The sequence below is a fragment of the Topomyia yanbarensis genome, chromosome 3 (genome assembly GCF_030247195.1).
Source record: "Topomyia yanbarensis strain Yona2022 chromosome 3, ASM3024719v1, whole genome shotgun sequence".
NCBI classification, from domain to species: Eukaryota; Metazoa; Arthropoda; class Insecta; order Diptera; family Culicidae; genus Topomyia; species Topomyia yanbarensis.
The window spans coordinates 284,722,500-284,794,588 of NC_080672.1; the positions used below are offsets into that span (position 1 = coordinate 284,722,500).

At 40.5% G+C, this 72,089-nt stretch overlaps 3 protein-coding genes across 6 annotated transcripts; 2 read left to right on the top strand and 1 right to left on the bottom strand.

Moving 5' to 3' along the window:
• Positions 1-4,008: 4,008 nt before the first annotated feature.
• Positions 4,009-16,828, bottom strand: LOC131689216 (bax inhibitor 1). Its single transcript, XM_058974154.1, has 3 exons — positions 16,540-16,828; positions 15,817-16,270; positions 4,009-4,645 (listed from the first exon to the last, which is right to left on the bottom strand). The coding sequence occupies exons 1-3, from the start codon at positions 16,599-16,601 to the stop codon at positions 4,433-4,435; spliced, it is 729 nt and encodes a 242-aa protein (XP_058830137.1). The 5' UTR covers positions 16,602-16,828; the 3' UTR covers positions 4,009-4,432.
• Positions 16,829-20,838: 4,010 nt separating this feature from the next.
• LOC131689979 (cleavage and polyadenylation specificity factor subunit 6) lies at positions 20,839-24,082 on the top strand. Of its 2 annotated transcripts, none has more exons than XM_058975403.1 (6): positions 20,839-21,145; positions 21,206-21,934; positions 21,992-22,180; positions 22,284-22,729; positions 22,788-23,102; positions 23,167-24,082. In XM_058975403.1, the coding sequence occupies exons 1-6, from the start codon at positions 21,080-21,082 to the stop codon at positions 23,330-23,332; spliced, it is 1,911 nt and encodes a 636-aa protein (XP_058831386.1). In that variant the 5' UTR covers positions 20,839-21,079; the 3' UTR covers positions 23,333-24,082. The 2 variants fall into 2 exon arrangements, with proteins under 2 accessions (XP_058831386.1, XP_058831387.1); XM_058975404.1 differs by having other exon boundaries at positions 21,992-22,132.
• A 15,413-nt stretch (positions 24,083-39,495) lies between these two features.
• On the top strand, positions 39,496-42,102 carry LOC131690755 (small ribosomal subunit protein uS4). 3 transcript variants are annotated; one of them, XR_009305627.1, is made up of 5 exons: positions 39,496-39,595; positions 39,771-40,013; positions 40,202-40,405; positions 40,480-40,687; positions 41,832-41,970. XR_009305627.1 is itself a non-coding variant. In XM_058976734.1 (4 exons), exons 2-4 carry the CDS (start codon positions 39,791-39,793, stop codon positions 42,007-42,009), a joined length of 588 nt encoding a protein of 195 aa, XP_058832717.1. In that variant the 5' UTR covers positions 39,496-39,595; positions 39,771-39,790; the 3' UTR covers positions 42,010-42,102. The 3 variants fall into 3 exon arrangements, 1 of the variants encoding a protein (XP_058832717.1); XR_009305626.1 differs by having other exon boundaries at positions 40,202-40,388; XM_058976734.1 differs by lacking the exon at positions 40,480-40,687 and having other exon boundaries at positions 40,202-40,388; positions 41,832-42,102.
• Positions 42,103-72,089: the final 29,987 nt, after the last annotated feature.

Here is a 72,089-nt window from a genome sequence, read left to right on the forward strand (position 1 = left end):
GTGATGGAATCGAGCTGATTGAGCCCGTCGTTGGTTGATATTATGGGTCTAATTTAAGGTGCTCAGTATCTAGAGTGGCCGTGAACTCTGTAACGGTGGATTTACTACGACACGGTGAACACTGGAACGGTGGATTTATTACGACAGGAGATGCTGCATCATAGATAGCTTCGAGCAGACATACAAAAGTTTATATAACCTGTTAGACATAAACCGGATCTGTTGCCACGAAGGTTCGTCGGGAATGTAACAAATTGGTTCCTGTAGTTGATTTGATGTTCTACTGAGCAGACTAATAGGCGAGTAGCGAAACTGGTCTCATGATGTTGTGTTAGTTGCTGTAGTCTAAAGAAACTAGAATAACAAAGAGACGCCATCTTAATTCAGTGAAAACAATTCAACTAGCAACCAGGCTACATGTCACAAGCAACACTGAAAATGTGCAAGCCTTACAAAACTTTGTTATTCCGTTTGTTTCTTCTAGCCAATATAAAAATCTGAAGCGACTTCTAAGTTTCTCGACCAGCTAAAACATAGTTATATCCGCAGGAATGGTATTTTGCAGCCGCAAAACCATCTTAGGCCAAAATTAATTGTTTGCATCATTTGGTAGTCGTTACACTCATGCTGAATTTCGTCCTCCCATCAAATCAAACCATTTTCTCTTTGGCGTTTCTAAACACGATGGTATTGTAACAAAGTTGGTTTGAGGACATGATTTTTATCTTTAAAATATTTAGTAATTTTAATTAATTGCATAACAATACTTCCTTAAAAACAATGCCACATAATGCTAAAAATTGAACATGAGCATGAGAATGATGACCGTACAATTCGTAGTTGCTACTCCGTGATTGGCCAGAACAAGCGAAATTGCACAGAGATTCAACGAATGGGGCCTGGGAGTAGCTATCCATCCTCAATGTGTACGTTTCAAGAGTTTTATAATTTGCAATGTCAATAACGGCGCCAGCCATGTCCTTGCAGTCATCGGGGAAGGAAAGGAATGTTAGTGCAGCAAACGTTGTTATGGAGACTGTGTATACCTCTGCATCTCCACGTTTGCCACGGGACTTTTTGTTAGTAGTATGGAGTAAAGAGTCACACAAATCTGGATTCACCTTTATAAGTGATACAATCTGTGCAACTCTCAGAAGTGTTATCATGTGTTTATTGCTGTGGGCAGCCGGCTGCCGAGAATTTATGAAAGATTTATCGTTTTTTGAATTAATTTGGAAATGCTCGTTTGGTAAAAAAGCAACTTCAGCTCCAGGCTGCCGACAGTCGGGAGCTCATGTTTAGTTGAATCTAACGGTATGTTCACGATTTCATTATTCCTTGTTTCTTTTTTCCGGCAAATCACGACATTCTAAAAACAATACAATACCATTCTAAAAATAATACAATACCAATACCAATAGCGATTACCTTTAGTGTTTCGAGAAATTGGTCGATATAGATATGGCAATACCTATGTAATTGAAGACTTCATAATACAAGTATTATTTATCGTGTATAAACTTTGGTATTTATATAGCAAATAAAATGACAATTATATATTGGTTTCTTTCTCCGCGAACAATTAAATAAGATGTCGGTTGTTATGTTATCATTATTCGCGCGCGTTTTTAGGCTAATTGAAGTGTATTTTAAATGGTATAAAATAAGCACTACCGAAATACCTGAATCGAATATGCAACCGATGACGCTAATTTTTACACTAATTACTAGAACAAAATTGGAGACAATAAGAACGAAAAGAAAGTAACCTGTCACCTTTTACGTCAATAAACTAGCTAGAATATTTTTATACTCATGAAGCAATCTAGCTAACATGACAAGTTGAAAGTATTCAATACAATGGGAAAAATTAATTAATTTGATTTCAATAAATTAATTAATGAGAGTAAAAGTAAGTCAATGAATATGACAATGAAACATATGGTCGGTATTAAGTCAGACCGGACCAAGTGACACCGTACTGACCTCGAGAAAACGAGTTTAAAGTTTGAATCGTTGCATCCCCTACATTATAATCTGAAACTAATCCTTGCCACAACTCCCGCTTACTGTAACATATTTCAAATCAGCCAAAAGTCGAATGTAGCTGAAGAAATATTCTATTCAGTGCTGTGATAATCTTATCCTTTAAGGCTCTGCGACCCAGTCCAGTCTGACCCAACATCGATCATATATTCTTCGTGCTGATATAACTGCTGCACATTGGTAAATAGCTTCTGATACTTCTCACGACCTGCCAATTCTCAACCCCTGATATATGAATCAACAGTCATCATTTCACTCGTACAAGACCATGCGTATTCCCCACGCACATTAAATGCCCCATGGATTAGTTTCCTAGTTGGCCAAATAACTAAACAAACAAAGAAATTAGTTTGATCAGTCCAAAGAAATGTCAGCTCGATTGGCATCGACCCACGGATACGTGTTCCCTTACAATGTTATCAAATCAAAAAATATTTAAAATTACATACCACATAATATGTGCAATTCTGAATATAATAAAATGAAGACTACTTAATTATTTGCAAGAAAATAAAATCGGAAACTTTAGTTGCATAACTAAGATGGTTCATTTTCAAAGATAGCACTGTTGATGAATCACCTTATAAAAAAGGTGATAAGGGACGCGTACGAAAATAGCTGATCACCGCCTTATTGAAAAGAAGCAGGATAATGTACAAAAAGTTTGATCAATTCGCTTCACCCAAATTTCTGAGAAAAAAAAATCGCAAAAAAAGTGTTTTTATTACGCTTATACCCTTAGCCACCCCCCCCCCCCCTCCCTTTAATATGGGGTGATGAACCCATTTTCGCTATGTTTATGTTATCACCCTACCCATTTGAAGCCGTTGGTTAGACCAGTATCTGCCATCTTTGTTCAGCGTATTTGTGTAATTATATTGCAATTGTGTAATTATATTGGTTCTTAACAACGAAGCAAATGTTGATGTCAATTTTTACCCATTCCATTGATTGTAGGGCGAAAAATTAATGAATTGGTGAGAGACCCTGCTATGGTGAAAACAGGCACTTTGCTCTAACATTCCACTAAGGGGCGATTTCTTCAACCTTCCTTAACTTTTAAACCAGGTTAAACAGTACGTTTAAACCTGGTTTAAGCCGCTCATGAACAGTGCTTTTTGAAACACAAATAGCCAAATAGTTTTTTGGAGCTGTCGTCAATCCGGACTGTCACTAAGTTAGTGTCAGATTCTGATGAGACGAAGTCGAAACGCAGATTCCATAACTAATTTATTACAAAAATGTGTCCGAGAAAAATGTTATCATGTTGTATACATTGTAAAATTATATACCGGCGATATTGAATTTTGCTTACTCTCAGATTGTCCACTATATAACTATGACTATTAATATGACAATTTTCTTGAAAATTTTCTTTCCAGCAATACATAAGGCAACTTGTGGAATGGTTAACTGACCAAACGCCTTCGTCGCCGAATGACATCTACGCCTTACCGCCATGCCGGCCATGCTACTATACAAACCGCCCTCAGGATAGTTCAACGTTTGGACATAACCCCTATGCTAAGCGAAACTCGGAACTGATAAACTCACTGCTAAGCCTGCCGAAAACAATGAAGGATGCTGGAAAATAGACAACCTTAGTACATCGCATAATGCAAACATGTGCAACGTTTCTCAATGCCGTTACACCGCCTACAACGAATGCCACTGACAATATTTAGTTCGCCAATTCTTGTGTTGCAACGTTGCCAAGAACAGTATGACCGTCGAATCCATATTGATGTTACATCTTGTGAGACATTGATGGTAATGTCCCACCATATCTGCAAGTTTCGTGTCTGAGAATGAGTAATTTATAGTTGATGATTTTGTTGCAGTGCTCTGTTACATGTACAACACGTGAAAATAAACTTTTGATTCAACTTTAGATTACTATTATTGCAATTTTCTTTTACTCACATGTTGGTTATTTCGGACAAGTATGATAAACAAACTATATATGGGATTCCCGAAAATATTTATTTTATTTCTGGAACAATAAATATTAGATGTTCGTTCTACGCATTAACCAGCTGTGTTTATAGTTCTGGTGATGGTTATCTATGCTGCACAACATTCCCAGTAACAATATCTAGTGTGAAATATGATTGGCGAATTCACAAATTTATCAGCGAATTGTGAATTGAATAAATTGTGACTCGACAGTACACCCAATTATTAAAAAATTTACATAATGTTCTTTCAACGACGACCCTTTCCCACTTATTACACTTCGTAGTTCGTGATTTATTTATCACATAAACAGGGTTTTTAATGTGAATTGTATGCCAAGTTGTCAGTACAAAACGTGTGACACAACGAGTACAGTTGTGGTAGTAGTGCTACCTAGTATAAAAATTTACCAACGCCTGAATTCCAAATTTTAGTTGCTGTTGTTCTTCTTCTTACGTTCGTTGTTCTGTTCTTTCTGTGTAAGTATTATCAACAGGCGGCGGAAAATGCTGATGACATCGTAGAACAAATCCAGCGAGTGAGCAATACAATCGTTGCTTCCCATGCGATGCTTTTCCATGATCATTTGAGTATCGAAAAGCACAAATCCGGACATTACAGCAAATCCAACGTACAAATTAATCTGAAAAAAAATAAAATAAATAAAAAGTTTTCTTAGTACTATTATGATATGGATCTATATAATTACAGCTATGAATATGAAAACGAATATGTCTTTTGTGGAATGTTATTACTATATTCTGCAAATTATAGATATTTAAAGTGAATAATCAGTATTATTCAATATAACGAAGGACTGCTTTTCCAAAAGAGTTATTTGCAGTTTTTACAAAGAGAGTTTTAAAAAAGAGAATATAACTACTAGAGGTACGATTTTCTGGCGGGTTGTCACCACTATGAACCTCTTCACTACATTCCCATTAACCAGACAAATATATTGTTTGCATTTTGAAATCGCCATATTGAATTCAACGTTGAAAGTTGACAATTTGAGGAAAACGAAAATAAACAGTGCAGTGCAATTTAGTTAAAAAATGTTCATACTTTTTTAAATTAAAACATATTTTTAAGTTGCTAGTTTGTAATACTTCTCTGTAGCTGTGAAATTATTTTGTGAACGATGCGGAAATGAAAACTTAGCAATAAAATCGTGACTCGAAAAATGGCCATATTGGACAGTTTGAGGGTTAAAAGAAAAGCTAGCTTTTGTGAGCTGGCAATATATTTTTCGGCTTTCTCATTACAAAAACTAGCTACAAAAGCATTTTTGAGTAAAACAAAAATTTGGGCAGCAGAGGGTTAAACAAAAAAATGTGATTTAATGGAATGTCTATAACAGAAGCTACACCCCATTAATTCATGAAAATTGGTGGTTTTTTTTTTAAATTCGAGTATCACTCAACATGGATTTACATGAAAATGGAACTACCTATTCAAGCAAATTTGAGTACTAGTAAAAGTTTCTGAATGCCGTAATAATCAAAATGAAAATTCGTTCATGTTCCAATACATTTTCAAATCCAACTTTATTCCAGATTTTCAATTACAACTTAATTTCAGCCAATCGTTGAAAATCCACCGAGAATGTTTAGTTTAGTTTAATTTAGTTCGGTTAATGTAGATAGAGAGAAAGCTCGGCGTTCACATAACTTGAATGAAATTTCATTAAGCTCTCTATATCCTGCCGGGCGCCCAATAGATCACAAAAAATACAATGACCTGCAGCAGCTGCTACCATACGTACTGTATACGTTATGCACAGTTTCTACAAAAATTTAAGAACATCTACTACAGCGGAAGATAACGATGATGATAAGTTCCTCGATAATAATTAGTGGCCTAAGTTCATGTTTTGAGAATTTCGTTTTTTTTGTCTACGCTAGACCGGCCCAAGTGATTTTAATTTTTTTTATAAACAAAACTAAAAACATTGAATTTATGTTCAAAACTATCCTAGCATAATGAGCCCTATGAGAAGAAAATGCAGAGAAAAATTAATGGTCGCAATTAAAACGTAAAAACCAAATTCTGTTATTTTCATTTTCCGTTATATCTCAGAACAAGTTTTTTGCAGTTAGGCCATTCTTGCGCTGAGCCCTTCATATAACAAATAAATATTGTCTACACTGCCCATAATCGCAAGTCAGTCCCATGTTCTATGAGAATCCCTATCTACATGGGACTATGTGATATGTGGGTACTGTTCATATGGGACTGACATTAGTTAGTGTTATTTTGATTTTTTTGAATAAATCAATAATTTTCAGTGTGTCATTTGGTAGTATAATAAAAATAAAACCCAACCCTGTGGTTAACTCAAAATTGATAAATTCATATGGGACTGTTATGTGGGTACCGGCAGTGCAGCAAACGTTTTAAAATCATTTTCAATATAGTTAGTTCAACAATAGATTAACCATTACCTGGTATAATATCGAATAGAAACATTTTTGTTGTTCTATACTCGACTGTAAAACAACGGGTTGTTAAGAACCGTACCAAAATATACTTTTTTCTACAGACACAAGAACCATTTTTTTCTTTAACAAGAAGAGATATTCGCACAAGTATGAAATCATATCATCAGATCATCGAATTGGTTTTTCTATTCGTGCATGTAAAGTTCTTACGACGACAATGAAATTATTAAGCTAGAGCTTGAACATTTACATGGGATACCTAAGAGAAGAGACGACAACAGGCTTCTTGCTCTTCTTAATTTTCCCGACTGGGCCCTGCAGTAAATCTAAAGACAACAAACGTTCATCGTTGCCAGATTCCTTTTGTATGCTTTTCGCAATTGCTGAAAATAATTGTACCTCGAAAATCGCACCTCAACCAACAATTTACAATGCATAAGCTGCATTTAAAAATTTAATTTAATTTTTATTCGTGTCAGTATACGTAACTATATCGTCATTCATGACTTTTTTCAATTTGCATGAAATGTTGATGTGTATGAAAAGTAGCCAGAATAGATTCAGCAGCACTGATTTCCATCCCGTTGGTAAATATCCATATCAACTTTTGAATAGGGCTAATAAGATTTGTAAACAAACTTTTGTTTTGCTGATTTCTCTTAATTTGTTATCAACACAGACAACATTTGAAATTGATTCTGCCAAGGGTAAAGATGTTGATTCATGTGTATTTTTCATAAAATTCAACTCGTTGGCGGAATAATGAGCGAAATAAGTTTGTTTACAAAAGTCTCATTAGCCCTTTTGAAGAATTACTATTGATATAATAAACGCTCATGATTAGCAAAACGACCAATCAGAAGCTGGTTCAATATTGAGGTTAGGACTGGATCAAATTGGCTACGCGATTGTCTTCTCTTCTCTTAGTGGGATACCAGTGTTTTTTTTTTGAACTAAGAGCTGCCAGTTTTCCGGCTTTTGTGTCCGCCTAACTCTTAATATAGTAACTCTAATAAGCTTTGTATGGGCTTCCCTCTTTACTTCCCCTCTCAATACTCATGCTCGTTTCGCTTCACTTTTTGACACTTTGCTAGTCTGTGTACACGCCACCGAAAAACTACCTAAAATTCAGTACTTTTGACTTAATCTCGTGGTATCGTGTAGGAGGGTAAAATTAGGTAAACCGTGTTGAAGATAAGTTCCATTTAACAAAGAGAATAGGAAAAGAGACGAATAGTGTGAAGCCAAAAATACCTTATTGAGCAGACCAATCGTGCAATGTAAATAAACATTACTCATGCCTGAGTTGGAGGAGATAAGTATTGTAAATCTATCAAAAAAAAAATTGAATTTTCGTCAGAATTTAGTGCAATCGTGATTGTAAGGTGCATTCTAGAGTCTATGTATGAGTAAAAACAAGTTTTAGAATTATTTCATCTCTTTGTTTCGAAATGCACATCGTTTGATATACAAATTCAACGATCGACAAAAGGTTTGTTTTCAAAATATAATAGGAGTCATTTAAAGTGCTGCCTTTGGAAACGGTTGCCAAATTCTAGTGTTGAAATCATCGTAAAGGGAGTGTTGCCGTTTTGACTGATTTTCACTCTGCGTCTCTTTCACTATTCTCTTTGCCATTTAACTACGGCAAAAATAATAACTCAACCTTGAGTTTAATTTACTTAAATTTTAGTTGAATTTACCTAATTTTGAGTATACCCCAAACAACTTAACAACTTACTGCACGGAAGACCTCGACTGAGTCGAATCTCTCGTTTTGTTTTTCACAACACTAATAAGTGCGAAAGCGACGCACAGCTCAAAAGTACCTAAATTTAAGTTAAAAGAACTTATTCTGTAGGTTATTTTATGGTTGCGTGTATAAAGTCCCCATTGAAAATCCTCCCGATTTTTCCACCGACTAAATCGGCTTGCGTCGGTACAATCGGCCGACAATGCCATCGTTTAATCGGTCGATGATTGCACCGACTCTTATGTAGGTTTAACATGGACGTCGGCCGACGCGACAACCGATTAAATATGACCGACGAAATCTGTTGAAATAGGTCTATTTCAACCAATTAAATCCATCGGTTAGTTGGTAGTTTAAAACTGCAACCAGAATCACACAGATTAAATCTGGTGATTGATATGGTGACAAAAATTGTTCACCCACGAAACCCAACTTAGTCGGTTAATTAATCTGTCGACCTCGAAGCACCCAATCTCGTAAGTCGACCGGGAAATTTATGAACTGTCAAATTTTCTATGGGGTTGTCTGTACTTTTTTCCATATACATTTTGACAACATACCATTCAGGAATTATACAATTTACGGTGACATGCATAGAGAGAATAGGGAGAGAGACGAAGAGTGAAAATCAGCCAAAACGGCAACACTCTCTTTATTATGATATCAACGCATGAAGTTTGGCAACCGCTTCCCCAGCTATAATTTTAAATGACTTCAATTTTGTTTTGAATTCACTTCGTGTCGTAATCAATAATAATTTTGTTTTCGGTGAAAATTAAAATGAAGTGTGTCGCGAGTTTTTGTAGAAACCAATTCATGGGATTTCGGAATATAACTTTTTTTTGAATTCCAGCGAAAAAGCATTTAAGGCTGAAGTGGATTGCTTTCTGTAAGCTCCCAGATGAATACATCATTACTGATAATTCAATAGTAATTCTTCAAAAGGGCTAAAGAGATTTTTGTAAACTAAATTGTTGCGCTCATTATTCCGCTGCCGAGTTGAATTTCTTGAAAAATACACATGAATCAACATCTTTACCCTTGGTAGAATCAATTTAAAATGTTTTCTGGATTGAAATTATAACAAATTAAGAGAAATCAGCAAAACAAAAGTTTGTTCACAAATCTTATTAGCCCTATTCAAAAGTTGATATGGAATTGCAGGATGTGCAGCGTAAGATATTTTGGATTCTTTGTAACCATTTTATACATAGCTAACAATATTTCCAGTTCCATTTCAACTACGATGATCTTTATTGTATATTGGAAAACGGCAGACTTTTGAGGTTCCCAAATGCTTTTTTCGTTTTCAATTTTTGCCCATTCTCTGTGCAACCTTAACAGGATTCAGTAAGTTTAAATCAGTCTGTGGGTTCAATGACCATTTCAAGCAAATCGTTAGGAACAACATTGGCAGCATTTTCCAATAGACGCTCTGGATTATCGAAGACGATCGAAAAGTAATTGAATTCGATATTTTTTTACGAAAAGGCGACTTTAATCTTAATTTTGTCCATTCTTTGCATTTCACAGACTTGTCCGAAAATTGAACGGTCTCAAACAACGGAATATCCGGCAGAGTAGAAGCATAAAACTACTCCGACAGAAGATAATTCGTATGAAAAAGTAATCCGGTAATAAAGAGGATGCAGCTTCAAAGTTATCTAACCCTTATCCAGACAATATTTTGATGAGGGCTGAAGAGAGCAAAAAAGTGGATCGGTAGGACAATTTCGGACAGTTTTGAATATCGTTTTGCTTCTGGGTCAAAAGGGTACAATTTTTTTGGCGATGGAAAGAACATTCCCATTCCATCAATTGCAGTATTACCTGCAAACCCTTCATTTCGATACAGCAGTTCTGAGAGAAGTGTTTACTTTGATGGGAACAAAAGTAAACTGTATGTCCCTACACTGAAAAAAATCCAAACGTTAATTCTATTTGCTTCAAACCGCTTAAAATTCATATGAAGAAGAAATGCTATTGTTATCACGCGCACACATACCTTCTATGTGTCAACTGTATAAACTATGTATGCACACACATAAGTTATATGTGCATATTGTTATAGAATGGGGTTTTATGTGGCTAATAGTTATGAAATGTGAATGTAAGATTAATATTTCTTGTAAATACACACATTAGGTTTATGTGCCAGCAAATAGTGTCTATATGCCTCCGTTAATTGCAAAAATCTATGTGTAAAATCAATAGGCATAACGTTTACTTTTTTTTGAGTGTAGTTGAAAAGTTATTGTAACAACAAAAATATTTTGATGATATAACCAAATACATATTTGTATTTGATATAACGATTCCTGGACAGCAGAGTAAAGCAACCCATGCACTAGCATTCATGTTGGTAGGTGTTTCCAGTAGCTGAAAACAAATAGTAGCGCGCTATTTTTCCGGATATTCTATGGCAGAAGGTTTCATGAAGCCGACATCGATTGATAGAGCAGAACGTATAGGATTGAAGGCACATTTTGCTACCTCCAATTGTTGTCCAAATAAGGTGCGAATGTGGAATGATTTTGGACAGAATCATTCAGAGTCAGGTATTGAGCAGCCCCCTTCTAAAGCACCCTGCCAGCGATGAACGATCTTTTGAGTTGATACCGGATGCTGTTCACGTTTCCAAAAGATGTGTTCAAGGACGGGTGAAAAATCGATTTACCGTGCGAGTTACAAGCCATCTATTAAGGAAAGCATCGTTTGAGAGCCAATAAAACTATAGATTCGAGTTTTTGTGCAGAAATAGTTTACGTCAAGGTTTACGTTCATTCTGTTTTACAATTTTTGAGATAGTCTGACTCAAAATTTAGTGGAGTTTCAAGATATACAGACCTCATATTACTTAAAAATTTGTGGGTTTTTTCTAATATATTTGACACGGCTCAATGCGTTAGCACGACTGAGCCGTGGATCTTTCGTGTTTTTACAAGAGGTAAAAATAAAAAAATAACATTGCAGCCTGTCCGTCGGGTCTTGTTGACGCAGCTTGCTGCTGCGTGTTGAGATCGTCTTCCTTGGTGGTGAAACACTAGGTACGTTGTCTGCCGCACCTTGGAGGTCATTCGGTCTGTCTTTTCTCACGTTTTCGTTAACGTCCATGTCGTCATCGGTACTGCATTCATGATGCTCACAGTCGGATGTTCTTATTTGTTGTTTGTGGTTACGGGTCGCTGTTGTAAGTCCTTCTTCATCGGTATTTGATTCCTTATTGACGGTGTTGATTATTGGTTTGGAAACATTTGGTGTAATCGTTGTTACTTCGATGTTGGTAATGGTAGTTGGTTTAGCGTTACTGGGCACGATCGTTGAGCTGATACTTGTTACTGTCCGGTCCGCAGTAGTTGGTTTACCAACTGGTTGGTGTTTAGCATGCGACGACTGTATACCGGCTTTGGTCGTAACAGGTGGAATTTCCTTAGCAGTCTCTGTGCAAGGTTTTCCGTGGTGTAACGGTTGATCACAATATTGACATGTAGGAATTTGCCTTGGGTACGTGACTAGTGTTCTTTGAGAATATTCAACACCTTGAGGTAATTTGCATGTGAGGGTCAAGGAGGAGGGATAGGTTTTGTCGGACGCATTCTCACCACACAAACACCGTTACGAAGTCCTGGGAAGAAGTTCCTCCAAGTAACTTCCTTAACATTATTCACCTCTCCGTATTTCGACATAAGCTATTTGATAGCGGAGGAACTAGTACGTGGTGCCAGGTCATGTATCTTTATTTCAATACTGTCAATATTTATATACGTTAGGATACTGCATCAAATGTCATTACACTCGACGACGTGTTTAAAGTTGTTCTACGAAGCAAATGATTCTGCTTGACTAATGTTTTTGAACATAATCAGAACCGCATGACGTAAATAGTAGAATTAACTTCTACTACGTTGAACTTCATGTTCACCTTCAACATTTGCTCCACTTCACGAATTGATGGTCCTACCGGACATTTCGAGTAGTCAACAGCTTACCCGCAACGGGATATAAACTTCCTTGGACTATCACTCATTGTTTGTTCATGTTTCACACACTAGGTAGGTGTCAATTTTTACTTTAGCAAGTAGACCAAGCGGCGCGTGGGTAAATTTGATTACTTGCACTGCTATAGCAGCGGAGCGATTTCTAGCTTCTGAACCGAGCAAGATGAGAAACCGGACTGAATTAGTGGTTTTCATTTTTACTAGCATAACAGACATTTGGCATACACCCTTCTTCTTGTTTACGACGAATGCGAGATTCGTTCGAAAGTGGTTTGTATTGCTTTCGAACGAATCTCGCATTCGTCGTAGACAAGTATAAGGATGATTATTTTGAAAAGTTATCCTATAGATCATTTGGCATAAAGCACATTTGTCATAATTTTGAGATGTGGTCATTCTGCAGGTTATCTGGCATGACGGACATTTGGCATAACTATTTTTACATTCTGGAAAACGGTCATTTGACAAAATGGACATTTGGCGCAATGATTCTAAGTGATCTCACTGAAGGTCATTTGGCATGACAGACTTATTTGTAGTTTTTTAACGAATGACTCGTAAATTTAAAGCTACGCTGAGCAATAATAATATGCTGTCTTCCATTACCTAATATTGATTATATTTCGAGTGAATACATTTTATAACTGATTTTGCCTTTTGATATATGAACAATTCTTTTGAAACTCATTTTTTGGAATTCTTATGTTTGATCATTTTCGCAATTATGGATTTTTTGTCTATGACTTACGTTGTAGTAGTGTAGATTTAACATTTATGCTTTGTTTTGGTTCCCATTGCTATGATCGCCAGAAAGTATTAGTTTTCCATACAGCGTTTCAATCATTAAAATTATCCTTCTTTATATCATGAGCTGTTCTTTCATACTATAAATCGTTCGATCCAAATGATAGTTAACAGGGTGGAGCAAAATTATTGTTTTTTCAGCACAGCACTTGTTTGGTCCCATTTGGAGTCCCAAATAACTGTACAAAATTTGGAGTCGATTGGTTTTGACGTAGCGCATTGCGTTTGAAATTTGTATGGAAATTAGCATGGGAAAACCTACTTTTTTGCATTTTCAATTCTACAGACTACAATTCTTCCTGCAGTATGCCAACAATTAGATGTGTAGTCCAGGATATACTGAACAACTTTGCCGAAGGAGGTATGGTGTTAAAATGTCTCTAAAACAAGTTATAGTTGTTCAAAATTTTGTCAGGCCCCCTTAAGGAAAATCTAAACTAAATAATCAAAAAGGGTTATGAGGCTGTATCTAGGAAATAAAGTAGAATACTTGAAGAGTTACGGTTTTTAAAAAAGAAAAACAAATATATGTCCCGAGTCTTTACTGTAATCATCGGTTATTACACAGTTCTATCACTTGGGGCGAAACCAGTGTAATGCAGAATCGCCGCATAACCGAGACCAAGGAAGCGGCGCATTTGGATCTGGGGGGGTGGCAGAGTGTTGACTACGCCCGTCAACAACCACCGCTTCGTTACCCCCACTAAATGTTGCGCCACTACACGCCGCACCCGACCTGATGAAAGGATCGGAAGCAACCTGAAGGACGTAAATATAAACAAATCGCCATCGTAAATCTATACTATATTCTACTGCTATACAAAAATCAAAATGAACTAAACTATTGGCTTAATTGAATTTCTGCGTTAAACTTATAAATCTACTACTATTGCTAGTGCTATTGTTAAATCTACTTAGTGAATAACCTAGTAAATAGCAACATAAGCTAGGAAAGACATAGTGTTAGGTGAAAACAATAGGTTTGTTCCAGTACCAGGAGAAACTGGAAGTACTTCCTGTACTATCTTCTTCTCTTTTTTCTTCTTCTGGTGGCAAACCGGAGTGAAAAGGAGCAAGAATTTTTTGCTCCGGAGCAACAGGGAGTAACTTCCATGTACTGGAACAAACATAATGTATGCTAATTTCTGCTCGTTTATGCTACCTTATTCTAGACGAAAACAGTGAAGTAGTGATCATAACCGCGTTCATTTGACTAAAAGCTATTATTGGCATAGGTCAGTGTAAGCATTGAGGTAAGACTTTATACTTAAATTCGACTGGGATAACAACATCAATCATATACAACATACAGGGTACGATCGTTCGGAATAGACAGTGTTGCCAGAAAATTTTAGCCGAAGCTAGATCGCTAAAAGTATGTAGAAAAGTTGTTGAATTATTGAACACTGAATTAGAAATTACATTTTGCAGGAATTTTATAATTGCATTCTACCACGGAATAAATTGTTTTATTTAGATCCAGCTTCGTTGTCTCCGCAACAGAGATGCCCTGTTGCTAATAAATCTTTCGAATTATCTTAATAACTTCATATTGCTAAAAAATCGTGATTTTTTACTAGTTTTGGAAAACATTTCTGCTATCATTCTGATATGACATTTTGCCCTTGAATGCATAAATTTCTTTATTCTTTGGCACACGTTTTTCGAAATTGATACGATATACCTCTCGTTGAGGCTTTATATAACAAAATTAGGTAATGTTGGCAAATGATTTCACTTTTTAATACTACCGCCCTCCCCCTAAAGTCAATAAGCGGTTTGTATGCCTCCCAATTCGCCGTGCCTCCCAATTCAAATGATAAAACGGGGCAGCTGGATAAGTCTATTTTGAGCCATCACTACTATTATTTGCAAGCTTGAGCTTGTACGACCATCCCTGGCTGCTACTCCGCTATCGATCTGGGCTAGCTGAAGTTGCACAGGGAATCAGTAGATAATTATGTTTGGGAGTAGTGAAACATCTTTCAATGTGCAACTCCTGGTAATCCTAAAGTGTTTATTGATCAATATCGACGTCGGCCAGGCCCAAACGTAGATCGCGGAAGGGAAGAGAAGGAAATGTTAGTCCTATACTTGCTTTTGCTAGAGACCGTATATATTACTGCGCACTCCACAAGTACCACGGGCGATGGATATTTGTTAGTTGAATTCTACGTCTTTATTTCCCGACGCCAGAGAGGTGACTCCACTATCTGGACTAGATATCGATCCATCAAACTCGTGGACCGGGGACCAAGGGAAGACGTGACCAGATTTTTTCACCTCAGAAACGACCTCGGATGGGATTGAGAACCCAGACCAAGCGGAATGAGTGGCGGGTACGCTTACCACTCAACCACCGGCGCCATTATTTCGTATATGTTAATCCTTTACCGACCAGCGCTTTCAAATGTCTTTATGCAAAAATGATTGAATTGGATTATAAACTGTGCTGAAATAAATTCAATAACCCAAAAATAGGTACCAATATTTAGCCATAAAAATAAATATTCATTAGGCTTAGGTAAAGTATGTGTATCTGACGTCTATGCCAAAAAAAATCCTATGTCGCATGACGAAGTTTTATCGTAACCTGTGTTAATGCAACTGACGTGGATTTAATCAGTTCATATATGACGTCACATTGTTTGTGAATTCAAGTGCTCTTTTCAGCTGATGTAAAATATGAATCAATAATGAAATGCAAATACGACACAGGATTCTTCTGCATTTCGATTAGTTTTTGTCATTTGTAATTTTAAACTGTTGTAATGTTAATGATTAAACAGAAAATAATTGAAAACACTCAGCTACTTACCTCCTGTACGAAGTATGATCGGAACATTAAATTTCCCAGACTGATCAGAGCCATTGCGCTTAAAGTGCTCATAAGGATTCCGCCAAGGAACAGATAACTACCGCGTTTCGCCAACAGTGCGGCGGCACTCAGACATGTGAATATGGTAGTGGTTCCGACAAGAGCTGTCACAACAATGGCCGGGTTTATGCGAATAACCTGTTCAAGCAAGATTCCCAACGAGTGCCCGGAAAAAGCACCAAATCCAAGTAGCATTGCAAGACGCATACCGAAGTTTTTACCATTGTCGGGTGTGAAAATAAGTCCTAGCACCAATCCAAATGTTATGAGTGCGCTGATCATGCCTGCTTCCCAAATTCCACTTAGGTGTACCATAGATCCAAAGGTAGCTGCTGCGCATGTTGCTGTCAGGCAAGCATATACTTTCGACAGATGATACCGTACACTTGGTTCTCTGAAAAAAGGCACATATTAGTTAATTTTGCGGTAGAATCAGGCGTCGAATCTGCTAGCGCTGTTAACATTTGAAAACAATTAACAGTGACTTGCGGAAGACCTTGAGGTTGATTGCCTTTTCAAAATACACACATAAACACATACGTGTTTAACGCTTAGTAGTATCGTTGTATAGTCGAAATAGAACGACCATTTCATGGATTTTTAGTCATATACTGTTCACTTTATTCAAATATACAATGTAACGAATATTAAATGAAAACTTACAATTTTTGCCCCATGTTACGCATGAATCGTTGATAGGAAAAATTGGAGAATGACGTGGCCATTGTGATCTTGGCTATATTTTCCAGAAACCTGTTGTATTGTTTGTCAACCAAATATTGAATCAAGCTCCAAACATATAATTTTATGCTCCAATAGAGAAGTATCCCAAATTACGACTTATGTATTTTATTTTTTCCTTTTCTATACATGTAAGACACTCCCGCTGGCTGAAATTTCTTTTGCACGAATGACGAATGAACGAAGCAATCGCGAAAAGCAGTACACACCAGAGACGGTAAATAAATAGTAAGACGGGCGGCGATTTTTGAAGTAAATCTGGCGGCACGGTTTATTGGAGGTTCGTTCTAGTACCACCCGACACGGAGAACTTTGTTTAATCATCGATAGCATATTTTTGGGTCTGGGTCATTTAACATAACGAACATTTGGCATAATGGTCATTTGGCATAATTTTGAAAATTGATCACACTGAAGGTCATTTAGCATAACGGACATTTGGCATAATTTATTTTATCTTCAGGATAACAGCCATTTGGCATAATTTCCAATTTTGCATAAAGTGACAGTAATTTGGTCTAATGGACATTTGGCATAATTTTGAAAAGTGATCACACCAGCGGTCGATTTCCACTTTTTATCTACAGGGAAACAGACTTCATTTTAGGCTGTGCGAGAAGTAAGGTCATTCAGAAAAAATTTGAGCCGTACTGTGGCTGAAGGTCCAAAATCACCTCACTTCAAGTAGCGTGCTGCCCGTTATCACTGTCGTTCCATCGGACTTATGTGAATTTATACCCCCTATATTTGAATAATCCGGTCAATCGATTAGATCACAGGTTTGCTTGCGGGGGGCCGCCGACTCTGATCGCATTAAGCGCGATTCAGACGATACATCAGCTTCCGTCAACGTCAACGGAACGTCACCGTTCCGTCAGGATAAGTTAAATACTTTCTCTTACGCCCGTTCACACGTGCCGTACGTCAAAACGTTCCGTGCCGTTGATGTTGTGTGTGAATGTCTCCATTTAACTGCATGTAACTTATCCTGACGGAACGGTGACGTTCCGTTGACGTTGACGGAAGCTGAAGTATCGTCTGAATCGTCCTTTACACTGACTTCGTTCCAAGTGCTAAAGCAGTATAACAACCGATGATTGAATATATCCCAGTCAAAAAGGGCAATTTGGTGGCTAACGGGGGGCTATTTGTCAAGTCGGATGCGCTAATTCCCCTTCAATTTGCCAGCAAATTGTTGGCAACTAGGGGACTATTTCAAATCAATATTAATTCGTAAAAAGGGCAAAACTGTTTTTTGTAAACAAACTTGTTTCGCTCATTAGTCTGCTGCAGAATGGAATTTCATGAAAAATATGCGTTAACGTAAATTTTTACCCTTCGTAGAAGTAATTTCAATTATTTTCTGCTTTGAAATTATAGTAAATTAAGAGAAACCATCAAAATAAAAGTTTGTTTACAAATCTTATTCGCCCTTTTGCAAATTTAATATGGAAATGCAACATTTGGGCGATTAGCCGCCGTAATTTTTTTTCCGCCCGACTCGCCCTTAAATCACCCACGGAACGCGCCATTTAATCGCCATTAATTGTCTAATATGAAAATTACAATTAAACTTATTTTCGGATTCATTAACTACTCACATAAACTAAATTAGTATACTAGGTAATCACCACCAAACCACAGAGAACAGACATTCGTGATCGAACAAAAATATTTAAAAAACGTGTGTAAACATTTGAATTAATATACGAACGATAAACACTAGGGCCGCCACACCAACCTATCCCAACTATCCGTCAAATCCATTCCGGAACCGGTTCGAAATCCTGAATGGATTCAGTATGGAAGCTTGCTCAAAGAAAACAACCGATTCCGACTCTATCGGTTGATGCATTTGAGCTGGAATTCATGCTGGAAGTCCGAACCGGTTCCGGACTAGTTTGACTGGGTAGAGGATTAACAGCTGTCAATTCTGTCGAACTCAGCCACAAAAAAAACATGACGACAGTAGCGCACCCGGTTTGGATATCCCAACTACCTTCGAAACCGTTTGAGAGTTTACACAAGTTGAATGCTGAAAATGGACGTTTGTTCTCTGTGATCAAACTATAGGAAGAATCAATGGTGAAATTGGTATTTCAATTACCACAATCTGACGTTCATTAAGACTTTAGGTCAGAAGTTTTGTTCTACTATACTTACACACGATCCCACATTGATTGGTTAAATGAAGTGCACTAGACAAACAAAGTACAAGCGAGAACACACCAATTGTTTAAAAAAACAATTTTAAGCTTAAGCCTGTGCTAATTGCCCGTAGGAACAAATGCAATTTGCGAATGCGATTTAAAGGCAATTTCAATACTTCGACAAATGTTCTGGCGGCTGAAATAGACTTTTTGCGTTTTTCATGTTTGGCTTAAGCTTAAAATTGTTTTTTGAACAATTGGTGTGTTCTCACTTGTATTTTGTTTGTCTAGTGCACTTCATTTAGCCATCGAATGTAGAAAATTGTGGAATCGTGTGCAAGTATAGTAGAACAAGATCTCTGACATAAAGTCTTAACGAACGTCAGATTGTGATAAGTTTTGGTGTGCAATACCAATTTCACCTTTGATTCTTTCTATAAGTTGGTGGTGATTACCTAGTATACTGGTAAGTATATGTGAGTAGATAATGAATCCGAAAATAAGTATTATTTTTGATTTTCATATTAGGCAATTAAGGGCGATTAAATGACGCGTTCCGTGGGCGATTTAAGGGCGAGATGGGCGGCAAAAAAATGACGGCGGCCAATCGCCCAAATGTTGCATTTGAAATAGCCCCCTAATTGCCAGCAATTCGCTGGCAAATTGAAGGGCAATTAGCGCATCCGAGTTGGCAAATAGCCCCCCGTTAGCCAGCAACTTGCCCTTTTTGACTGGGAAACAACCAAATCAACCATTGTCATGAAGTGCAAGGTAAAAAATTGCGGTCGTTGTAAAGCGAAAAATCCGGAGATAACTTTTCACCGTTTTCCGGTGAATCTCGATTTGAGGGAACAGTCGGAGAAATCCACAAGAATTGACGACCTCGAAATTAATGAAAGCACGAGAATTTATAGCGTATGTATTTTAAAAGCATTGATTTGAGTTATATATTCATGTGTCATGTTATTAAATTGTCTGAATGAATCTTTAGGCTCATTTACGATTACTACGTAGATAGAGTAGGGAACGTACACAAAAGTTCCGTCAATATACTCGTGCTTAGATCTTGATTCAGATGATGACGAACTGTATGGAGACAAATTACGTAGCTCTCTTCCATTGCTAGTCTTGAAGGAACATAATTACGCTGATAGTCGAGATTCAAAATCGTTCGATCGTCCAGACAACGAAGACGATTGCAACCCGTTTTAGTTATTTTATACTACATTGTTCCTACACTGAGAAATAAAAATATGCATAGTCAGCATACTTTTTATTCCCGTCTCTTTTATTCTGCTGTGATTTTTATGCATTTTCTAGCATATACTTCTAATGAGTGGATAGACCGAATATGTTCAATGCATGAAATTTACAGCAGAAGAAGCGAGAGGCAGATAGAAAAGTATGCTATCGATGCATAAATAAAATTCTGAATCTATTCAATAATATTTTTGATCACTATAAAATAAAATAAAAAAATACTAAAAAACTTCCCTCTATTGCACAGTCTTGATTTTTTGTTACTATTATCTCCACTATTACTATTGATCTGATGATTAATTTATTGATATATTTGGAAAAAGTTAACATTTTCTCAATTTCAAATACAATACTCCCCATATTAATCACTCTGAGGACAGCCGGTTCAATCTGACATTTGCGTGCCGGATCAATTTTACACGCGTTTTTCTTCTTTCCGCAGGTCCCGTCCCAGGCCTGGCCATGTTCGTCCGCATTTTTTTTTTGAGCGGGTCCTAAAGATATAATCAGCTAAGGCGATTTGAGTCGAACGTCAAACCACAGAGAACAGTATACAGTAACAGAATAAGCGAAGTTCGTCATTTCAAACGAAAATAGCGGAAACAGCTATTTTGCGCAAAATATTGAGTTGATCGGTAAAAAAATCACCGAACGCAAAATCGAAAATAAGTGTGCCGATTTTCAATTACGACAATATGTATAAAGATTTACGACAAAATTATTTGGCAGCTCCGACTGCTGTACTAGAACTCGATTTTGACAATTCCTCTCCCTCATCAGTTTTCTTTTCAGCGTTGTTCTTTCTACCCTACCCGTTATTTTGCGGCATTTTGGAATGAAATTTGCAGTGAGAAAAGTTCTTATGAAAACTTTTTACATCCAAATTGCGTCAATTTGCATTCAGTTGTGCCGAAAAAGTAGCAACTTGGCTCGTGAACACTTTTCTATCCTGTTTGCGGCATAGGTGTAGGAAGAAAAGTCGTGTTTTGAGGATTAAACCAGAAAGAAAAAGCTCTCTCTCGACACTGGAGTTTATTGGCGAATGAGCAAAAATGGCCGATGGCGTGGATATTGATTTATATGCTGATGATCTCGAACAGGATTTTAACCAAAATAATGTACGTTTACAATATCAAAATAGATCACATCGTTACTTTTGAATAATTTATGTTTCATAGGATGAGTTTGGTGGCGACGGGGGTGATTTGTATGACGATGTTATTACCCCTTCCGGAGATCATAATAGGAACAATTCCGGCGGTGGCTCCTCGATGGATAGAATGGATGGACTGGACAGCAACGGCGGCTATCATCACCATGGATCAGGATCAATGAATCATATTGCTCGACGACATCAGCTCTATGTTGGAAATCTGTCTTGGTGGACCACGGATCAGGATATTGCGGATGTAGTCGCCGATGTAGGAGTGAATGACTTCCAGGAGGTGAAATTTTTTGAAAATCGTGCCAACGGTCAGTCTAAAGGGTTTTGTGTGGTATCGTTGGGTTCGGAGAATAGTATGCGTTACGTGATGGAACGTCTACCGAAAAAGGAATTGCATGGACAAAATCCGGTCGTCACCCTTCCGACGAAGCAAGCATTGAACCAGTTTGAAAGTCAACAAAAAACTAGACCAACTCCACCAGCGCAGGGGCAATCTAACGGTCCAAGACCACCGGGTCCCAATATGGGTATGGGGATGGGCATGGGTGGTCCTGGTGGTCCTCATGGAGGTCCTGGTGGACCAGGGGGTCCGGGAGGACCCGGTCCAGGCGGCCCACCGCGTATGGGCATGGGAATGGGTCCCAATATGCCACCCGGAATGAGACCGCCGCATAACCACCCAATGCAAGGCCCGATGCACATGCAAGGTCCTCCAGGACCAGGAGGTCCGCCAAGACCGCAGGTTTGTTTTTATCTTTATTGAGCATATGTTTAAGGTTATATGGATTGTTCTATTCAGGGACCTCCAATGCATCAAGGAAATGGACCGCCACAGCAAGGGCATCCGCGATTCCAAAACCAAGGTCAATGGAATGGACCTCCGCGGATGAATGGCCCGAGACCGGGCGGTCCCGGTCCGATGCAGCACAGACCGCAAATGGTAAATAAACCGCCTTACCCATCACAGAGATCACAGAGGTTCATGGATGTAAATATGTCTTGCACATTTATTTTAATCTTTAGCTATTCTTCATAGTAGCTTTCATATGAATCGTTTAGTGTAATTCTGTTAATGATAATAATTATTTTAGTATCCGGGACCGCCATCCCGTGGACCCAGGCCAGATTGGAATGGACCACCGATGCATGGTGGACCTGGATTTCCACAAGGTCCGCCTGGACCTCGACAAGGCCCGCCCCATATGCAAGGACCCGGACGTGGTCCACCGATGGGAGGTCCTGGGCCACATGGTCCAGCACCCCATGTAAACCCAGCATTCTTTAATCAAGGAGGTGGTCCCCCGTCTCATCCCAATGGAGGACCAGTTCCACATGGTCCTCCTGCTGGACAAGGCCCTCCCCCTCAATTTAACCCACAGGGTGGTGCTACACCCCGTGGACCATGGCCTCCAGGCCCAAGTGGCAAGCCTCCTGTAAGCCAGTTTCCCGAGCATGGTGCAACACCACAGTTGAGTGAGGCTGAATTTGAGGAGATTATGACAAGAAATCGCACTGTTAGCAGTTCAGCCATTGCTAGGTATTTTAGCTTGATATCCATTTATAAGTTTGCATGTGTGATACTGAATCTGTTTCAGAGCTGTATCGGATGCAGCGGCCGGAGAATACTCGAGTGCTATAGAAACACTGGCCACAGCGATATCTCTTATCAAGCAGTCTAAGGTGGCTCACGACGAACGTTGCAAGATTTTGATCAGTTCCTTGCAAGATACACTACACGGTATCGAAACAAAGAGCTACAGCAGAAGAGAACGATCTAGATCCCGAGATCGTTCTTCACATCCCCGGTCTAGGTCGCGTCGGGAACGATCTAGTTCGCGTGGCTATCGCGAGCGCTCTAGGGAAAGAGATCGTAGTGAACGAGACCGCGATAGGGATCGCGAGAGAGATGGGTGAGCATTCCAATTACTGTTCGGTATTAATTACACTAGGATAATAAATAATTGCCGTTTATAGCTCGAGGCGTTCTCGCCCACGCAACAAAACACCGGAGACAACTACTGACAATTCAACCGATAACACAAAGCGTTACTATAATGACGACCGCTATAGATCATCGGATCGTGATCGTGAGCGTGATCGAGATCGGGAACGTCGAGAAGAACATCGATCACGTCATTAAAGCTCATAAAAACTATCAAACGTACACGCAGATTTACCACATCTCATTGTGGATTCTACTTTTCATCTAGCAAACGTTGATGCAGTAAACAGCATGTGCCGTGCTTATTTCATACCTTCGACTTGGAAATGTTTCTTTGGAATACTCCAGAAATGACTGAACTTTAATCACTTCATTTCTTCCTTTTTCGAAAGCATTTTTTAAATCCTACCGGATGCGAAAACTTACCATCTTAAACTTTTTACTACATAGGAATAATGTTGAACCAATTTTCACCAAACTCGAAGGACTAACAATAAGCATCAATTCGTGGAAGTACCCGATTTGCTGGGTATTGAGCTCCACAGTAATTGATCATATGTAACTAATATTTTTGGATTTTGTCCATCCATACCTAAAAACAAAAAAATACGAATTCACTACACTATAATAGAACAGTGCAAATCCATTAGTTAAGACGTTTACTGCATCAAGAAACTTCCATCCGTTTTATCATCTATAATAACCATTCTGCGGAAGCAAAACTAGCGGCGATTTGATTGCGTATACTTGCGATGTTGGTGGTCAACAGCAGCAGTTTCCTGTTTTTCATCCAACTAGGATACAGCGAGTGTGTCAACTATCATCGCATCCAGCTACACATATTATCGAGGCGGAGTTTTGCAGAAGGAAGAAATAGAAGATTGTATTCAATAATTGATTGATTAAACTAATAACAATGATATTCCAAAAAAGAAAGAAAAACCAAAACTCTATTGTGTATTTCTATCGTGTACTAAGCACCAGATTATAGTTTTAGGTTAGCTTTTTTGTTTACTTTTATTTATTTTTCATGTCTTTGTTTTTGTATAATTTTGTTTTTTCTGTTCTATTTGTTTTTTAACTCAAAATTGTAAATTTGCATTGCCAATATTTATACCAAGAAAAGGTACTGTAAATAGCAACAAAAAGACTGTCAACATAATATGTATAATAAGACATTTTATACATTTCGTATGCTGCCCATAGCGACATATTTGTACTATATACAGAAACTAGCTTCGCGATCGCGAAGTTTTAATTTTTACCTTTGCCTCATTTTTTAAATCAAACATATTTCAAATTTTATGATAACTCCGCCGAAATGAAACATGCATGGGCAGTATTCGGCTGCATAGTAGCATTAATACCTGTATAAAATTCTGTGATAGTATATCAGCACTAGTGCAAAATGTATCCGAATACAAATTGTAAACATTCCAGCCAAGCTCGAATCTTTTCACAAGATGCAGCTCCGTGTTATTCTTTTTTAAAGACGTTGTACTATTTTGCTAATAATCAAATGTTCAAAATACCACGTAAAATATTGCAACAAAATTTAAAAGACTGAACTCTACATATTTATTTTGTGCTCCTCAAATAAGATAAATAAGGAAAAAATGCAAATTAATAGCCAGGATTTCAGACTGTCAATGTTATCTACATTTACCAATTTGAGTTACTTTTATATTGTTTATTACACTTCTCTACAATTGTAACACATAAATTTAATACACAGAAAGTACCTTAAATGAAAATAATGTTCTTCCGGACATCAAGGAACATATACTGCATTAATCTTGTATTACATAGTACAACAGTTTTCTTCCCCACAAGCTGCTTGTTGTGGTTTTCAAATATTTGATACATGACAATATTCATTGGACACTTAAAATGTGAACCCTTTCGCGTAAAAAAGGGGGCAATTGTAGTGAGCATTAATTCTCGAAAGCATTGCTTTTGTCGTAAGCATCAAATAGGTCATTGGTAGGTATCATCGAATATATGCTATGTTCCTGTAGGTATCTCTATATCTATACCGTATAACAAACGTTAGTTTTAAACTAGCAATTATGTACACCATACAACTAGTAAATCATCTTTGTTATAAAATAAACAAAAGTATTGTTCACGTTGCCAGCGTTGTATGAATTCCCGTTGGCCAAAATAAGTGTTTTACAAAAAATCTTTGCACTTGATCTTTCATAAGTGCGGATTTGCGACTCTCGCATCTTTACACAATTGTATTTACATTTTTATGTAGCATGTACAGTAATCTGATAAAGATTACTTTTTCTGGTAAATATGAATTGCATTCTCAATAACGAAATCATAATCAAACGGGAGTCGGATGCGATCGAATTCATTTGAATATCAAGCCTCAAAACAGCCGGAGAGATGTCCGAGTAGTTTGTGGCGATTGAGGAAGGGGTATGTACTATCTAATCTATTGTTCAACATAGTGCTCGAAGGTGTAATACGAAAATCTGACGTGCAAAAAATGGAACCATCATTACGAGATCTCATATCCTTCTTGGCTTCACGAACGACTTCAACATCTGGCGTTGATCTCAGAGGAGTAGAAGAGCTAGTTTTGCCTTTTAATAGAGAGGCTGCGGGAACGGTCTGTAAAAACTGACAAGCCAAAGCGAATGGTTACTAATACAGAGTGAGGCATTCCGAACGGTGTTAGTTCCGAGGTGGAAAGCGATGGAGTACGGTAGGAGGTTGTCGACGAATCAATATATCATGTAACACTAGTGGCTTGTAATAACAATGTTAACCGCAATGTAAAGATGCGTGTTGTAGCTGAGAATAGGTTTCCGTAGTCAGGTGAAGTTCCTTAGCATACAGACAAAAACTATACAAAACGCTGATATTTCCTCTTGTCTTGTACATTCATTCATGAGACATGGGCGTTGAAGGAAGCAGATCAGCGCGTGCTCAATGTGATTGATAAGTTGAATTAGGCAATTTTTGAATTATTCAACGGTCAGTTATTGAGAACAGAAAAACTTATCCGACATACATCTTTCGTCTACACGTTCACATTTCATGAAAAAATGAGCCACCGAAAATAAGTCACAAGGACCCCTCTAAGAACGGTTGGTTTCAAAATCGTCCAATGAAGGACGTTTGTTGGACCAATTTGGACAACGTCCAAATAACCGTTCAACGAACGTCCATCGTTGGACCCGTGTTGAACGATTTTGAAACAATTTTTTGGACGTCTCAGTGGGACAGAACATGCTTCGTATAACCACAGAGAACAGACGTCCATCTTCAGCATTCAGCTTGTGTAAAATCTCTAACGGTTTCGAAGGTAGTGTCGTCATGTTTTTTTTGTAGCTGAGTGCGACAGAATTGACAGCGGTTACTCATCTACCCAGTCAAACTAGTTCGGAACCGATTCGGACTTCCAGCATGAATTCCAGCTCAAATGCGTCAACCGATAGAGTCGGAATCGGTTGTTTTCTTTGAGCTAGATTCCATGCTGAATCCATCCAGGATTTCGAACCGGTTCCGGAATCGATTTGACGGATTGTTGGGATAGGTTGGTGTGGCGGCGCTAGTGTTTTTGGTATATTAATTCAAATATTTACACACGTTTTTTAAATATTTTTGTTCGATCATGGATGTCTGTTCTCTGTGATATCGTCTTTCAGGACTTTTATTCAATTTGCATGAAATGTTGACGTGTATGAAAAGTAGCCAGAATAGATTCAGCAGCATTGTTTTCCATCCCGTTGGTAAATATAATTAGTAAACGTTCATGATTGGCAAGACTACCAATAACCCAGTGAGCAAATTCTGCTAGATTTTTGTAAGTCTTGGTTTGACAGTCCTGTGAGATTTCTTCGCGTATCCTGTCGGGTTAGTTGAGCTAGGGCGAACTCGGTTTCGCTCGCGTTTTCTGGCAAATTTTGACAGGAACCGAGCAAAACCCTGGCCTAACTCGGACATAAACTGTGCAAAGATGCTGGCAATTTCTACCTGGTAGAATTTAGCACGAATCGGGCAAAACATCTGACAAAGATGTGGCAGGAAGCGTGCAGAGATCTTGGCCGTACATTTCTGACTGGATTCTGGATAAAACTGAGCAGCATCGGTTCGTTTAACCGCTTCTGTCAGAAACGGCTGTTGCATTTGAGCGAATTCGTTGCCAGAATTCTCGCACTAATCGCGCAAAATGCTCGCAGAAACTCAGCCAGCATCAATTTCGCTTTACTCAACTTTTGCTAACTTTCTGCTTGCCACGCTGACCGGGCAGAAGCTGGTTCAATATTGAGGTTAGGACTGGATCAAATTGGCTACGCGATTGTCATCTCTTCTCTTAGAGTTAAACTCATTCCGGAACCGGTTCGGATTTCTGAATGGACCCTCTAAGAACGGTTGGTTTCAAAATCGTCCAATCACAGAGAACAGACGTCCATCTTCAGCATTCAACTTGTGTAAAATCTCTAACGGTTTCGAAGGTAGTTTGGATATCCCCAGTGAGCAAATCTTCTGGCAGAGACCGCTCTGCTAAATTTCTGTAAGTCTTGGTTTGGCAGTGCTGTCAGATTTCTGCGCGTATCCTGTCGGGTTAGTTGAGCTAGGGTGAACTCGGTTTCGCTCGCGTTTTCTGGCAAGTTTTTATAAGAACCGAGCAAAACCCTGACATAACTCGGACATAACCTGTGCAAAGATCCTGGCAATTCCTACCGGGTAGAATTTAGCACGAATCGAGCAAAACATCTGACAAAGATGTGGCAGGAAGCGTGCAGAGATCTTGGCCGTACATTTCTGACTGGATTCTGGATAAAAGTGAGCAGCATCGGTTGGTTTAACTGCTTCTGTCAGAAACGGTTGTTGCATTTGAGCGAATTCGTTGCCAGCATTTTCGCACAAATCGCGCAAAATGCTCGCAGAAACTCTGCCAGCATCAATTTCGCCTTGCTCAATTTTTGCTAACTTTCTGCTTGCCACGCTAACCGGGTCTAAACCACCCGGTCAGCGTGGCAAGCAGAAAGTTAGCAAAAGTTGACGTTAGAGATTTTTACACAAGTTGAATGCTGAAGATGGACATCTGTTCTCTGTGATATTATTTAGTCCAGTGATCAAAATTGCTCGCGAAAATTTCAATAGCTATTTACTAATGGCATATTCGTTTTTGACAGTGCACTACACCGGTGTAGTCGGTGCTACACTCATTCAAACTTGGGTGTTATCAGTCTATCTCTTTCTTTGCACTACACCGGTGTAGCACCAAGAAAAAACGAAAAAGCCATAAGATCAGAACACTTCGATCCCGTAGTTCCAAAACAACCCAGTTAAACTCATTTCGGAACCGGTTCGGATTTCTGAATGGACCCACTGAGACGTCCAAAAAATTGTTTCAAAATCGTTCAACACGGGTCCAACGATGGACGTTCGTTGAACGGTTATTTGGACGATGTCAAAATTGGTCCAACGAATGTCCTTCATTGGACGATTTTGAAACCAACCGTTCTTAGAGGGTGGCTACGCGATTGTCATCTCTTCTCTTAGAGTTAAACTCATTCCGGATCCGGTTCGGATTTCTGAATGGACCCTCTAAGAACGGTTGGTTTCAAAATCGTCCAATCACAGAGAACAGACGTCCATCTTCAGCATTCAACTTGTGTAAAATCTCTAACGGTTTCGAAGGTAGTTTGGATATCCCCAGTGAGCAAATCTTCTGGCAGAGACCGCTCTGCTAAATTTCTGTAAGTCTTGGTTTGGCAGTGCTGTCAGATTTCTGCGCGTATCCTGTCGGGTTAGTTGAGCTAGGGTGAACTCGGTTTCGCTCGCGTTTTCTGGCAAGTTTTTATAAGAACCGAGCAAAACCCTGACATAACTCGGACATAACCTGTGCAAAGATCCTGGCAATTCCTACCGGGTAGAATTTAGCACGAATCGAGCAAAACATCTGACAAAGATGTGGCAGGAAGCGTGCAGAGATCTTGGCCGTACATTTCTGACTGGATTCTGGATAAAAGTGAGCAGCATCGGTTGGTTTAACTGCTTCTGTCAGAAACGGTTGTTGCATTTGAGCGAATTCGTTGCCAGCATTTTCGCACAAATCGCGCAAAATGCTCGCAGAAACTCTGCCAGCATCAATTTCGCCTTGCTCAATTTTTGCTAACTTTCTGCTTGCCACGCTAACCGGGTCTAAACCACCCGGTCAGCGTGGCAAGCAGAAAGTTAGCAAAAGTTGACGTTAGAGATTTTTACACAAGTTGAATGCTGAAGATGGACATCTGTTCTCTGTGATATTATTTAGTCCAGTGATCAAAATTGCTCGCGAAAATTTCAATAGCTATTTACTAATGGCATATTCGTTTTTGACAGTGCACTACACCGGTGTAGTCGGTGCTACACTCATTCAAACTTGGGTGTTATCAGTCTATCTCTTTCTTTGCACTACACCGGTGTAGCACCAAGAAAAAACGAAAAAGCCATAAGATCAGAACACTTCGATCCCGTAGTTCCAAAACAACCCAGTTAAACCACAGAGAACAGACATCCATGATCGAACAAAAATATTTAAAAAACGTGTGTAAACATTTGAATTAATATACCAAAAACACTAGCGCCGCCACACCAACCTATCCCAACTATCCGTCAAATCGATTCCGGAACCGGTTCGAAATCCTGGATGGATTCTGCATGGAATCTAGCTCAAAGAAAACAACCGATTCCGACTCTATCGGTTGACGCATTTGAGCTGGAATTCATGCTGGAAGTCCGAATCGGTTCCGAACTAGTTTGACTGGGTAGATGAATAACCGCTGTCAATTCTGTCGCACTCAGCCACAAAAAAACATGACGACAGTAGCGCACCTGGTTTAGATATCCAAACTACCTTCGAAACCGTTAGAGATTTTACACAAGTTGAATGCTGAAGATGGACGTCTGTTCTCTGTGGTTAAACTCATTTCGGAACCGGTTCGGATTTCTGAATGGACCCACTGAGACGTCCAAAAAATTGTTTCAAAATCGTTCAACACGGGTCCAACGATGGACGTTCGTTGAACGGTTATTTGGACGATGTCAAAATTGGTCCAACGAATGTCCTTCATTGGACGATTTTGAAACCAACCGTTCTTAGAGGGTGGCTACGCGATTGTCATCTCTTCTCTTAGAGTTAAACTCATTCCGGAACCGGTTCGGATTTCTGAATGGACCCTCTAAGAACGGTTGGTTTCAAAATCGTCCAATCACAGAGAACAGACGTCCATCTTCAGCATTCAACTTGTGTAAAATCTCTAACGGTTTCGAAGGTAGTTTGGATATCCCCAGTGAGCAAATCTTCTGGCAGAGACCGCTCTGCTAAATTTCTGTAAGTCTTGGTTTGGCAGTGCTGTCAGATTTCTGCGCGTATCCTGTCGGGTTAGTTGAGCTAGGGTGAACTCGGTTTCGCTCGCGTTTTCTGGCAAGTTTTTATAAGAACCGAGCAAAACCCTGACATAACTCGGACATAACCTGTGCAAAGATCCTGGCAATTCCTACCTGGTAGAATTTAGCACGAATCGAGCAAAACATCTGACAAAGATGTGGCAGGAAGCGTGCAGAGATCTTGGCCGTACATTTCTGACTGGATTCTGGATAAAAGTGAGCAGCATCGGTTGGTTTAACTGCTTCTGTCAGAAACGGTTGTTGCATTTGAGCGAATTCGTTGCCAGCATTTTCGCACAAATCGCGCAAAATGCTCGCAGAAACTCTGCCAGCATCAATTTCGCCTTGCTCAATTTTTGCTAACTTTCTGCTTGCCACGCTAACCGGGTCTAAACCACCCGGTCAGCGTGGCAAGCAGAAAGTTAGCAAAAGTTGACGTTAGAGATTTTTACACAAGTTGAATGCTGAAGATGGACATCTGTTCTCTGTGATATTATTTAGTCCAGTGATCAAAATTGCTCGCGAAAATTTCAATAGCTATTTACTAATGGCATATTCGTTTTTGACAGTGCACTACACCGGTGTAGTCGGTGCTACACTCATTCAAACTTGGGTGTTATCAGTCTATCTCTTTCTTTGCACTACACCGGTGTAGCACCAAGAAAAAACGAAAAAGCCATAAGATCAGAACACTTCGATCCCGTAGTTCCAAAACAACCCAGTTAAACTCATTTCGGAACCGGTTCGGATTTCTGAATGGACCCACTGAGACGTCCAAAAAATTGTTTCAAAATCGTTCAACACGGGTCCAACGATGGACGTTCGTTGAACGGTTATTTGGACGATGTCAAAATTGGTCCAACGAATGTCCTTCATTGGACGATTTTGAAACCAACCGTTCTTAGAGGGTGGCTACGCGATTGTCATCTCTTCTCTTAGAGTTAAACTCATTCCGGATCCGGTTCGGATTTCTGAATGGACCCTCTAAGAACGGTTGGTTTCAAAATCGTCCAATCACAGAGAACAGACGTCCATCTTCAGCATTCAACTTGTGTAAAATCTCTAACGGTTTCGAAGGTAGTTTGGATATCCCCAGTGAGCAAATCTTCTGGCAGAGACCGCTCTGCTAAATTTCTGTAAGTCTTGGTTTGGCAGTGCTGTCAGATTTCTGCGCGTATCCTGTCGGGTTAGTTGAGCTAGGGTGAACTCGGTTTCGCTCGCGTTTTCTGGCAAGTTTTTATAAGAACCGAGCAAAACCCTGACATAACTCGGACATAACCTGTGCAAAGATCCTGGCAATTCCTACCTGGTAGAATTTAGCACGAATCGAGCAAAACATCTGACAAAGATGTGGCAGGAAGCGTGCAGAGATCTTGGCCGTACATTTCTGACTGGATTCTGGATAAAAGTGAGCAGCATCGGTTGGTTTAACTGCTTCTGTCAGAAACGGTTGTTGCATTTGAGCGAATTCGTTGCCAGCATTTTCGCACAAATCGCGCAAAATGCTCGCAGAAACTCTGCCAGCATCAATTTCGCCTTGCTCAATTTTTGCTAACTTTCTGCTTGCCACGCTAACCGGGTCTAAACCACCCGGTCAGCGTGGCAAGCAGAAAGTTAGCAAAAGTTGACGTTAGAGATTTTTACACAAGTTGAATGCTGAAGATGGACATCTGTTCTCTGTGATATTATTTAGTCCAGTGATCAAAATTGCTCGCGAAAATTTCAATAGCTATTTACTAATGGCATATTCGTTTTTGACAGTGCACTACACCGGTGTAGTCGGTGCTACACTCATTCAAACTTGGGTGTTATCAGTCTATCTCTTTCTTTGCACTACACCGGTGTAGCACCAAGAAAAAACGAAAAAGCCATAAGATCAGAACACTTCGATCCCGTAGTTCCAAAACAACCCAGTTAAACTCATTTCGGAACCGGTTCGGATTTCTGAATGGACCCACTGAGACGTCCAAAAAATTGTTTCAAAATCGTTCAACACGGGTCCAACGATGGACGTTCGTTGAACGGTTATTTGGACGATGTCAAAATTGGTCCAACGAATGTCCTTCATTGGACGATTTTGAAACCAACCGTTCTTAGAGGGTGGCTACGCGATTGTCATCTCTTCTCTTAGAGTTAAACTCATTCCGGATCCGGTTCGGATTTCTGAATGGACCCTCTAAGAACGGTTGGTTTCAAAATCGTCCAATCACAGAGAACAGACGTCCATCTTCAGCATTCAACTTGTGTAAAATCTCTAACGGTTTCGAAGGTAGTTTGGATATCCCCAGTGAGCAAATCTTCTGGCAGAGACCGCTCTGCTAAATTTCTGTAAGTCTTGGTTTGGCAGTGCTGTCAGATTTCTGCGCGTATCCTGTCGGGTTAGTTGAGCTAGGGTGAACTCGGTTTCGCTCGCGTTTTCTGGCAAGTTTTTATAAGAACCGAGCAAAACCCTGACATAACTCGGACATAACCTGTGCAAAGATCCTGGCAATTCCTACCGGGTAGAATTTAGCACGAATCGAGCAAAACATCTGACAAAGATGTGGCAGGAAGCGTGCAGAGATCTTGGCCGTACATTTCTGACTGGATTCTGGATAAAAGTGAGCAGCATCGGTTGGTTTAACTGCTTCTGTCAGAAACGGTTGTTGCATTTGAGCGAATTCGTTGCCAGCATTTTCGCACAAATCGCGCAAAATGCTCGCAGAAACTCTGCCAGCATCAATTTCGCCTTGCTCAATTTTTGCTAACTTTCTGCTTGCCACGCTAACCGGGTCTAAACCACCCGGTCAGCGTGGCAAGCAGAAAGTTAGCAAAAGTTGACGTTAGAGATTTTTACACAAGTTGAATGCTGAAGATGGACATCTGTTCTCTGTGATATTATTTAGTCCAGTGATCAAAATTGCTCGCGAAAATTTCAATAGCTATTTACTAATGGCATATTCGTTTTTGACAGTGCACTACACCGGTGTAGTCGGTGCTACACTCATTCAAACTTGGGTGTTATCAGTCTATCTCTTTCTTTGCACTACACCGGTGTAGCACCAAGAAAAAACGAAAAAGCCATAAGATCAGAACACTTCGATCCCGTAGTTCCAAAACAACCCAGTTAAACCACAGAGAACAGACATCCATGATCGAACAAAAATATTTAAAAAACGTGTGTAAACATTTGAATTAATATACCAAAAACACTAGCGCCGCCACACCAACCTATCCCAACTATCCGTCAAATCGATTCCGGAACCGGTTCGAAATCCTGGATGGATTCTGCATGGAATCTAGCTCAAAGAAAACAACCGATTCCGACTCTATCGGTTGACGCATTTGAGCTGGAATTCATGCTGGAAGTCCGAATCGGTTCCGAACTAGTTTGACTGGGTAGATGAATAACCGCTGTCAATTCTGTCGCACTCAGCCACAAAAAAACATGACGACAGTAGCGCACCTGGTTTAGATATCCAAACTACCTTCGAAACCGTTAGAGATTTTACACAAGTTGAATGCTGAAGATGGACGTCTGTTCTCTGTGGTTAAACTCATTTCGGAACCGGTTCGGATTTCTGAATGGACCCACTGAGACGTCCAAAAAATTGTTTCAAAATCGTTCAACACGGGTCCAACGATGGACGTTCGTTGAACGGTTATTTGGACGATGTCAAAATTGGTCCAACGAATGTCCTTCATTGGACGATTTTGAAACCAACCGTTCTTAGAGGGTGGCTACGCGATTGTCATCTCTTCTCTTAGAGTTAAACTCATTCCGGAACCGGTTCGGATTTCTGAATGGACCCTCTAAGAACGGTTGGTTTCAAAATCGTCCAATCACAGAGAACAGACGTCCATCTTCAGCATTCAACTTGTGTAAAATCTCTAACGGTTTCGAAGGTAGTTTGGATATCCCCAGTGAGCAAATCTTCTGGCAGAGACCGCTCTGCTAAATTTCTGTAAGTCTTGGTTTGGCAGTGCTGTCAGATTTCTGCGCGTATCCTGTCGGGTTAGTTGAGCTAGGGTGAACTCGGTTTCGCTCGCGTTTTCTGGCAAGTTTTTATAAGAACCGAGCAAAACCCTGACATAACTCGGACATAACCTGTGCAAAGATCCTGGCAATTCCTACCTGGTAGAATTTAGCACGAATCGAGCAAAACATCTGACAAAGATGTGGCAGGAAGCGTGCAGAGATCTTGGCCGTACATTTCTGACTGGATTCTGGATAAAAGTGAGCAGCATCGGTTGGTTTAACTGCTTCTGTCAGAAACGGTTGTTGCATTTGAGCGAATTCGTTGCCAGCATTTTCGCACAAATCGCGCAAAATGCTCGCAGAAACTCTGCCAGCATCAATTTCGCCTTGCTCAATTTTTGCTAACTTTCTGCTTGCCACGCTAACCGGGTCTAAACCACCCGGTCAGCGTGGCAAGCAGAAAGTTAGCAAAAGTTGACGTTAGAGATTTTTACACAAGTTGAATGCTGAAGATGGACATCTGTTCTCTGTGATATTATTTAGTCCAGTGATCAAAATTGCTCGCGAAAATTTCAATAGCTATTTACTAATGGCATATTCGTTTTTGACAGTGCACTACACCGGTGTAGTCGGTGCTACACTCATTCAAACTTGGGTGTTATCAGTCTATCTCTTTCTTTGCACTACACCGGTGTAGCACCAAGAAAAAACGAAAAAGCCATAAGATCAGAACACTTCGATCCCGTAGTTCCAAAACAACCCAGTTAAACTCATTTCGGAACCGGTTCGGATTTCTGAATGGACCCACTGAGACGTCCAAAAAATTGTTTCAAAATCGTTCAACACGGGTCCAACGATGGACGTTCGTTGAACGGTTATTTGGACGATGTCAAAATTGGTCCAACGAATGTCCTTCATTGGACGATTTTGAAACCAACCGTTCTTAGAGGGTGGCTACGCGATTGTCATCTCTTCTCTTAGAGTTAAACTCATTCCGGATCCGGTTCGGATTTCTGAATGGACCCTCTAAGAACGGTTGGTTTCAAAATCGTCCAATCACAGAGAACAGACGTCCATCTTCAGCATTCAACTTGTGTAAAATCTCTAACGGTTTCGAAGGTAGTTTGGATATCCCCAGTGAGCAAATCTTCTGGCAGAGACCGCTCTGCTAAATTTCTGTAAGTCTTGGTTTGGCAGTGCTGTCAGATTTCTGCGCGTATCCTGTCGGGTTAGTTGAGCTAGGGTGAACTCGGTTTCGCTCGCGTTTTCTGGCAAGTTTTTATAAGAACCGAGCAAAACCCTGACATAACTCGGACATAACCTGTGCAAAGATCCTGGCAATTCCTACCTGGTAGAATTTAGCACGAATCGAGCAAAACATCTGACAAAGATGTGGCAGGAAGCGTGCAGAGATCTTGGCCGTACATTTCTGACTGGATTCTGGATAAAAGTGAGCAGCATCGGTTGGTTTAACTGCTTCTGTCAGAAACGGTTGTTGCATTTGAGCGAATTCGTTGCCAGCATTTTCGCACAAATCGCGCAAAATGCTCGCAGAAACTCTGCCAGCATCAATTTCGCCTTGCTCAATTTTTGCTAACTTTCTGCTTGCCACGCTAACCGGGTCTAAACCACCCGGTCAGCGTGGCAAGCAGAAAGTTAGCAAAAGTTGACGTTAGAGATTTTTACACAAGTTGAATGCTGAAGATGGACATCTGTTCTCTGTGATATTATTTAGTCCAGTGATCAAAATTGCTCGCGAAAATTTCAATAGCTATTTACTAATGGCATATTCGTTTTTGACAGTGCACTACACCGGTGTAGTCGGTGCTACACTCATTCAAACTTGGGTGTTATCAGTCTATCTCTTTCTTTGCACTACACCGGTGTAGCACCAAGAAAAAACGAAAAAGCCATAAGATCAGAACACTTCGATCCCGTAGTTCCAAAACAACCCAGTTAAACTCATTTCGGAACCGGTTCGGATTTCTGAATGGACCCACTGAGACGTCCAAAAAATTGTTTCAAAATCGTTCAACACGGGTCCAACGATGGACGTTCGTTGAACGGTTATTTGGACGATGTCAAAATTGGTCCAACGAATGTCCTTCATTGGACGATTTTGAAACCAACCGTTCTTAGAGGGGAGTCAGTATCGATTCCAACTCAAATGCAACAACCGATTCCTACTCAATCGGTTTCAGAACCGGTTGTTGCATTTGAGTTGGAATCCATACTGACTCCATTCAGGATTCCGAATCAAATTCCGAATGGTTTGACCGGGGTGGTTTTATCGTGTGGATTATTTTCAGTGTGTGGTTTTATCGTGTTGGATATTTTCAGTGTACATTTTTACAGTGCCTTAAAACAGTCGGAATTCCGGCTGGTTTCTGCCCGAACTCTGGTTCCAGTGGCAATTAATTTATACACGGTTAAAATAAAGTACCCATTAATGAGTACCAAAAAGACCCAATTCCATGTTTCATTCCTAGCTGTCACAAATTGGATACTTTTTGAATAAGGATCTGAGTAAAATATTGCCCATCTCATTATTACTATTCAACCATAAAAATGAGTAAAACAATACTCATAAATGGTTGAATAAAACTTTGCGCTTGTAGAGCATCAAATAGCAATAATTAATTGTAAATGTGCAATATTCCTGTTTATAAAGACAAAAAAGTTCGTGTTGTTGAATTGGTAAATTTTGGTCGTGCCAATGAAAGAAGTTTGATTTCTAAATAGAACGTTTCATTTCTTCCAGGTTTGAAGAATATTCCGTTCATTGGAACACGATAAACAATGAAACCGTTATTCTCCAACAGGCAGGATTTTAAACAACGGCTCTGGAAATTCCGTAATGGCCGATCATAAATACCCGCTGATGTTACGGATTTCCTACCCTTCTACTCCTGCCAGACACTGTTGAGGGTTGAAGAATATTTTGGCCAATTCAAATGCGAAGGCTCATGGAACGAGTTTCGTCTGTGGTCGTTTTGGTGACGTTTCCAACATTATCGGAACCTGATAAACGTAATGCAATTGATTGCAAATTTCAATTTAATATTGATGGAAAATGTATATAAAACATATTAAAAACAAGAACATAATAAATAAATTATGAAAAGTGCGCTGGTTTTTCCCATCATATACAATACAAACTAGATTTTCTTAAAATATAAAAATGTTTTCCTATTGAAAAGTACTCAAAACTGAATACTTTTTTACCCATTTTCAATTCAAATCAATATATAAAATTGGGTTGAAAAATACCCATATTTTGACGTATACAGTTAGTACCCATTATTGAGAATGTGATGTTAACCCCATAAATGAGTTTTCCCAGTTTTGTATGAAATGGGCATTACAATATTCATTAATGGGTACTTTATTTTAACCGTGCAGAGTTTAGCTCGGTTTCTGTCAAAATTTGCCAGAAAACGCGAGCGATACCCAGTTCGCCCTAGCTCAACTAACCCGACAGGATACGCGCAGTAATCTGACAGGGCTGCCAAACCAAGACTTACAGAAATTTAGCAGAGCGGTCTCTGCCAGAAAATTTGCTCACTGGGCAGGATCTTTGCACATTGTTATCACAGAGAACAGACGTCCATCTTCAGCATTCAACTTGTGTAAAATCTCTAACGGTTTCGAAGGTAGTTTGGATATCTAAACCAGGTGCGCTACTGTCATGTTTTTTTGTGGCTGAGTGCGACAGAATTGACAGCGGTTATTCCTCTACCCAGTCAAACTAGTCCGGAACCGATTCGGACTTCCAGCATGAATTCCAGCTCAAATGCGTCAACCGATAGAGTCGGAATCGGATGTTTTCTTTGAGCTAGATTCCATGCTGAATCCATCCAGGATTTCGAGCCGGTTCCGGAATCGATTTGACGGATAGTTGGGATAGGTTGGTGTGGCGGCGCTAGTGTTTTTCGTATATTAATTCAAATGTTTACACACGTTTTTTAAATATTTTTGTTCGATCATGGATGTCTGTTCTCTGTGTTGTTATGTCCGAGTTATGCCAGGGTTTTGCTCGGTTCCTGTCAAAATTTGCCAGAAAACGAGAGCGAAACCAAGTTCGCCCCAGCTCAACTAACCCGACAGGATACGCGCAGAAATCTCACAGGGCTGCCAAACCAAGACTTACAGAAATCTAGCAGAGCGGTCTCTGCCCGAAAATTTGCTCACTTGGCCGGGCTGGGGCTTTTGTTAACTTTCTGCTTGCCACGCTGACCGGGATGGAGTCAATATCGATTCCAACTCAAATGTAACTACCGATTCCGACTAAATGGATTCAGAATCGGTTGTTGCAATTAAATTGGAATCCATACTGACTCCATTCAGGATTCCGAATCAAATTCCGAATGGTTTGACCGGGGTTGACGTCGCTATATCCCGGTCAAACCATTCGGAGTTTGATTCGGAATCCTGAATGGAGTCAGCATGGATTCCAAATCAAATGCAACAACTGATTCTGAGTCGGAATCGGTTGTTGCATTTGATTTGGAATCCATAATGACTCCATTCAGAAATCCGAACCGGTTCCGGAATGAGTTTAACTGCCCTCTAAGAACGGTTGGTTTCAAAATCGTCCAATGAAGGACGTTCTTTGGACCAACGTTGGACGACGTCCAAATAACCGTTCAACAAACGTCCATCGTTGGACCCGTGTTAAACGATTTTGAAACAATTTTTTGGACGTCTCAGTGGGTGGGATTGTCATTCAAACCGCCCAGTATAGTTCAGTCGGAAATGTACTGGAATTCTGGCTGGTTCCTGTTCGTATACGGACTCTAGTGACACAACCGATTCTTACTAGAATCGGTTGGATCACTGGAGCCGGAATACGAACTGGAACCAGCCAGAATTCCGGTTAATTCCCGGCTGAGCTTAAGTGGGCGAAATTGTGACTGAGGCCAGTCGGAAAATGAACCAGAATTCCGGTTGGCTTCTGCCAGAATTCCGATTGCAATTATAACCGATTATGACTCGACTCAAAAGGCTGGCTTAACTGGGTATGAGTTGTCAAGTTCATTTCCGCTTTTGACTGTTCGATTTCTTTCTGCTGTCGATCTTGACAAAGCAAGACGCATTTTGGAGCTGTGGTAAGTTCTGCTTATAAAAAATGAGATACTTAAATGAAAATTTCCTTGTACTGATATTAATTACGGTTACAATGGACAGTTTGTAGTTGCGTGAGAATTAATTCTTGAATTATTTGCGAGTAGTAAATTCTTCTTCACGTTTTTACTTTGACTTACATTTTGCTATGAATTTTAGGTTAGCTTCCACCAGCCAACATGGTGAATCATCGTATACCGTCGGTCTTTTCCAAGACCTATGTTACACCGCGTCGTCCATTTGAAAAACCGCGTCTCGATGCGGAACTGAAAATTATTGGCCAGTATGGCCTTCGCAATAAACGCGAGGTCTGGCGTGTCAAGTACACATTGGCTAAGATCCGTAAAGCTGCCCGTGAGTTGCTCACTCTCGAGGAAAAGGATGAGAAGCGCCTCTTCCAAGGTGTGTTCAAAAAACAGATTGTGTAAAGTAACGATTTTGTGATGAAAATTATAGTTACCACAAATTCTGACACCTCTTGGCAGAACTGTTCTTGTTGATAGTAACTAACACTTACACTGAACTAGACTATGAAGAACCACGTTTCGTGCTTAGCTGGTATATTATTTCATAAAGTCTTTGTATTACAGGTAACGCGCTGCTGCGCCGTCTTGTTCGCATCGGTGTGTTGGATGAATCCCGCATGAAGCTCGATTATGTTCTCGGTCTAAAAATCGAAGATTTCTTGGAGCGTCGCTTGCAGACTCAGGTGTTCAAGTTGGGATTGGCCAAATCTTATCATCACGCTCGCGTCTTGATTCGCCAGAGACACATCCGGTAATTATTAGTTTAAGGTGCTTCTTATACAGCCGTACTTTTCATGAGCAAGAAAATACTTATAGAAAGCATATCTATGTTGGATCTCTAGTGAGATTTTGCGATGGAGTGCTGTCGCAAATGATCGTGAGTACCACTTAATTGTCGGTAAACCCGACATTTAACGTCTCACATACGAATGTCCGTCATTGACATTGAACACAATTCAATTGCCGAGACGTACTACCGGTTCTTGAATAGATGATTATCTGCACAGGACAAGAGGTCTCCATGAGCAATTGCGATTCGACTGCCGGAAGGTAAAATTACATCGTGTAATGCATATTAATCTCTTCGTAACCCTATGGCCACACTTGTTTCAATATAAAAATTGTTGAATCTGAGTGCCAAACGAGCAATGGTAACTGCTTATTCAATTGATAGGGGACAGAAATCTTGGCGCATTAGGAACCTTTCTACTTCTACATAAGATGAAGAGAAACGGGCCGAAAAATGTGATACATTTCAAGCAAGAGAAGTGAACAATTCAAGCATAGTTTTTGAACACTGCATCTAACAAAAGTAAACAAAATGAGATTATCGCTCCCCCACGTTTTAAGCCTCTAAATGTACATACTGATAAACTCGTTTCATTAGTCGGTAATGCTGTAGCTATTTTTTCATAACGCTTTATCTTGATTGCGAATGTTTGTTCTATTCAAAGAAAAGTCGTCTGGTGAACATTTTTGCTGAATAATTAATGTAAAAATCGGTATGGTTTTTAAATAACATCTCAATTAAAACTTCGAGTGTCATGGCTTTTTTTTCTATGTTGGGGTTAAATGTACGCTTTATTCAAAAACTATGCTTGAATTTTTCTTGTCAAATTCGATCTACTTTGGAAAAAAACAGTGAACCCCACGGCCACGCTTGATCCGAAGCTTTTCCTTGTCGATATCAAGTGCCAAAAGAGCAACGGTAACTGCTCACGTTTTTATACGATGGGGAAAAGCAAATCCGCATTAGGAACCTTTCTACTTCTAAATATTAAATGAAGAGAAACGGGCCGAAAAATGCGATACATTTCCATAATTTCTCCAAAATAGATCGAAATTATCACCCTTATCATGCATTAGAGCGGACTGCTTTTTACAAATTTGATAAACGGTAGTCCGTCGTCGAAATGCTGCGTAAAGGTTATCCAAAAAATCGTAGTTAACCCCACGGCCACGCCTGAATTGGTTGCTTCTAACCAAAAACAGGTGCCAGAAGAGCAATGGTAACTGCTCATGAATTAATCGTTGGGGAAGATTAATATTCGTATTAGGAACCTTTCTGCTTCCAAATTAAAGATGAAGAGAAACGGGCCGAAAAATATGATACATTTTTTGCGGTTCGTAATAAAATATGATAACCAAATAAGTGTTCCGTTGGTAATTTTCTTTTCTTTTTCTTATTCTGTAGCGTTCGTAAGCAGGTCGTCAACATTCCTTCATTTATTGTACGCCTGGATTCGCAGAAGCACATAGACTTCTCGCTCAAATCACCGTTCGGCGGTGGTCGTCCTGGACGTGTTAAGAGGAAGAACATGAAGAAGGGACAGGGTGGAAGCGGCGGTGCTGACGAAGAAGAGGAAGATTAGACTCCCATAGCGAACATGTCAAAGTTTTGTATCTAGGCAGCAGAGGCAGCCACTAGGTCAAATACATGATCGAACTTCATTAAGAAACAAAAATCTACAGCCTTCTTTTTTGTGGCTCATGTCCGTAAATCACTGTCCTTGAATCTCGTACATGCGGACGAAAAGTGTCAGGCAACTATAAAATTCTTTTTATTCGATTTTAGCTACTGCAAAAAATAGCTTATTGCCAGGTTCATTTTAACCCTTGAATGCATACTGCAACTTACAGCAGGGACTTAGAACAAAGTTGCAATAGTCCATCGCATACCAGCATCTATGGTCTAGTCGCCATTTCGTTTATTAGGTAACCTTGGGTAAGTTAATCCTAAAGGAAACAAGGGGCAAGAGCGGCCCAAGCCGAAAATTAAAAAAAGGAATTGCTGATTTTATTAAAGTGTATGCACAGAGAACACGTTCATCTTTAGCAGGGCCCATATTATTGGCTCGAATCAAAACTCGTCGAAATGTCAATTGACGATAGGTTCATCCGGAGTGTTCATTTGTGTTTACCTTTTGCTAGCGTTGCCAATTTTATTTTGTGTCCAGCACCCAATGTGGCTACGCCACATCGCTTTTGCGCGTGCTGTCCGACTTCGCTACCGCTCAGTCGGACTTAAACTAGGAATAGCCCCTATGTTTGAGTAAGCCGGGCAAACGAGTGGATCACAGGTTCGCTTGCTTCCGACGGCGGGTCGGTGGCCACCTCGCCCGGGCCTCTGTTATGCGGCTAAGCCGCATCGAAATGGTACCCCTTAAACATTCTAACTTGAATCGGTTGTGTCACCGGAGCCGGAATACGAATTAGATCCAGCCAGCATTCCGGCTGAGTTAAACTGGGAAGTTTAGTAAAATTTAATCTGGAAATAAAATTTTTTTGGCAACGCTCCAGCACCCCGTTGATTTCACCACCTGGGCGCCAGGTTGACGATATGAAATGAACTTTGTTTACTTTCGACAAGTTTTGATTCGAGCCAAAGAGAATAGGAAAAGAGACGAATAGTGTGAAGCCAAAAATACCTTATTGAGCAGACCAATCGTGCAATGTAAATAAACATTACTCATGCCTGAGTTGGAGGAGATAAGTATTGTAAATCTATCCAAAAAAAATTTGAATTTTCGTCAGAATTTAGTGCAATCGTGATTGTAAGGTGCATTCTAGAGTCTATGTATGAGTAAAAACAAGTTTTAGAATTATTTCATCTCTTTGTTTCGAAATGCACATCGTTTGATAAACAAATCCAACGATCGACAAAAGGTTTATTTTCAAAATATAATAGGAGTCATTTAAAGTGCTGCCTTTGGAAACGGTTGCCAAATTCTAGTGTTGAAATCATCGTAAAGGGAGTGTTGCCGTTTTGACTGATTTTCACTCTGCGTCTCTTTCACTATTCTCTTTGATTCGAGCCAACAACATCCAGCCTCTTTAGCATGCAACTTGCGTAAAATCTAACATTTTCGAAGGGGCTGGATGTTGTTGGCTCGAATCAAAACTTGTCGAAAGTAAACAAAGTTCATTTCATATCGTCAACCTGGCGCCCAGGTGGTGAAATCAACGGAGTGCTGGAGCGTTGCCAGAAAAATTTTATTTCCAGATCAAATTGTACTAAACTTCCCAGTTTAACTCAGCCGAAATGCTGGCTGGTTCTAATTCGTATTCCGGCTCGGGTGACACAACCGATTCAAGTTAGAATGTTTAAGGGGTACCATTTCGATGCGGCTTAGCCGCATAACCGAGGCCTAGAGGGCGAGGTGGCCACCGACCCGCCGTCGGAAGCAAGCGAACCTGTGATTCACTCGTTTGCCCGGCTTACTCAAACATAGGGGCTATCCCTAGTTTAAGTCCGACTGAGCGGTAGCGAAGTCGGACAGCACGCACAAAAGCGATGTGGCGTAGCCACATTGGGTGCTGGACACAAAATAAAATTGGCAACGCTAGTAAAATGTAAACACAAATGAACACTCCGGATGAACCTATCGTCAATTGACATTTCGACGAGTTTTGATTCGAGCCAATAATATGGGCCCTTTCGAAGGTAGTTGGGATATCCAAACCAGGTGCGCTACTATAGTCATGTTTTTTGTGGCTGAGTTAGACAGAATTGACAGCAGTTATTCCACTACCCAGTCACCGCCGTGAATTCCCGCCTACAGTAAGTTGACCCACCAAGCGAAGACACCAACCACAAAGCGGAGAAAAATACCCACGACAATGCGCCACCTAGCGGTGAACACTGCAACCACCGCGGAAATGCCACCTACACCTAAGGATGGTATGCACTAAAATTTTAATATAGTTGTATTTAATAATTATTGAATAATCTGAACAAAATTTAATTTAAAACGAATGACATCATCCGAATACTCTAATAATGTATAGGAGATGCAAAGTCCCAGACAGCAGACTGAACAGAGTAATTGTTTTTTTATAAATATATTTTGCAGTACATTTCACATGTCAGTGATGAAAGGGAAAGCCTCTTAGATTAGCAAAGTATTTCGGATAATTATTGGCACTCTGATGTTATGATGCTCTCTGTGCCATCTACTTGGGAGTTACAATCGTTCTGGCTTTTAAGTTATTGTAGAAAGGTATGTGTCGTAATCTAGTTCTACGATGCCAGGAAAATGTTAAGAGATTTCTACTATGAATGAAGGAAAGAAGAATACACTAAATTTGAACGTTAATAGCTTTAAAAAGACCGTCCCTAAGGAGATAAGGATTTATCATTGCATGGGTATCTGGAATAATGTAATATCTATTCCAGTGACCATTGGCTACTACGTGGTTTCGGAAGAAGTAAGTCGAGCTAGAAGCCCATAGGATTGATTGAGTAGGACATCATACAGCCAAGTGCCAACAAGCGGTCTGAGCCAAGTTATAAGCTCATAGGTTTGATTGAGTAGGACATCATACAGCCTTGTGATATTTTCATAAATTTTTAAATTAGAAAAAAAATGTTTTAGGGTCGGAGATGAGACCCTCTGGAATCAGATCATACCTGTTCCGGGGACCTTTAGCTACAACGTGGCAAAATATTAAGTGCCAACAAGCGGTCTGAGCCAAGTTATAAGCTCATAGGTTTGATTGAGTAGGACATCATACAGCCTTGTGATATTTTCATAAATTTTTAAATTAGAAAAAAAATGTTTTAGGGTCGGAGATGAGACCCTCTGGAATCAGATCATACCTGTTCCGGGGACCTTTAGCTACAACGTGGCAAAATATTAAGTGCCAACAAGCGGTCTGAGCCAAGTTATAAGCTCATAGGTTTGATTCAGTAGGACATCATACAGCCTTGTGATATTTTCATAAATTTTTAAATTTAAAAAAAATTGTTCTAGGGTCGGAGATGAGACCCTCTGGAATCAGGTCATACCTGTTCCGGGGACCATTAGCTATAACGTGGCCAAATATCAAGTGCCAACAAGCGGTCTGAGCCAAGTTATAAGCTCATAGGTTTGATTGAGTAGGATATCATACAGCCTTGTGATATTTTCATAAATTTTTAAATTTGTAAAAAATTGTTCTAGGGTCGGAGATGAGACCCTCTGGAATCAGGTCATACCTGTTCCGGGGACCTTTAGCTACAACGTGGCCAAATATCAAGTGCCAACAAGCGGTCTGAGCCAAGTTATAAGCTCATAGGTTTGATTGAGTAGGATATCATACAGCCTTGTGATATTTTCATAAATTTTTAAATTTGAAAAAAATTGTTCTAGGGTCGGAGATAAGACCCTCTGGAATCAGGTCATACCTGTTCCGGGGACCTTTAGCTACGACGTGGCCAAATATCAAGTGCCAACAAGCGGTCTGAGCCAAGTTATAAGCTCATAGGTTTGATTGAGTAGGATATCATACAGCCTTGTGATATTTTCATTAATTTTTAAATTTGAAAAAAATTGTTCTAGGGTCGGAGATGAGACCCTCTGGAATCAGGTCATACCTGTTCCGGGGACCTTTAGCTACAACGTGGCCAAATATCAAGTGCCAACAAGCGGTCTGAGCCAAGTTATAAGCTCATAGGTTTGATTGAGTAGGATATCATACAGCCTTGTGATATTTTCATAAATTTTTAAATTTGAAAAAAATTGTTCTAGGGTCGGAGATGAGACCCTCTGGAATCAGGTCATACCTGTTCCGGGGACCTTTAGCTACAACGTGACCAAATATCAAGTGCCAACAAGCGGTCTGAGCCAAGTTATAAGCTCATAGGTTTGATTGAGTAGGATATCATACAGCCTAGTGATATTTTCATAAATTTTTAAATTTGAAGAAAATTGTTCTAGGGTCGGAGATGAGACCCTCTGGAATCAGGTCATACCTGTTCCGGGGACCTTTAGCTACAACGTGGCCAAATATCAAGTGCCAACAAGCGGTCTGAGCCAAGTTATAAGCTCATAGGTTTGATTGAGTAGGACATCATACAGCCTTGTGATATTTTCATAAATTTTTAAATTTGAAAAAAATTGTTCTAGGGTCGGAGATGAGACCCTCTGGAATCAGGTCATACCTGTTCCGGGGACCTTTAGCTACAACGTGGCCAAATATCAAGAGCCGATAAGCGGTTTGAGCCAAGTTATAAACTCATAGGTTTGATTGAGTAGGACATCATACAGCCTTGTGATATTTTCATAAATTTTTAAATTTGAAAAAATTGTTCTAGGGTCGGAGATGAGACCCTCTGGAATCAGGTCATATCTGTTCCGGGGACCTTTAGCTACAACGTGGCCAAATATCAAGTGCCAACAAGCGGTCTGAGCCAAGTTATAAGCTCATAGGTTTGATTGAGTAGGATATCATACAGCCTTGTGATATTTTCATAAATTTTTAAATTTGAAAAAAATTGTTCTAGGGTCGGAGATGAGACCCTCTGGAATCAGGTCACACCTGTTTCGGGGACCTTTAGCTATAACGTGGCCAAATATCAAGTGCCAACAAGCGGTCTGAGCCAAGTTATAAGCTCATACGTTTGATTGAGTAGTATATCATACAGCCTTGTGATATTTTCATAAATTTTTAAATTTGAAAAAATTGTTCTAGGGTCGGAGATGAGACCCTCTGGAATCAGGTCATACCTGTTCCGGGGACCTTTAGCTACAACGTGGCCAAATATCAAGTGCCAACAAGCGGTCTGAGCCAAGTTATAAGCTCATAGGTTTGATTGAGTAGGACATCATACAGCCTTGTGATATTTTCATAAATTTTTAAATTTGAAAAAAATTGTTCTAGGGTCGGAGATGAGACCCTCTGGAATCAGGTCATACCTGTTCCGGGGACCTTTAGCTACAACGTGGCCAAATATCAAGAGCCAATAAGCGGTTTGAACCAAGTTATAAACTCATAGGTTTGATTGAGTAGGACATCATACAGCCTTGTGATGTTTTCATAAATTTTTAAATTTGAAAAAAATTGTTCTAGGGTCGGAGATGAGACCCTCTGGAATCAGGTCATATCTGTTCCGGGGACCTTTAGCTACAACGTGGCCAAATATCAAGTGCCAACAAGCGGTCTGAGCCAAGTTATAAGCTCATAGGTTTGATTGAGTAGGATATCATACAGCCTTGTGATATTTTCATAAATTTTTAAATTTGAAAAAAATTGTTCTAGGGTCGGAGATGAGACCCTCTGGAATCAGGTCACACCTGTTTCGGGGACCTTTAGCTATAACGTGGCCAAATATCAAGTGCCAACAAGCGGTCTGAGCCAAGTTATAAGCTCATACGTTTGATTGAGTAGGATATCATACAGCCTTGTGATATTTTCATAAATTTTTAAATTTGAAAAAATTGTTCTAGGGTCGGAGATGAGACCCTCTGGAATCAGGTCATACCTGTTCCGGGGACCTTTAGCTACAACGTGGCCAAATATCAAGTGCCAACAAGCGGTCTGAGCCAAGTTATAAGCTCATAGGTTTGATTGAGTAGGATATCATACAGCCTTGTGATATTTTGATAAATTTTTAAATTTGAAAAAAATTGTTCTAGGGTCGGAGATGAGACCCTCTGGAATCAGGTCATACCTATTTTGGGGACCTTTAGCTACACCGTGGCCAAATATCATGTTCCAAGAAGCGGTCCGAGCCAAGTTATAAGCTCATGGGTTTGATTGAGTAGGAAATCATACAGCCTTGTGATATTTTCATAAGTTTTTAAATTTGAAAAAAATTGTGCTAGGGTCGGAGATGAGACCCTCTGGAATCAGGTCATACCTGTTCCGGGGACCTTCAACTACAACGTGGCCAAATATCAATTTCCAAGAAGCGGTCCGACCCAAGTTATAAGCTCATACGTTTGATTGAGTAGGTAATAAGGTAAACTCTCCCTGAGAAATCTGCCTCACGAATGGCAATTTCCCCTTTTGAAGTAGAATACTTCTAACGTTTCAATAAGGGGTCCCGTTTCAAAAATTTCAGTTGAGAAATTTTCCCAGGTTTGAAATGCGAATATCTTCCGTTCTACTGATCGAAATCGCAATATTTTTGCACTATTTGATCGGAAATTCGTGCACGTATTTCGTATTAAATTTCGGAGTTAGTGCGACTACTATAAATAAACCAAAAGAAGGATTTTTAGAAAATCCTTCGAAAACAGCGATGAAAATGCGCAATTTGCAAGCACATCTCACGCAGAGCCTTCAAAAAAGAGTATGTAAGCGTTTCATTACATAATGGAATGTTATATATACAGGTCACGCGAGCTTGTTTTGTATCAGGGGGTGCTCGCTCGTCATGCAACATGCTCGTCCGGACGGTACAATGACCGGTATCATGTTTGCGTTCCCGTACCAAGCGTCATCGCAAGGTCCTTCGTGATAAAATCCAGGGAATCACCAAATCCGCCATTCGGCGTCTGGCTCGTCGTGGTGGTGTAAAATGCATCTCCGATTTAATCCACGAATGCTGATGGTGTGCAGGACATTGTCATCCGAGATGCCGTGACCTACACTGAACACGCCAAGCACAAAACCTCAATGAATGTCGTCTATACTCTGAAGCGGCAGGGACGCACTTTGTATGGATTTGGAAGCTGAAAAGGTAGAACTCACTTGTATCATTATAAAAAAGGCCCTTTCCAGGGCCACCAAAATCATTTCAAAGAATAAGTTTTCATTTTCTGTTTCATGGACTGTTTCTCCCTGGAGAGCAATTTGGGTTAAACCCTAAATTATGATTTATTTCAGTACGCAAATTGCAAATATGGACAGAAACAAACTGGAGTGAAGTGAAAAACATTTTTACTAGGCGCATTCAAAAAAGGTTTCAATTCGCAAACATTTTACCAAGGTGCCGTATTACATTACTATCTTTACCCTGAGTGTTCGATAATCTCCGTATTGCAAACACAATTTCAATTTTGTTCTTGGGAAGCAGTACGGCTTGGATATTTGGCAACATACCGCCCTGAGCAATTGTCACTCCGGAGAGCAGTTTGTTCAACTTTTCGATGTTACGAATCGCCAGCTGCTGAAGACGTGGGCAAATTCGTCTTTTTGTTGTAACGGGCAGCATTTCCGTCCAATTTTAACACTTTAACAGCAAGGTATTCCATTACAGCTACTAAGTAAACGGCACTCCGACGCGATCAACACAATTTGCTTGTGTATCGACCAACGAAGGGGAGGAGCTACGAAGAACACATATTAAGGACAACACAAAAAAGGACGAGCTTACATTATGCTGTAGTCAGGTATAAAAACTTAGCATGCTGCTGCTCAATATCAGTTTGTTTGTATCGTCGAACCATATACGTCGATCCAAATGTTTCCGAACATTGTTAAAGGATACAAGAAGAAGCGGTCGTCCGTTTTTTGCTGTCAGAAAAGTTCACCAAGCACGCCGTCTCACATGGCACAATACACTAGCTCCAACTAAATTCCGAATACTGCCCATACAAAAGGCCCTTTTCAGGGCCATCATTTATCAATAAAGAATCGAATTGAAGTTTTGTTATTACAAGCATCAGAAAGTGGCTTGCCAAGAGCGTTGGATAGTAAGTGAGCCCCTTGTGAACAATATCGTCTGTATGTCGTAGAATGGCACGAAATAAAAAGGTATCATTTGTGTGATTTGTTGACAGTTTCGTGTAATGATTCAATTTACAATAACATTCATTAAATGCTCTTTTTAGGATTACCATATAGATAAATATGTTCGAATATTTTAGATATCGATGTAAGTGTATTAATATTTCGGTATTTCCATTAGAAATAACGAATTAACTGCTTTTAATACAACCTATCAGAAGATAGTCAAAATTGTAGCATTGTAGTCTAAAGTGTATTCTACTTCACTCCGGTTATGTCTCTGACATTACACACCCATCTTTTTTTCGCGAACGTTTTAATTTTACCGATCTTCGAAAGTCTACTTTCATTGTAAAGATATTAAATTTTTACCAATATTCACGTTAGGTGTTTCTGAATCGGTTGGTGTGTGAATGATTAAAATCCATCTAGTAATAGCGGAGTTATAAGCGTGCAAACCTGACATAGTTTCGTTACATAGGAGATAGTTTAGATTTTAGGATGACACCTAGCCCCAGATAGTGGAGTAAGACATTTTCAATGCCAAAACTTTATTATTTTATCATGTTCAATAAAATTTATAATTCTTTGGAAAACTGGTAGCCAACCGAACATTACATAATGCAGATTACTTTTAGTTTGACTAGAACTAGAAGGAAAATGAACCCTAAGAGCATGTTCAGGAGTGTTTCAGTTTTAGATTCATTATTTTGACAGTTCTATAATATGAAACAGAAAATTTTAAAACTGGAATTTGTTGCCCCCAGCAGTAGTTTTAGCGGGTGTTCTATTCAGTTTAAAATTTATGTCTCGGCATGCCTTCAGCGTTACTGCATTCAAATTTATTTTTCCCCAGTTCATCGGGTCTAAGTTTATTTATTTATTAACAGATTAAGGCCGAAGTGACCTGTGCCGTATACAAAAGATTCCTCCATTCCACTCGGTCCATGGCCGCGCGTCGCCAGCCACGCAGTCTGCGAAGGGTCCGCAAATCGTCTTCCACCTGGTCGATCCATCGTGCTCGCTGCGCGCCACGTCTTCTTGTACCGGTCGGATTGCAATTGAGAACCGTTTTCACAGGGCTATTGTCCGACATTCTGGCTACGTGCCCGGCCCACCGTAGTCGTCCGATTTTCGCGGTATGACAGATGGGCGGCTCCCCCAACAGCTGATGCAACTCATGGTTCATTCGCCGTCTCCATGTGCCGTCTTCCATCTGCACTCCACCGTAGATGGTACGCAGCACTTTCCGTTCGAAAACACCAAGTGCGCGTTGGTCCTCCACGAGCATGGTCGAGGTCTCGTGCCCGCAGAGAACTACCGGTCTAATCAGCGTCTTGTAGATGGTCAACTTTGTACGACGGCGAATTCTGTTCGACCGAAGTGTCTTGCGGAGGCCAAAGTAAGCACGATTTCCTGCCACGATGCGTCTACGAATCTTTCTGCTGGTATCATTGTCGGCAGTCACCAGTGAGCCCAAGTACACGAACTCTTCAACCACCTCGATTTCGTCGCCACCGATGCAAACTCGAAGCGGGCGTTTCTCATTCTCTTCTCGTGAACCTCTTCCTATCATGTACTTTGTCTTCGACGTGTTGATGGCAAGTCCGACGCGCTTGGCTTCTCTTTTCAGTCTGATGTAGGGTTCCTCCATCTTCTCAAAGTTTCGTGCAATAATATCAACGTCATCGGCGAAGCCAAGTAGCTGAACGGACTTTGTTGAAATCGTACCACTCGTGTCCATCCCTGCTCTTCTTATTACACCTTCCAGCGCGATGTTGAATAACAGACACGAGAGACCATCACCTTGCCGTAACCCTCTGCGTGATACGAAGGGACTCGAGAGCGTCCCTGAGACACGTACTACGCACATCACCCGATCCATCGTCGCCTTCACTAATCGCGTCAGTTTGTCCGGGAATCCGTACTCGTGCATAATCTGCCATAGCTGATCTCGATCGATAGTGTCGTATGCGGCTTTAAAGTCGATGAACAAATGATGTGTGGGCACATTGTACTCACGGCATTTCTGCAGTACTTGACGAAGAGCGAACACCTGGTCCGTGGTAGATCGTTCCCTCATGAAACCCGCCTGGTACTGCCCCACGAACTCTCTTGCAATTGGTGATAGTCGACGGCATAGTATTTGGGAGAGTGCCTTGTAGGCGGCGTTCAGCAGGGTGATTGTTCGGTAATTACAGCAATCCAGCTTGTCGCCCTTTTTGTAGATAGGACACACGACACCTTCCATCCACTCCTCCGGTAAAATCTTCTCCTCCCAAATCTTGGTAATCACCCAGTGCAGCGCTTTAGCCAGTGGCTCGCCACCGTGTTTTAGTAGCTCGCTTGGTATTTGGTCAACCCCAGCGGCTTTATTATTTTTGAGCCGGCTGATTTCCTCCTGAATTTCTTGGAGATCCGGAGCCGGTAGTGTAATGTCTTCCGCGCGTGCTCCCAGGTGCGTTACCGTGCCATCCTCGTCGTCTGCTGCATCGCCGTTCAGGTGTTCTTCGTAGTGCTGCCGCCACCTCTGGATCACCTCACACTGGTCCGTTAGAAGATTCCCGTTTGTATCTCTGCACATGTCGGCCTGTGGTACGTGGCCCCTGCGCGAGCGGTTCAACTTCTCGTAGAATTTCCGTGTGTCTTTAGCGCGGTACAGCTGCTCCATCGCTTCGCGATCTCGGTCTTCCTGCTGACGCTTTTTGGTCCGGAAAACCGAGTTCTGCCTGTTCCGTGCCTGTTTATATCGCGCCTCGTTCGCCCTCGTTGCAGCATTCTCGCCCATGCTGCATTCTTCTCTTCGACTAACTGCTCGCATTCGCCGTCGTACCAGTCGCTTCTTCGGTCCGGGCCCACCGTACCTAGTGCAGTGGCTGCGGTGCTACCTATGGCGGATCGGATATCTCTCCAGCCATCTTCAAGGGCAACTGCGCCTAGCTGCTCTTCCGTTGGTAGTGCCACTTCCAACTGCTGCGCGTATTCTTGAGCCACTCTCGCCCATGCTGCATTCTTCTCTTCGACTAACTGCTCGCATTCGCCGTCGTACCAGTCGCTTCTTCGGTCCGGGCCCACCGTACCTAGTGCAGTGGCTGCGGTGCTACCTATGGCGGATCGGATATCTCTCCAGCCATCTTCAAGGGCAACTGCGCCTAGCTGCTCTTCCGTTGGTAGTGCCACTTCCAACTGCTGCGCGTATTCTTGAGCCACTCTGCCATCTTGTAGCCGCTCGATGTTTAGCCGCGGCGCTCGGCTTCGACGAGAGCTATGCACTGTCGAAAGTTTTGAGCGCAAGCATACTGCAACCAAGTGGTGGTCCGAATCTATATTCGCACTGCGATAAGTGCGGAAGTTTGTGATGTCCGAGAAGAATCTACCGTCGATTAGAACGTGGTCGATTTGATATTTTGTTGCTTGGTCCGGTGATCTCCAGGTGACTTTGTGGATATCTTTGCGAGGGAAGAAGGTGCTTCGGATTACCATTCCACGGGAGGCTGCGAAGTTCACACATCGTTGGCCGTTGTCATTTGATACGGAATGCAGGCTGTTAGGCCCGATCACCGGTCTGTACATTGCCTCACTTCCTACCTGTGCGTTCATGTCGCCGATGACAATTTTCAATTTTTTCGGGTCTAAGTGTCTGTGCTGAAAACTTTGCATGTATTAAAAACACAGTTCTAAACGTGTTTTAAAATCATCAACAAATAGAACAGCGCCGTATAACAGTTTTAAATTTTGAAACAAAACTGTTCGAAATTATATTCGAAATGGGAATGTGAATGTTTCAGTTCCAGTTCTACTTTGAAACTCCTATATAAAATAAAACGCTCCTGAACATGTCCTAAACGATACTAGGGTAAATGATATTGAATTGAAAAATATACTATACGACATATTAAAATGACGTGATGCGTTAAAAACATCATACACCGCTAAATTTAACATATTTTCATCCATCTTTCATGATTGTCCATAGCTAGAAATATTTCTAAAACACTAAATTTTCTGAAATTAAATTACTTTGATTTTTGATACATTACATCGTCTTGAGTGAACTTTAATTAACAAGCTTGCTTATGCTAAAACGCTCGAAAAGTGGAGTTTTATATTCTGGTTGCAGTTGAAAATCGAAATATTGAACCTGCGCCTTTCGTTTTTTTCCCTATTTGCAGAGTGGGCAAGTAATGCGCATCTTGTGTACATGTTAGAGAATCAACTTGCCCATCATCTACACCAGTTGCGCTTTAGTTCCGCACGCTGTGAATAGGAGAAAAATTGAAAGGAGCAAGTTCACTAGATCGATTTTCAACTGCAACCAGAATATATTCTAAAGTTAGCAATCACTAGTATATTTTCGACTAAATCGATTGGAAATACTACAGAAAATATCATGAATTGGGTTTTGAATAAAATATAATTATGGTGATCGTTCTCAGCGGTAGGACCCGTTTCCTGCCATCTAAGTTTCGACACACAAAACCTCTAACGAATTAAAACTACATGGAAAAGCAGCACACAAGACGAACTGTTATAGTAAAAGAATAGAAACAATAAACTACGATCAATCGACCGCCGCCGGCGGTGGCTGAGTTGAATTGAACTGATTTTATTTGGTACTTTTGTTGCTGGTAATAATACGGTGGCGAGGGTATATGAACAGATTGCGCTCTGCCGCAAGATACTCCCCCACCAAAACGAATGTTTTTAAATATATTTTGGATGTTGATTATTCTGAACTCTGGGGATATAAGCACAGACTAACAGACATAACACTCAAAAACAAAGCTTCGCCCGCTTTAACGGTCATTTTAAATATTTGTAGTTGGGACTGTGGCCACATTTGAAATTATGGCGCCACTGACATATGAACAAGCATATGGGGGATAGACCACTAGTGAAAAATTGTTCCAAAACCTGAGGGGTAACCCACCAGTAAATGAGTGATTGGGACTGTGAATAAAAGGTGGAGCTAGTGTTCTGGGAAAATTGTCAGATCGATGTTTTTTGAGGGGATTCCCTCATAGTGTTATGTCTGTTAGTCTGTGATATAACTTCAAGAATGACTTGCATTCCATACTAGATTCCTCCATCGCTGTTTGAATTATCGGTGGTATTTTGTAATGGCGACATGCTGGCGTTTCGGGACTTACTGCTACGGAGCACTTGCTGCTGGATGAACGCATTCGGAGACGTTGCGATCCGCGCAACTGGGAGTAGATTTCGGTGGAAATTGCATTCTACTAAGCGGCTGCAAGTACGCCCACACTGATATAGCACCGCAGGGGGTTGATTTTGCTATACAGCTGCATACCCGCTCACACCGGCATAGCTGAAGTGACGTAGAGCAAGTCCGTAGCCGATTCTCCTTACATGAATTCCCACTATCGAAATATCAAACTGTGGCACGATGGTATCCTGGTCACGGTACCAGATGATCTAGCAGTCCTAACACCAGCACACTTCCTGATTGGCACTTCACAATCCGCTCTCCCCGACGCCGACGTCAGCCAGATGCTGATCGGCCGTCTTGATCACTATCAACGTCTCCAGCATCGAGCACAACAGTTTTGGTACCAGTGGAAGACCGAATACCTTCAAGAAATGCAGAAAAACAACAAACATATCGCACCAAACACTGCTTTCCAGCCCGGCAGATTGGTAGTGGTCGTCGACGAGTTTCTCGCACCCGTAAAGTGGTCATTAGCGAGAATTATCAGCACCTGTCCTGGACCAGACGGCCTTACCCGCGTCGTTGAATTACGCACCAGCAAGGGAATCATTCGCCGACCGATTACGAAGATATGCCTGCTGCCCTATAATGAAGAGTAAACAGAATATTTCAGTGTTAGAGATAAGCGAAGAACTATGTGTTGACTCATTGAATTTGATTCCAAATGATTGATTTTGTTTTGCTAGGAGTTAAGCCAGAGTGAAATTCAGGAATTTCAGGTGGCGGCGATGACAGTTCTCAACACTATCGGTTGAAAAGGCTACACCCGAATGCAGTCAGTGCTGTCAGTTGACTTGCTATAAATTAGAGTGTAAAAAATTGAATTGAAACAACGTAGGTTTAAATTGTAGTAATATTAGCAATAAAACTCCTCTTTCCCATTTGAACCGTCGAGAGGAACAGACCGCGAATAAAAGTTTTTCCGCTGTACTAGTAGTGCGTAGTTATTCCTCGTGAACCATATTCCATCGGTATCCCGTTTTCTATTGTGCCTTTACGAGTCGTCCGTGTGCGAGTCCCGAAAGCTCTAACCGCCGGAAATCACGATCCTTCCTCAACATATGGTTTTTTGATATTAAATCGCACTACAAATAATCGTGATTTAGACTACCAATTTCCGCTATTCACTTTTAGAGGAGCTATTTTGATAGCATTTTGCATTCAGGGGCAGAGTTACAAATAATCGAAGCTCTATTTTGACGGTTGAAAATTAACCTGATGCGACTCGTAGTGAATACAAAAAATATTCATTCAAATATCCATGTTATTCATTCAGTTGAATATCGAACAATATATTCATTTCACTAATTATCAAGAAAAATGTTTTCAAACACCGGTAAAGCATATGAAACAACAATCATCATCGCTTACATTGTGTCAGGGCCTACTTTGATGTGTTTGATTCGTTGCTGCATGGTCGTTTCGTGTAATAATCGGAGACGAATGAAAATATGCATGGATGAATGGGTGGTTTGTTCGTTTGACGTTTTCAGCTGCGTCACTGAATATTGAAACTGAATGTGGCTGAATATGATCAATTTTCATTCAATGAGTTTGAATATTTTTAACTCTGTTCAGGGGTTATAGATGTTGGGCTGGGAAAAACTCTGATTTGCTTTTGGCATGTTTTCATAGGTTATACTTTTGAGAAATTTCTAAGAGATTTGGACATTAAAACTTATTAAAACATTTCCAAATATATTTTTATCCTCTTAGGTTACCAATAATTCATTTGAAACATGTTGCAGCTTTCAAACAGAGTTTTAACTATAGTCCTAATCAGGGATGCCAACGGTACCGATAAACTACATTTTTTCGGTATATTTACATTTGTACAAGCCGTACAGCCCGCTACAGCGACGCATCACTACAGCTCTTGCCAGAACAGTAGCCAAACCGAGTACATTTTCCCGTACAGCAGTAGAATACATTTTTAATGTAGAATACATTTAAGGTTTCAATATAGGGGTCCCGTTTCAAAATATCGGCTGCGGTGCCGCGTCAGATTTTGAACGTTAATAACTTTTATCATACTTAACAGAATGATTTGATTTTTAGGCCAATTTGTTGCAAATATGTTCCTCTATGCTGTATTAAAATTTGAAGTATGTATAACATGTACTAATAACAAAAAAAATGTGTTTTGAAAAATCTTTCGAAAACGACTCGGAAAAGTGAAAATTTTCAGCCCATCCCGCACAGAGCCGTCGTTATGGTAGACCAACCGAACAATAAAATAATGAAAAGTTTATATATAGGTCCACTACATGTTTGTTCGTATGGTTATTCGCATTGGGTTGCTTGACGAGAGCACTTGGTGGGGGAAAGACTGCATATTCCTTTGGTTAGGCCATTAGAAGCCGGACGGAAAGGAAAGGCTCATGCACGGCACGAGAACGAGCGAGAAAGCGATAGTAGTGCATATTAGCGCGATTATATAAATATCTGTCGGTCGGTTTTTCTCATCATTCGTATTCGTTCAAGCACTAGCAAGCAGCCAGTCCATCGAAGAAAAGCAGTGGGCGATGACGACGGCGGAAAAAGTGCCCCAGCTACTGGTGACTCATCGCAACCCGATCAGGAACTGTCGCCCTGCAAGAATTTCGCCCCAACTAAAGGGCAACAGAGTAGGCTATCGTTCCAGCGTCTGGGTCGTGAGATTGTGCAGGACTGCAAAGTCGAGCTACGCTTACAAAGCTCAGTCGTAATGATGCCCCGAGAAGACAACGATGCCTACTTGGTCGGTTTGTTCGAGAATGCAAAATAGTGCTTTCTAGCTCACCGTGTCCGCTGGCAGTGCGTCTGAATTATGCTCCCGCAATAAAACAATAAACGGTTCTTTACAGGACCAATTAATTATGTTCTAATAAGAGTTAAACTGAAATTTACATTTTATGGTGTATAACAAATAATTTTCAGAAAGCTATATAAGAAATACGATGTGTGGAAAGAAAGAAAGAGAATTTAAATTATCCTCTCTCGCTCGTTTTCGTGCACTGCTTTTCCATTCCTTTCTGCTGCTAATACCATCATAACTAAAACGAATGTGCGTGTTCCCCCACCATCTCATGGCCAGTGTTGCCACAATTGCATGTCGCTATTACAATTTGAATTATTTTATTGATCCTCTCTAGTATTGATAAAATATAGAACGTGCAAAGTACACTAGTCGCATGCTTTTATTCGAACTTTTTGGCAGCCTCCGTTGATTAACTGCATAAATCGATTTGTTTGTGCAGCTCCTTGCTAGTAGCAAACTAAATAGCCTTTATCAGCGCTAACAAATAACACGAAAGAATTTAAATTTGTGAAAATCTTTTCCTTCCTTCTTTTCAAATCTGCAACATTCTTTGAAAATATTGTTTGAATGTTGTTATTGAAAACTGAACATGCAAGTTTGCTAGCACTGGCCACTAGATTGAAGGCGATGGAAAGACAGAATATTCGTTTTGGTTATGCTAGTATTGGTAGCCGAACGGAAAGGAAAGGCGCAGGAATGGCACGAAAACGAGCGAGAGAGCGATAGTAGTGCTTTCTCGTGTGTTCATATATGAATATTGGTCGGTCGGTTTTACTCATCATTCGTATTCGTTCAAGCACTAGCAAGCAGCCAGTCCACCGAAGGAAAGCAGTTGGCAATAGCGACGGACGGAAAAAGTGCCCCAGCTACTGGTGACTCATCGGAACTGTCGCCCTGCAAGAATTTCGCCCCAACTAAAGGGCAACTAATCCGTAGGCTATCGTTCCAGCGTCTGGTTCGTGAGATTGTACAGGACTGCAAAGTCGAGCTACGCTTACAAAGCTCTATCGTAATGATGCCCCGAGAAGCCAACGATGCCTACTTGGTCGGTTTGTTGGAGGATGCAAAATAGTGCTTTCTGGCTCACCGTGTCCGCGAGGAGTGCGTCTGAATTATGCTCCCGCAATAAAACAGTAAACGGTTCTTTTCAGGACCAATTAATTATGTTCTAATAAGAGTTAAACTGAAATTTACATTTTATGGTGTATAACAAATAATTTTCAGAAAGCTATATAAGAAATACGATGTGTGGTAAGAAAGAAAGAGAATTTAAATTATCCTCTCTCGCTCGTTTTCGTGCACTGCTTTTCCATTCCTTTCTGCTGCTAATACCATCATAACTAAAACGAATGTGCGTGTTCCCCCACCATCTCATGGCCAGTGTTGCCACAATTGCATGTCGCTATTACAATTTGAATTATTTTATTGATCCTCTCTAGTATTGATAAAATATAGAACGTGCAAAGTACACTAGTCGCTTGGCAGCCTCCTTTGATTAACTGCATAAATCATTAGATTTAAATTAACGTCTCGAAGTGAAGTCACGATGCTCCGGTTATGTTACAGACATTACCCACCCATCTTTTTTTTTAGTTTAGTAGAGCGAATACGAACTACTATCGCTCTCTCGCTTGCTCGTTTTCGGGCCATGCGCCTTTTCTTTCTTTTCTGCTACTAATACTAGCATAATCAAAACGAATGTGCGTCTTCCCACCATCCATTTAGTGAGCAGTGTTGCCAAACGCATTTTCAGTTTTTCATCAATAACATTTCAACAATATTTTCAAAGAATGCTGTAGATTCGAAAAAAGAAAAATAGTTGGTGATGGAAAAGAATTTCCAATTAGAATTTTTAACCATAATTATAACGAATCATTTGAAAATTTCACATGCAAACGTAATTTCGTTGCATATCATTAGATTTGGATTAACGTCACAAGTGTAGTTACGACACTCCGGTTATGTCGCAGACATTACCCACCCATCTTTTTTATTGTGACCACGACTAACGGTTTAATATAGACACCCCATTTCAATATTTCTGAAGGAACAGAAGGTCGAGTTTGGAAAGTTTGTAACTTTCATTGTACTTAACCAAATTACACAATGTTCGCACTAATGATTCAGAAATATGACCAGGAATCTTCTATTAGATTTGTAAGTATGTATAATTTACATGAATAAAGAAAAATTGATTTTCAGGAATCAATTATTATCTGTTCTTCCATTGGCCAGTACTACGCGACTTCCTCATGCTAACAATTAATTTCATCGTTAGCCATCTCCCTCACCAAGGCCAACAACGCCAACAAAACCGGTCCTTTTCAGGACCACCATCATTTTTGTAAAGAATAATTTGAAATATTCCTCGCCCAAATCACCTTTTGTCCGAAAATTCCAATGAGTATCAACATATTTGAAGAACGTGTTCTTTATGTATTCTACATCTCTCCGGTTATGTCGCAGACATTACCCACCCATCTTTTGTTTTGCTGCTGTACTCCGACTGCTCGGTGAGAGTGTGGCGTAGTAAAGTTTGTTCTCTCGCTTTGTACATTTTTCTCTGCATAGTCAAAGGGAGAGGCCCGCACACGAAAGCGTTGATGCCGGCCGTGGCGTAAATGAGCCGCATTCATTGTCGTAATTTTTGAATAAAAATATTAAAAATATTGAAAATATTAAAAAATGTAAAATAAAGAAAGAGAAGCTGTACCACTCGCGTCTGGTGGCTGTACTGGGGACAGTAGTTTTTTGTCATGTTACTGCTTTGCACACAGGCAGCCGTACAGCGCTGGGCGTCCTGCACTAGCGAATGACAGCAGCATCGAGAGCGAAATGAGAATATAGGCAGAAAAAATACAGCCGCAGAAAAGGTAGGCATTTTGCATCCTTGGTCCTAATCAAATTTATTTTTAGTTCCATTCAAGATAAGCACATTCCCACTCATGCTCAATATTTTTCAGTCAATAAAACTGTTATAGTGATTACAATCAGAGTAAAATTTGAAATCCAATCCACAAAATTTCAAAATTTTTAGTTTTACCTAGCGGCGAGTGAGATGAGACGCCAAAACTCACTTCACTGTCACATGACTTTTATCACCCTTACGAGTCGAGTCGGGTGACGTAAGGGTGAGAGGTTCATTTCAGGGTGAGTGACAACTTGAATCACAAGTGACTTGGTGTTCATTTTGTGAAATGTCAATTTCAATGTTTTGGTTTTTTTACTCTTGCAGCTTGTTCCTGCTGTGCTTAATAATTGAATTGAATACTTTACGCTGACGTCACAAATGAACTCGAGTGAACTTTTTGACAGTTCGCTTGCACTGTTTACATGGACTTAGAAAAATTCTTTGCGATTTTTTTTTCAATTTGTTTATTTGATAAGGCACGTATGCGTTAGCTTGAAGGTGCCATTTTTTCATTGTTTTACATTTTGAATTTCTTAAAACTAGGGGGTTACACATTTCAATATTATTTTGTTTTATATAATGAAACTAAAAAAAAACTTTACAGCTAACTTATACATATAAACGAGGGTATAATATAATATTCGTAAGATTTGGGGGACGGGTCATTTTGTGTGTTCTTTGTATAGTAATTCACTTTATGATTTTTAGAAGGGAGATGATAGGAGAAATTAATTATTAACTAAGCGGAACATTTTACAAGCTTATTAACTAGAAATAACTAGAGAGAGTGGTTCAAGTTTAGGGGGAATTAAATAGGGCTATTTTAAAGTAGTGGTACTGTTGTGCATTTCTTAATGAGATTAAATATTGATCAACTAAAACTAGAAGATAGGGGGGCACATAGGTTTTGGGGAGATATTCAAGGGGAGAAGGGGGTGAAGTCATACATCTGTGTATCAGAGACATGGGAGGGTGGGTGGACAAGGCTGAACGGGGTGGGGGGGGGGGGGGAAGATATAAACTTTCAGTTTCCGGCATCAGGAATTAACGGCCAGGATTACAGATTCGAACGGATTGATCAACTAAAACTAGAAGATAGGGGGGCACATAAGTTTTGGGAAGATATTCAAGGGGAGAAGGGGGTGAAGTCATACATCTGTGTATCAGAGACATAGGAGAGAGGGTGGACAAGGCTGAACGGGGGGGGGATATAAACTTTCAGTTTCCGGCATCAGGAATCAACGGCCAGGATTACAGATTCGAACGGATTGGGACGCCGGGCGGTTTTCCTCGAGCCGGCAGGGGTTCCTCCAGACGATTTCGTAGTACGGCTCAGATACGGATCGGAAACACACCGCGTTGCGCGTGTGATGTTGTACTGTAGATCTCGTGTTGTTGGTTCATTCGACAGATGTTTTGTCTCGTCTTGGAGTCGTATCAAACCATCGTTAGGGTACGGTAGGCGGAAGAGGGCACTTCTGGGAATGATAAGAGAAAAGATAGGGGCATTTAAATTTGGATATTGATGGTTTTGAGGAACGTGTATATAAGGGACATGTAGAGAATATCGCGGCTTGCTAGTACATCTCGAACCGGGACATTGGGTGATCTTCCTCGGGCCCGAAGGGAATCGAATAGTTGAGATCTGGCAGAACAGTACTCGGCGCATGCCCAGACAACATGTTCGATTTCGTGATAACCGTTGCCACAAGCGCAGATACCGCTATCCACGAGCCCAATACGCCGGAGATGTGCGTCCAGCGTGTAGTGATTGGACATGAGCCGAGACATCACGCGAATGAAATCCCGACCCACATCCATCCCCCTGAACCAAGGTTTCGTCGATACCTTAGGGATTATCGAATGTAGCCACCTTCCCAGTTCACCATTGCTCCATGAAGTTTGCCAACTTTCGAGGGTTCTTTGATGATTCGCTGAAGCTAATTGGTCTTTCATATATGTCACCTTGTAAAGCGCCCGCCTTAGCTAAAGAGTCCGCTTCTTCATTACCTGGAATGGAGCAATGAGAGGGAACCCAAACTAAGGTAATCTTGTACGATCTTACAGACAAAGCACGCAGGCGCTCCCAGATTTTCCCCAGAAAATATGGAATGTTCTTTCTAGGTTTCATTGAACGGAGAGCCTCGATTGAGCTGAGGCTATCCGAGACAATAAAGTAGTGATCGGTGGGCAAAGTATCAATGATTCCAAGGGTATACTGAATAGCAGCAAGTTCTGCGACGTAAACTGAAGCAGGATCATTGAGTTTGAATGAGGCGGAGAGGTTTTGATTGAATATACCGAAGCCAGTGGAGCCGTCGAGGCTTGACCCGTCGGTGTAAAACATCTTGTTGCAGTCGACTTCTCGAAATTTACTATGAAAGATACTTGAGATCACTTGCGGACGTATGTGATCCGGGATTGCACGAATCTCGTCTTTCATGTCAAAGAATAGTTGAAGAATACAGTTGAATCAGAAGCATGAAAGAGATTGACACGGTTGGGATAGAATTCGGGTTTGAGAATTGAGCTCGACAAGCCTTTCGAAATTTGCAATTACTAACGGGTTCAAGATATCGCATCGGATGAGCAATCGATATGAGAGGTCCCAAAATCGATTTTTCAGCGGAAGGACGCCCGCCAGCACTTCTAAACTCATCGTATGTGTCGAGTGCATGCAACCCACCATGTTCCGGTTATTGTACGGAGAAAGTTGATCCTTTGCTGGCATTTCTGTTTCAGATACCTAATGTGACATCCCCAGGTTCCTTTAGAGTCGAACCAGACCCCGAGATATTTGAAAGTTGAAACCTGACCAATAGTTTGACCCATTAATTGAAGCTGTAGTTGCGCTGGTTCACGCTTCCTTGAAAATACGACTAGCTCAGTTTTCTCCGTGGAGAACTCGATACCTAGCTGGAAGGCCCAAGTAGACAAATTGTTCAAGGTATCTTGCAATGGTCCTTGCAGATCGACGGCTTTGGGACCTGTAATAGAGACCACACCGTCATCTGCAAGCTGCCTTAGCGTGCAGGAATTGACAAGACATTCGTCAATGTCATTCACGTAAAAGTTATAGAGAAGGGGGCTTAGACATGAGCGCTGGGGAAGACCCATGTAGCTAATTCGTGATGTCGATAAATCACCATGCGAAAAATGCATATGTTTTTCAGACAGCAAGTTTAGCAAAAAGTTGTTTAGAGTCGGTGAAAGACCAAGCTGGTGCAGCTTCTCAGAAAGAATTTTGATAGAAACTGAATCAAAAGCCCCCTTTATATCTAGGAAAACTGATGCCATCTGCTTTTCGCTAGCATAAGCTATTTGAATTTCTGTTGAGAGCAACGCAAGACAATCGTTCGTACCTTTGCCTTTGCGGAAACCAAATTGTGTATCTGACAGTAAGCCATTTGCTTCAACCCAATTATCGAGGCGAAACAAGATTATTTTCTCGAACAACTTTCGGATACAGGACAGCATCGCAATCGGTCGATACGAGTTGTGGTCGGAGGCTGGTTTTCCTGGTTTTTGAATGGCGATGACCTTCACTTGCCTCCAGTCATGAGGGACAATATTACCCTCAAGAAACTTATTAAATAAATTCAACAAGCGTCTCTTGGCAGAGTCTGGCAGATTGTTTAACAAGTTAAATTTGATTCTATCTGGCCCTGGGGCCTTATTGTTACATGATAAGAGAGCAAGTGAGAACTCCACCATCGAAAACGGTGTTTCGTTCGCGTTATTGTGAGGGGACGCGGCGCGGTAGATCTTCTGTGCCGGGGCGGAATCCGGACAAACCTTCTTGGCAAAATCGAATATCCAACGGTTTGAATATTCCACGCTCTCATTAGTACTGTTTCGGTTTCGTAAGCGCCGGGCCGTACTCCAAAGAGTGTTCATCGATGTTTCTCTCGTTAGTCCGTCGACGAACCGGCGCCAGTAGCTACGTTTTTTGGCTTTTATCAAACTCTTCATGCGCGTTTCCGCCATCGCGTACTGTCGGTAGCTAGCTGGCAGCCCGTCGTCCCGGAAGGTCTTATACGCAGCGGCCTTCTCCGCGTACACGTCTGAGCACTCTTTGTCCCACCATGGATTGGGAGGACGCCCGCGTGAGTTCGCGTCTGGTACGCGTTTAGTCTGAGCTTGAATCGCGGTATCGAGAATCAAGCCAGCCAGGAACCCGTACTCTTCCTCCGGAGGAAGCTCTTGAGTGCACTCGATTTTGTCGGATATCGCGGACGCGTAGCTCTTCCAATCAATATTTCGTGTGAGGTCATACGAAACATTGATTGTATTCGGTGGCCCTGAACCGTTAGCAATATTAATTACGATTGGCAGATGGTCGCTGCCGTGGGGATCAGAGACTACCTTCCACATGCAATCTAACCGCAGCGATGTCGAGCAGAGGGACAGATCTAAGGCGCTCGGTCGCGCTGGAGGGGCAGGAATCCGTGTCATTTCACCCGTATTCAAAATAGTCATATTGAAGTTGTCGCAAAGCTCATGGAGTAGGGTAGATCGATTATCGTCATGAAGGCAACCCCATGCCGTGCCGTGGGAGTTGAAGCCACCTAAAACTAGCCTCGGTGCGGGGAGGAGTTCCGCAATATCGCAAAGTCGTCGGTGGCTATTCTTTGCGATTTGCTTCGAGCGAATCTAGTCGTCCTAAATTTTTCTAAGTCCATGTAAACAGTACTAGTGATTTCCTACTCAATCAAACCTATGAGCTTATAACTTGGCTCGGACTGCTTCTTGGACCATGATATTTGGCCACGTTGTAGCTAAAGGTCCCCGGAACAGGTATGACCTGATTCCAGAGGGTCTCATCTCCGACCCTAGAACATTTTTTTTTTTCAAATTTAAAAATTTATGAAAATATCACAAGGCTGTATGATATCCTACTCAATCAAACCTATGAGCTTATAACTTGGCTCAGACCGCTTGTTGGCACTTGATATTTGGCCACGTTGTAGCTAAAGGTCCCCGGAACAGGTATGACCTGATTCCAGAGGGTCTCATCTCCGACCATAGAACATTTTTTTTCAAATTTAAAAATTTATCAAAATATCACAAGGCTGTATGATATCCTACTCAATCAGACCTATGAGCTTATAACTTGGCTCAGACCGCTTGTTGGCACTTGATATTTGGCCACGTTATAGCTAAAGGTCCCCGGAACAGGTATGACCTGATTCCAGAGGGTCTCATCTCCGACCCTAGAACAATTTTTTTCAAATTTAAAAATTTATGAAAATATCACAAGGCTGTATGATATCCTACTCAATCAAACGTATGAGCTTATAACTTGGCTCAGACCGCTTGTTGGCACTTGATATTTGGCCACGTTGTAGCTAAAGGTCCCCGGAACAGGTATGACCTGATTCCAGAGGGTCTCATCTCCGACCCTAGAACATTTTTTTCCAGATTTAAAAATTTATGAAAATATCACAAGGCTGTATGATATCCTACTCAATCAAACGTATGAGCTTATAACTTGGCTCAGACCGCTTGTTGGCACTTGATATTTGGCCACGTTGTAGCTAAAGGTCCCCGGAACAGGTATGACCTGATTCCAGAGGGTGTCATCTCCGACCCTAGAACAATTTTTTTCAAATTTAAAAATTTATGAAAATATCACAAGGCTGTATGATATCCTGCTCAATCAAACGTATGAGCTTATAACTTGGCTCAGACCGCTTGTTGGCACTGGATATTTGGCCACGTTGTAGCTAAAGGTCCCCGGAACAGGTATGACCTGATTCCAGAGGGTCTCATCTCCGACCCTAGCACAATTTTTTTTCCAAATTTAAAAATTTATGAAAATATCACAAGGCTGTATGATATCCTACTCAATCAAACGTATGAGCTTATAACTTGGCTCAGACCGCTTGTTGGCACTTGATATTTGGCCACGTTGTAGCTAAAGGTCTCCGGAACAGGTATGACCTGATTCCAGAGGGTCTCATCTCCGACCCTAGAACAATTTTTTTTAAATTTAAAAATCTATGAAAATATCACAAGGCTGTATGATTTCCTACTCAATCAAACCTATGAGCTTATAACTTGGCTCGGACCGCTTGTTGGCACTTGATATTTGGCCACATTGTAGCTAAAGGTCCCCGGAACAGGTATGACCTGATTCCAGAGGGTCTCATCTCCAACCCTAGAACAATTTTTTTTTCAAATTTAAAAATTTATGAAAATATCACAAGGCTGTATGATATCCTACTCAATCAAACCTATGAGCTTATAACTTGGCTTAGACCGCTTGTTGGCACTTGATATTTGGCCACATTGTAGCTAAAGGTCCCCGGAACAGGTATGACCTGATTCCAGAGGGTCTCATCTCCGACCCTAGAACATTTTTTTTTAAATTTAAAAATTTATGAAAATATCACAAGGCTGTATGATATCCTACTCAATCAAACCTATGAGCTTATAACTTGGCTCAGACCGCTTGTTGGCACTTGATATTTGGCCACGTTATAGCTAAAGGTCTCCGGAACAGGTATGACCTGATTCCAGAGGGTCTCATCTCCGACCCTAGAACAATTTTTTTCAAATTTAAAAATTTATGAAAATATCACAAGGCTGTATGATATCCTACTCAATCAAACGTATGAGCTTATAACTTGGCTCAGACCGCTTGTTGGCACTTGATATTTGGCCACGTTGTAGCTAAAGGTCCCCGGAACAGGTATGACCTGATTCCAGAGGGTCTCATCTCCGACCCTAGAACAATTTTTTCCAAATTTAAAAATTTATGAAAATATCACAAGGCTGTATGATATCCTACTCAATCAAACCTATGAGCTTATAACTTGGCTCAGACCGCTTGTTGGCACTTGATATTTGGCCACGTTGTAGCTAAAGGTCCCCGGAACAGGTATGACCTGATTCCAGAGGGTCTCATCTCCGACCCTAGAACAATTTTTTTTAAATTTAAAAATTTATGAAAATATCACAAGGCTGTATGATATCCTACTCAATCAAACGTATGAGCTTATAACTTGGCTCAGACCGCTTGTTGGCACTTGATATTTGGCCACGTTGTAGCTAAAGGTCCCCGGAACAGGTATGACCTGATTCCAGAAGGACTTATCTCCGACCCTAGAACAATTTTTTTCAAATTTAAAAATTTATGAAAATATTACAAAGCTGTATGATATCCTACTCAATCAAACCTATGAGCTTATAACTTGGCTCAAACCGCTTGTTGGCACTTAATATTTGGCCACGTTGTAGCTAAAGGTCTCCGGAACAGGTATGACCTGATTCCAGAGGGTGTCATCTCCGACCCTAGAACATTTTTTTTCAAATTTAAAAATTTATGAAAATATCACAAGGCTGTATGATATCCTACTCAATCAAACCTGTGAGCTTATAACTTGGCTCAGACCGCTTGTTGGCACTTGATATTTGGCCACGTTATAGCTAAAGGTCTCCGGAACAGCTATGACCTGATTCCAGAGGGTCTTATCTCCGACCCTAGAACAATTTTTTTCAAATTTAAAAATTTATGAAAATATCACAAGGCTATATGATGTCCTACTCAATCAAACCTATGAGCTTATAACTTGGCTCAGACCGCTTGTTGGCACTTGATATTTGGCCACGTTGTAGCTAAAGGTCCCCGGAACAGGTATGACCTGATTCCAGAGGGTCTCATCTCCGACCCTAGAACAATTTTTTTCAAATTTAAAAATTTATGAAAATATCACAAGGCTGTATGATATCCTGCTCAATCAAACCTATGAGCTTATAACTTGGCTCAGACCGCTTGTTGACACTTAATATTTGGCCACGTTGTAGCTAAAGGTCCCCGGAACAGGTATGACCTGGTTCCATAGGGTCTCATCCCCGACCCTAGAACATTTTTTTTCAAATTTAAAAATTTATGAAAATATCACAAGGCTGTATGATGCCCTACTCAATCAAACCTATGAGCTTATAACTTGGCTCAGACCGCTTGTTGGCACTTGATATTTGGCCACGTTGTAGCTAAAGGTCCTCGGAACATGAGATTATAACTTGGCTCAGACCGCTTGTTGACACTTAATATTTGGCCACGTTGTTGCTAAAGGTCTCCGGAACAGGTGTGACCTGCTGTCAGAGGGTGTCATCTCCGACCCTAGAACATTTTTTTTCAAATTTAAAAATTTATGAAAATATCAAAATGCTGTATGATGTCCTACTCAATCAAACCTATGAGCTTATAACTTGGCTCAGACCGCTTGTTGGCACTTGATATTTGGCCACGTTGTAGCTAAAGGTCCCCGGAACAGGTATGACCTGATTCCAGAGGGTCTCATCTCCGACCCTAGAATAATTTTTTTCAAATTTAAAAATTTATGAAAATATCACAAGGCTGTATGATATCCTGCTCAATCAAACCTATGAGCTTATAACTTGGCTCAGACCGCTTGTTGACACTTAATATTTGGCCACGTTGTAGCTAAAGGTCCCCGGAACAGGTATGACCTGGTTCCATAGGGTCTCATCCCCGACCCTAGAACATTTTTTTTCAAATTTAAAAATTTATGAAAATATCACAAGGCTGTATGATGCCCTACTCAATCAAACCTATGAGCTTATAACTTGGCTCAGACCGCTTGTTGGCACTTGATATTTGGCCACGTTGTAGCTAAAGGTCCTCGGAACATGAGCTTATAACTTGGCTCAGACCGCTTGTTGACACTTAATATTTGGCCACGTTGTTGCTAAAGGTCCCCGGAACAGGTAGGAACTGATTCCAGAGGGTCTCATCTCCGACCCTAGAACAATTTTTTTCAAATTTAAAAATTTATGAAAATATCACAAGGCTGTATGATGTCCTACTCAATCAAACCTATGAGTTTATAACTTGGCTCAGACCGCTTGTTGGCACTTGATATTTGGCCACGTTGTAGCTAAAGGTCTCCGGAACAGGTATGACCTGATTCCAGAGGGTGTCATCTCCGACCCTAGAACAATTTTTTTTTAAATTTAAAAATCTATGAAAATATCACAAGGCTGTATGATTTCCTACTCAATCAAACCTATGAGCTTATAACTTGGCTCGGACCGCTTGTTGGCACTTGATATTTGGCCACATTGTAGCTAAAGGTCCCCGGAACAGGTATGACCTGATTCCAGAGGGTCTCATCTCCAACCCTAGAACAATTTTTTTTCAAATTTAAAAATTTATGAAAATATCACAAGGCTGTATGATATCCTACTCAATCAAACCTATGAGCTTATAACTTGGCTTAGACCGCTTGTTGGCACTTGATATTTGGCCACATTGTAGCTAAAGGTCCCCGGAACAGGTATGACCTGATTCCAGAGGGTCTCATCTCCGACCCTAGAACATTTTTTTTTTAAATTTTAAAAATTTATGAAAATATCACAAGGCTGTATGATATCCTACTCAATCAAACCTATGAGCTTATAACTTGGCTCAGACCGCTTGTTGGCACTTGATATTTGGCTATGTTGTAGCTAAAGGTCTCCGGAACAGGTATGACCTGATTCCAGAGGGTCTCATCTCCGACCCTAGCACATTTTTTTTTCAAATTTAAAAATTTATGAAAATATCACAAGGCTGTATGATATCCTACTCAATCAAACGTATGAGCTTATAACTTGGCTCAGACCGCTTGTTGGCACTTGATATTTGGCCACCTTGTAGCTAAAGGTCTCCGGAACAGGTATGACCTGATTCCAGAGGGTGTCATCTCCGACCCTAGAACAATTTTTTTTAAATTTAAAAATCTATGAAAATATCACAAGGCTGTATGATTTCCTACTCAATCAAACCTATGAGCTTATAACTTGGCACGGACCGCTTGTTGGCACTTGATATTTGGCCACATTGTAGCTAAAGGTCCCCGAAACAGGTATGACCTGATTCCAGAGGGTCTCATCTCCGACCCTAGAACATTTTTTTTTTAAATTTTAAAAATTTATGAAAATATCACAAGGCTGTATGATGTCCTACTCAATCAAACCTATGAGCTTATAACTTGGCTCAGACCGCTTGTTGGCACTTGGCTGTATGATGTCCTACTCAATCAATCCTATGAGCTTCTAGCTCGACTTACTTCTTCCGAAACCACGTAGTAGCCAATGGTCACTGGAATAGATATTACATTATTCCAAATACCCATGCAATGATAAATCCTTATCTCCTTAGGGACGGTCTTTCTAAAGCTATTAACGTTCAAATTTAGTGTATTCTTCTTTCCTTCATTCATAGTAGAAATCTCTTAACATTTTCCTGGCATCTTAGAACTAGATTACGACACATACCTTTCTACAATAACTTAAAAGCCAGAACGATTGTAACTCCCAAATTGATGGCACAGAGAGCATCATAACATCAGAGTGCCAATAATTATCCGAAATACTTTGCTAATCTAAGAGGCTTTCCCTTTCATCACTGACATGTGAAATGTACTGCAAAATATATTTATAAAAAAACAATTACTCTGTTCAGTCTGCTGTCTGGGACTTTGCATCTCCTAAACGTTACTGGAGTATTCGGATGATGTCATTCGTTTAAAATTTTATTTTGTTCAGATTGAACAATAATCATTAAATACATACAAATCTATTAAAACTTTATTGCAAACCATCCCTAGGTGTATTTTGTTAAGATTGTTCAATAATTATTAAATACATACAACTCTATTAATATTTTACTGCAAGCCATCTTTAAATCTAGGGGGCATTTCCGCGGTGGTTGTAGTGCTCACCCGCTTCCTACAATAACTTTACATCACCAACATGTAAAATGTACTTCAAAATCTATTTAAAAAACTGTTTATTACTCGGTTCAGCCTGCTATCTGGGACTTTGCATCTTTTGTACATTATTGGAGTATTCGGATTATGTCATTTGTTTTAAATTAAATTTTGTTCAGATTATTCAATAATTATTAAATACAACTATATTAAAATTTTAGTGCATACCATCCTTAGGTGTAGGGGGTATTTCCGCGGTGGTTGCAGTGTTCACCGCTAGGTGGCGCATTGTCGTGGGTATTTTTCTCCGCTTGGTGGTTGGTGTCTTCGCTTGGTGGGTCAACTTACTGTAGGGG

What these genes read in the sequence shown, in the direction of transcription:
- LOC131689216 (XM_058974154.1), bottom strand. Translation starts at nt 16,601, where the DNA reads ATGGCCACGTCATTCTCCAATTTTTCCTATCAACGATTCATGCGTAAC. An exon ending in CGTAACATGGGGCAAAAATT is followed by an intron (nt 16,271 to 16,539) that starts GTAAGTTTTCAT and finishes GCCTTTTTTCAG; the next exon opens with AGAACCAAGTGTACGGTATC. An exon ending in GATCATACTTCGTACAGGAG is followed by an intron (nt 4,646 to 15,816) that starts GTAAGTAGCTGA and finishes ATTTTTTTTCAG; the next exon opens with ATTAATTTGTACGTTGGATT.
- LOC131689979 (XM_058975403.1), top strand. Translation starts at nt 21,080, where the DNA reads ATGGCCGATGGCGTGGATATTGATTTATATGCTGATGATCTCGAACAG. An exon ending in GAGGTCCGCCAAGACCGCAG is followed by an intron (nt 21,935 to 21,991) that starts GTTTGTTTTTAT and finishes TGTTCTATTCAG; the next exon opens with GGACCTCCAATGCATCAAGG. An exon ending in GATCACAGAGGTTCATGGAT is followed by an intron (nt 22,181 to 22,283) that starts GTAAATATGTCT and finishes TAATTATTTTAG; the next exon opens with TATCCGGGACCGCCATCCCG.
- LOC131690755 (XM_058976734.1), top strand. Translation starts at nt 39,791, where the DNA reads ATGGTGAATCATCGTATACCGTCGGTCTTTTCCAAGACCTATGTTACA. An exon ending in TGAGAAGCGCCTCTTCCAAG is followed by an intron (nt 40,014 to 40,201) that starts GTGTGTTCAAAA and finishes TTTGTATTACAG; the next exon opens with GTAACGCGCTGCTGCGCCGT. An exon ending in ATTCGCCAGAGACACATCCG is followed by an intron (nt 40,389 to 41,831) that starts GTAATTATTAGT and finishes CTTATTCTGTAG; the next exon opens with CGTTCGTAAGCAGGTCGTCA.